The following is a 72089-nucleotide window of genomic DNA, read 5'->3' on the forward strand; positions in this document are numbered from 1 at the left end:
CAAATAAAATAAAATTGTAAGCCATTGTTTCCTTTTCTGCCTTGACTGCCAAGAAGTTCAAAGCCATATTTAACCCTCATTCCTGGTAACTGTATTAGCCCTTTGAATCAGCATATTTTTGTTCACCTCCATTTCATGGTGTATTAGGTTTCTATTGCTACTGTAATAAAGTATGACCTATTTAGAAGCTTAAAACAACATAAATTTATCACCTCACAGTTTCCACGTGTCAGAAGTCCAACAAGGTCTCACTGGGTTAAAATCAAGGTGTTGCAGGGCTGTGTTCCTCTCTAGAGACTCAGGAATAATCTGCCTCCAAACTCACTCAGGTTGTTGGCAGAATTCAGCTCCATATAATTGTAGAAGCGAGGTCCCAATTTCCTTGTTAACTGTGAGCCAGAGGTCATTCACAGTTTCTAGAACCTACCTGCATTCTTTGACTTGTGGTCCCCTTCCTCCGTCTTCAAAGCCATCAACAGTGGGTTGGGTCCTTCTCGTGCTTTGAGTATCTTTGACCTCCCCTTCTGCTGCGCCTCTCTAACTGACTCTTCTACCTTCCTCTTCTGTTTTTAAGGGCTCAGGTGATTCCATTGGGCCCACCTGGACAAACCAGGATATCTTCCTATCGAAAGATCAGCTGATAAGGAGCCTTAATTCCATCGTCAAAGTCTCCTCCCAGCATACTTGGACTAGCATTTAATTGAATAGACAAAGGATAGAAATCTTGGAGGGAGGTTATTGGCATATTGCCTACCAAACAGAATTTTAATTTTCTATTTCCATTTTAGTAGTTTTACTGACAGGCTTTAATAAAAGACACCACATAAATCTTTTTGAGAAAAAATATATATTTTATTCTTCTTTATTGTGATTACTGTTTTGGACATAAAAGTAAAACATTGTTACTGAAGAAAAATTGGAAAATAAAAAAGGGGGAAAAAGCAATTAGAATCAATCATAATCCCCTCACTCATATAAAGGCACTATTAGTGTTTATATTTTTTCTTGGAGTCATTTTTCTCTGCATATATTCACAAAAGCTAAAGTTTAAGCTGTATATGCAATATTACATTCTACTTCTTAAGTTAATGTCAGATTGGGAGCAATTTCTGGCATTTGATATTTGTAACTGCCATATATTATAGTGAATAAATATATCATAATTTACCCTATTTAGGGGTATATGAATGTTGCAAATTTTTCATTATAATAACATTGAATTATACATTTTTAAACACGAATATTTGTTGGCATTTTAAATTTCTTTCTGGAAGTATACCTACATGTTGATTTGGGATGTTATGTCAGTCTTTTTTTTTTTACGTATTCCTTACATTCTAAAATGTACTTGCAAACTAATAGGCTTTTAAAATAAGAAGTCAGAATAAGCAGTTGATTAAGACTATAGGTATCTATGACTTAAAATTCCATGGAAAATATGCCAAAAATATTTCTTCAGAGTCATCTTTTCTCATAGTATGGCACCCATTTCTGTATATATTTGTGGCCTACTATAACAAACTTCAGTTTAAAAGAACCAGTAAAAGGTGTGGCAGTCGTGATTTCTGTTCACCAAACATCCCCTTTTCTCTTTACAGGCATGTTGTAGATTGCACTTCTCTGCCCCCTTGGAGTTTGACGTAGCTACGTTACTTGATTTGGCCAAGGTAATGTAAGTGAACGTGTGTCTGTGTCACTTACTGGTGAAAGCTTAAGAGCCAGTCTGTGGTTAGCCGGACACTCTTTTCCTCTGTATTAGAGACTGGCAATGTTCCAGACTGTGGTTACTCTACTAGCTGAGAGTCTGGAGTTAGGACAAGGCAGAGCTGAGCCCTGAGGACAGACCTAGTGTGAGTGAGAAATAAACCTTTCTTCTTTAAGCCACTAAGATTTCAGGATTGTTTGTTACATGGCACAATCTCTCTCATCTTGAGTAGATTGGAAACAGCTCCTACCGAATAGAAATTAGTACAGAGAAGGGGGCTCCTACCATGACAGAAATGTAGCATTGATTAGAAACTGTGGTGAGAAAACCATCCACGGAGCTGGAAGAATGGTGATCCATGTTACGCAGGGGCAGAATATTCGGTAAAATTTCATGTGCAATAACTTGGAAGGCATATGATACACCTAAATATAGGGGAGAACTAGAGGAGTAAGTTGGAAAACAAAATGTTAGTAACATGTGCCGGCTGCTGTTGGCTCTAGATGACAAGGTGTTACAGTGGAGATAAGCTGAGGAAAGAACTAGTTGGTTTACAAACTGGAATAAAAAGGAAATAGAAAGTTCACAAATTCAGGGACTTGTAATGTTAGAAAAAATAGCTTACTTCCCTTACTTAAACAGTAAAACGTGTTATTGAGAAATGGTTTTTGAGCAACAAAGTCTTATTAAAACTCAGTCTTGCAGCTAATACTAAATTAAGGATATGGCAACAGTGTTAAAAGCTAGCAGTAAAAGCTCTGAACAGATTTAAGATGTGTATTAGTTTCCTGTTGCTTCTTTAACAAATTGCTCCAGACTTGCTGGCTTAAAATAATGCAAATTTACTCTTACAGTTTTGATAGTCTTAAATGGGTCTTTCTGGGCTAAATCCAGGTGTTAACAGCTCTGCATTCCTCTGGAGTCTCTAGGGCGGAATCCGTTTTCTTGCATTTCCCAGCTTCTAAGGGCTGCCCACATTCCTTGGCTCATGACCTCCTTCCACTTTCAAAGCCAGGCATGGCTGGTGGTCTTTCTCATATTGCATGACTCTGACTCTGACAATGATTCTCCTTCTGCCTCCCTCTTCTGCTTTTAAGGACCTTGGTGATTACATTGGACCCACCTCCAGGATACTCTCCCTAAGGTCAGCTGATCAGCAAACTTAATTCCATCTGCAATCTTAATTGCCTTTGACCACGTACATAGCATGTTCACAAGTCTAGGGATTAGGATGTGGCCATCTTTGGGAAACTGTTATTATGCCTACCACACAGTGGTACCTAGAAAATCTTTTAAAATGGACAAAATTGTTCATGGAAAAGACATGAAAAGTGTGGTTCTGAGCAACTGATAGGCTCAAAATACATTGAAATCAAGAGAGTGAGGGCGAGAGAGAGAGAGAGATGCATGGGAGTCAGGGAGTGGAGACACTCAGCAAATATGAATATTATATCTAGAAAGAAACTGTCATGTGTTTTTGGTACATGAAGATGACTGAAATCAAAGAGATAGAAACCCCGTGGTTTTTAAGAGAATTAACTGCCAAAAGAATCAGCATGAACCAAAAGAGAATGTGAGGTTCATGGCTTAAAATAACACTGAGGCTTCAGCCATCACTGGGTAGGATGTAAGCTAAGAAGTCTGCCTAACCCTCAAAGGAGGTCTATTCCCTCACATCCACTTCAAATGTGGCCAAGGAAGATCATGGAAAGGAAGACTTTTCCAGAGGACTGAGCCAAGGACCATGCATATAATTAACCAGGGAGGCCCTCCCACTCCTGGAGAGGAACCCTTGATAACATCTGCCCCATGGGACTTCTGAGTTGCAAGAACCCAGTGACTGTGATATGCCTCCCACTGGTACACTTTCCAAAAAGAGTATCTATGAAATTAGGCCCTGTTTTACCACTGTCTATTGGGTGTGAGTAGGTGAGTGAGTAAGGAGGTTGGCAACTTGCATTTTTAGTTATAGGTCTCTGGATCATCAGGAGCCATATATAGACCTAATGCAACTATCTTGATCATTGCCAATGTAAGACTACCAAAGATTCTGAACTTCATGTTGATGCTATGACTGGATGGGATTTGGGTTGTCTCCCTTAGGGGAGCAGAGGGAAAGAGTATATTTTAGCCAGGGCAAGGAGAGAGGAGCAAAAATTTGGTAACCAGAAGGGCAGACTATGATAATCATTACTGCTGCTCACTAATATCCAGTTCTTGTTTCCTTCTACCCATAGAGAAGACTGGCCTTCTTAGCCCTTTTTTGGTTGGGTAGGACAATGGCAGTAGGTCTGGTATTAGGCCATCATTTCCAGGTCAGAATATTTAATTGCTGAGGCAAGATGCTCCTGAGTTTTCTTCACCCTGCTGGAGTGATGCTAGAAGTGTGTGTGAGGATAGAGTTTCCATAAACCTTCCAGAGCTTCCCAACCAACCCATTTTGGACAAATAGTATGAGGAATAAATATGTTTGTTATGATTGGGGAGTTATTTGTTACTGTAGCATAAACCAGCCTGTCCTGACTGATACAGAATACATACAAGGATTTTTCTTTTTTTTTTACCTTGTAAAAGTTTTATCCTGAGGTTTCTTTGAATATTGCCTGAGATATTTTAATAAGAATTCATGTACAGTCTTTCTATTTAACCAACATGTTTTCAAGAAACACTATTAGAGAAAGTAAGCTGTATCTTCCTGTTGCCTTCTTCATTATATAAATTTCATTAAATTTAAATAAATATTAAACAAAGAGAAAGAGGTGGAGAATGTGTAAGAAAACCAAATTCATTACATTTGGGGTAACCCTCCCATTCACTGCATCAATCAGGCAAGATTATGGAACAAGATTTATGAACATTAAATATGGCTATATTTAATTGTGAAGCAGAAGTTTAAGGCTTGGATCTGTCACTTAAGCACTTCTTGAGGCCATGGTAGGGAGAATGGGAAACCAACTCCATCAAGCAGCTCCAGGATTGGGTCACAATGTGCAGGACTTAATTATGTTATGTTTTAGAGAGAACCAAAGGGCAAATCTCAAATTACTAAAATCACAGAAACTAAATCTATTAACAGACAAACATAGTGAGGGTAAAGTCAAAAACAGGGAGAACAAAGTTATAAAATGTGAATAATTGCACAAGTGAAGCTAAGAAAACAGTCAAGAAACTGTAGCAACAAGAGGAGAAGATACAAGATTCTCGTCATGAATAAGCTGAGGCAATGGGATCCAGTATTATTGGGTGCTAGGCACCTGTCTAGAGATGGGCTGGTCCAGGTTCGACTTACAGGTTTCAGCCAGAGAGTGTCCAAGCTTGGGATATCATGGAAATAACTAGGCTATTCTCTAGTCTAATAGATAAGTTTCTACAGGGATTATTCCAGATTGTCAATTAATATCTGGAGGACCTCTGTGATTTCACTAGGAAAGACTAGTGTCCATCAAACATGAAAAATTGATCACAGAGAAACGGAAGAAGAAGAGGTTTGTTACAAGGAAGAAGGAGAAAGGAGGAGGAGGAGGAGAAGCAGGGGAAGAAGAAGCAAGGGGAGATGGAAAAGGAAAAGAAATGAGTGTTAAAAAAAAACCTGAAAAGAAAAGAAAAGCTTCATTAGTTCTCGGAAGTCTAAGGACCTAAATCGGGAAGCTGCTGACAGAGCCGAGGGAAAGGGTCCAAATAGGGGCCCAGGCAACTGGAAACATAAAGAGGGAGCAGGTCTTTGGTGAAGCAGGCCGTGAGATCTGGCTGGGAATAGCATGACTGTAGGTCGTCGCATCAGTATCCAGAGCAGAGAAAGCTCAGGAAGAAATATCTCCCAGCCGGGCACAGTTTGTCTTTGGGCTCCTATTTTTTTCACAGCCAAGAGAATCTCTGGGTGCCCCTGAGCAGTCAGGCACCCCTTCCCACAGCCTGGGAGAGGTTTATTACATTCAACACAAAAAGCAACCCAAGTGTTCTGAGGAGAACCAAAGAAAGAATGTTTCGTCCTTTCCAAAGTTGCCAAATCAATCTCTCCTTGAGAAAGTACCAAGCAGGGTAAAATTTTAAAAATAAAAACAATTCATCTTAGTCTCCTTCCAGGTAGGAATCTAAATGAATGTCTTTCTCTCCAATCAACAGTTTGCCTCATCAATAAAGAGGAGCAGCCTTAGGCCTACAGCTGAGGATTTATTCCAAAGCTGGCATAAAACATTTCATTCCAAACCAATGCTGTTTGAACAAAGATTCATTTGAGTTCATAAATTGAAGAGATGCAAACACAAAGTTAGCATTCCTTTAACATTTTCAAAGATAATAGAAGCAATAGTGACTGCTTTAACCCAAGTAAGCCTGTCGAAGTGTTGGCAATGTTGCTTTCAGCTGTTTTCTAGCTGCACTGTCTCATTTGAAACATTTTTCTCACTTAATTTTTTCTGTTTAATAAAAGATTTTAGTATTAAAAGCCCTCAAGGCATGAAGACATGTTCTTGGGGGCCATAAAGCTTATATTAAACCTCTCCTGATGACTTAATGAATCTTCAAAACAGCAGCCACGTTTTGTCATAATTGCATTCTCATTTGCCCTGTGTTCATTTTTTATTTGATTTGGTTTGTGCAGTGAAAGGAGAACTGAAGTCATAAGATGTGCCAGGTGTGCTATCTGGGATCTAGATTCCTCACTCTGAACCTCAGTTCTTCATCAGCAAAAGAAGTATAATAATACCAGTTCTACCCCCTTCACTGAGTTGTTTAGGGAACGCAATGAATATAGACCATTCAAGTGCCTGGAAAAGAGAAAAGCATAATGGAAATTTAAAGCATGTATTATTATTGGTATTACTATGATTTCTCTTTTTAAGTAATTTATGTGACTGAAGCTCCAATGCAAGGTCTCCTAAAAGATCATTGCACTCAGGCAAGAATTTGTGTACCTGGAAAGCCGATAAGGCAGGCATCACAGGGGACTCATGGCTGTCCAGTGAACCCAGACCTTTAAGACACTAAGAAACAGTTATCCCACAACTACTGAGGCAAGAGAGAGTGATTGGTGATGAAAAAGCTAATTCGGTAGCAATCACCAAGGGGAAAGGAGGAAAAGTTGATCTTATCATCTATCACTACTTCTCAGACTTTAATGAGCTGCACATTACCTGAGAATCACATTAAAATACAAATTCTGACTCAGCAGGACTGAGGCAGAGCCTGACAACCTGCATTTCTAATAAGCTCTCAGATGATGCTTAGATTACTGGTTCATGAACCACATTTTGAGGGACAGAGATCTAGTCTAGACCAGTCCTAAAGGATATTTGCACCAGGGTCTAGGAATGAAATTAGAGGACTGGAAGGCTGGAGTCATTTTTAGAACTGAGAGCACAATTTCAGGCAACATTTCTGTAACAGGGTAGAGATGTTAGGACATTCTCTAACATGGCATAGGCACAGCCAATCCTGAAGGAGAAGAGAGGGTTGACGTTGCTAATTCCAGAGTGGGTGATGTCAAGACAGGCAGGAACTTCTTGGATGGCAGGGAAAATATGACCGCCACTGTTTGGTTGAGGCAGAGGACTGACATGGCCAGTCAAGAGAAAATGAGACATTCCGATGATACCCTGAGGACCACTGTGAAGAGGCTTAGGCTGAGGTTCCAATGACACTAATGAAAGGCATTGAGTCAGAATGTTTCTCACCATTATTGTGAGCCCGGTGGTCCCAGGCTGATGTCATTTGGGGAAATGTGGGTTATGTGATCATCTACATTTTATTGTTGTTACAATCATCATTAGTATTAACATCCACATCATCAGAGGATGATATCCCTGAGATGGTTATTGGAAATAAAGCATTCCCCAACCCACCCCATTTATGTGGGCAGATTCATTCCCTCAATATTTCCTTAGTATCTGTGAAGCTAGAGAGTCAAGTGGGGCACAAGTATGCGTGAAGCTGAAGAGTCAAGTATGTATGAAGTAGAGAGTCAAGTATTAATGCATAACAAGCTTGCATAAGTAGGAAAAACAATGTCTGGCAAGTAGAGTATTCAGAAAGATGAGCCTGATATAGAATTTCAGCATTCTCATAGCAAGAAACAGTTAAGAGAGGGGGAGAGGAAGAGAGAGAGAGAAGAATTCAGACGACCAAGAAAATCAAAACAGTAAGCCATGACAAGTTATCAACAGAAGTGCTTTCTAGAACCTGTCACATACTTCACCTTCCCAAATGGGATATTCTGTCCTAAAGAACCATGTTCTCCTCTCTGTTGCCTCATAATCCGTACACTACATTCAATGGTATCCCACCATGATGTCTCAAAACACCAAGTTGCTAGACCAGTGAGAGATAAAAAAAAAAGATGTGGAGTTATATCTTGTGCATAAGAAATTATGCATATGTCACAAACTAACATATATTGCAGCCTGAGGGCAAATATTACTAAAGAGTGTGCCCTTTACATGAGCATTATTTATTCCTTTAACCAATATTTATTGACTGCTGTGTTTCCAGCAGTGTGCTAGGCAGGAGTGGACAATTAGACACATGCTTGCCATCATGAAGATTACAATACAGCAGATACAGGATGGGGGGGGGGGGGTGGCAAGGAGAAAATAATAATAAAACATTATATATGCCAGTATGGGAAATAAAAACAAGGAGATGAGCTGGTAGCAGAGGGTACCACTTTAGACAGAGTGGTCAGAAGAGTCTCTTCCTGAGGAGGCAATAGGGCTTGATGACATGGCAATGAGAACTGGAGAATTTTCTCAGAAGAGAGAAAGTATTTGTAAAAGCCTGAGGCAGGGAAGAGATTGGCATGTTCGAAAAACCAACGAGAAGCCAACATAGTTAGAGATACCCAGCAGTATAAGCCAAATGTATCACAGTAGAGGATAAAAGGGTTTATTTGTTCCTTAATTCAATGAACACTCATTTCCACCTACTCTATCAAATACTCTATTAGAACAAGACAAACAAGCCCCCATGCAGCTTATGTTGAAGTGAGGGAGATAAACACTCACGATGTGTCATCATAAGTTGATAGGGGACTACTGGAAGCCGTTGGAACATAAAGGGAGTTGAGGGAGGTGTTTTCCAGGACATTTCTTTTAATATCATATCCTCATAATTTACAATTTCCTTGTGGAAAAATCAGTTTTATTACCTTAAAGCAATATCTACATTGACACATTAGATACTTCAAGTGGCTCAAAAGGTTGAAATATATGCTCTTCACTTCCAATATTTCTACTGGGAATATGTGTGAAAAGTTTAAAGGAAAGGCAAGTTGTACTGACTGATTCTTACCTTTGGCTCAGCATGAGACCTAGAAAGGCCAGTCATTCTTTTTGAATTCCTCCGTCATTTCATGACTGATCCATTCATTGGGTAGTTTACTACATTTTATGTGCAAGTTATCCTGTCTGCATCAACAGATTATAAGCTTATTGAGGTCAAATATTCCATATTCTTACATTCCAAATGACACAAGACAAGGTTTCCAATAAATTAAGGTTCAGATAAATTGATTCATTCAGATTTATAAAATATTTCAAAATATCTCCAAGGTCCTTATAGATCAAAATGTGTGATTAACTTGAAAGAATTTTCACTACTTTCTTTTCAAGTGAGGCTTTCAGATCCTGGCTGTGTCTTAGAAAGAAAATGACCTCCTCACCACCCACTCTCCCCCTGGGCCTTTGGAGAAATGGGAGTTAAAAGTGAAGTTTCCTCCAACAGGAAATCTGATACTAAATCTCTCTTCTCTCCATCTCTAATGAGTTCAGTCATTTCACGCCAATACAATTAAATAAAGGCTCTTCAACACCACTTGGCACTCAGATTACATGATTCTTTTTAAAATCAAATTCATACACAGAATCTTTTTGGGCAAAACTATTTTGAGAAGACATTTTTATTGTTCATAATTTTATCAAATAATTTTATGCTTGTATCTGAAGATGTTCTAAAGAATCTGAGCCCAAGGATGATTTTCGTTTTCCTCTAAACTTTGGTCAGAGGAATCCATACATACTGAATACGGCAATCTTTCTATATTATTACTAAACAGCATGAACACTCGGTTTGGATATTAACTGGTCTGAGTAAGATAAACAATATCCTTCATCTTTCAAACTTATATTTTTACTAAATATTGTGACTTTTTGCTCAAGCAATTGCATCTTAAAATTTCCATGTAGCCACAGGCAAACTCCTCAGCAAGGTTAGAACGTTTTACACCTAAGAAGAAATTTATTTTTTGAAAGGAAGAAATGCAACTTGGGAACACTAAATATTGACTCTGTTTTTTTAGGACGCCAAACTAAGTGACCAACTTTTATCAAGTATTCAGGTATTTTGACACCACTCTTTTGAATTTTGCTACGTTTAACATGGGTCCTAACCTCCAAATTTGTGAGAACCATTTCTCAAGATTTATATAAAATCTTGAAAACTTGAATTTTAGACACTCCCACAGGTTTTTATATCAATACCATAATCACTGCAGAAACCATGAGTAGGGGACATAAAAGGGCTGGATGATGGCTGTCTTCTCCTCCCCTGGCCATTTGAGTTTGCAAAGCCTATTCTTGTGCCTGAGGCGAGCAAGCTTAATTTGTCAACTGAGGCAACATGATTGCCATCTCAGGTCAGTACCAGTTGGAGCAGCAATCACTCTGAAACCATCTTAACTCAGCAGCTAGTTCATGTTCCAAAAAGAACTTCAGTATCAACACCTTAGTTCCAGCCCTGGAGTCATCTGCAAAAACTCTCTCAGCTCCCATTCATTCATTCCATAAATATTTGTTGAGAATCTCCCCTGTGTCAGAAAGTGTACCAAGTATGTAGAATACACAGATAAAAACTGATGATCTCTTCTCTAAAGAGGCATGCACTCCAATGGAAAAAAATGGTCTATTAATTATTTATTTCATCAATTCACCAAATATTTATTAAGTACCTATTATTTACGAAGCTTGATTCTAGACCCTGAAAATAGAGCAGTGAATAAGACTGTCAGAGCCTTTCTCCCATGGAGTTTACTTGTTAATCAAGAAGAGGACACAGACAATAAACAAAAAAGTAAACTAGAAATTCGGATGTAGAAAAGTGGAAATAAGAGGAAAATAAAAAAGAGTGATGTGATGGTGAATGTGAATGGAGTTGCCACTTTAGACTAGATGAGAAGGAAGGACATCTCAAATAAGTGATAACTGAGCTGACACCCAATGAAGTCAATCTAAAATCTTAGCACTGCGTGTTCTAGACAGCAGTGGACAAAAGAGAGCAGAATGAAAGAAGGGAGGATATCAAACAGGGGAAACAGCATAGACAATGAAATTAACATGTAAAGTGACAAGGCATATTCTCGGAGGCAACAATGGGAGTTAAGAGCCAACAATGGAATGGTGAGCCTTGCATATCAGGCCAAGGGTGAAGGTGAGCCCCTGACTCAAGCGTATTATCATGGTCCTCTTTCTTGCCTTTTCAGCCTGTCCTCTAGTTTTCTGAGATGGCTATAGGTAGGTTGACCATATATGCATTTCAGTTCCTCATGCTAATCCCCTATATGCTTTCTTCTCTACCATCATGTCACATATATATCTTCAAATTAGTACTTTTTGTGCTGAATTGTAACTATCTGTGTTTACATTCATTTTCTCCATTAGATTGTGAGTTCCTTAAGTTTAGGGGAAAAGACTATTTAATTCTGCATCCTCAATATCTGGCACAGCATTAGGCACATAATTTAAGTTCAGCAGATATTTAGCGAGAAGTAGAAAGATGAATGAATGCGTGGCTGAAAGTTCATGAAATCTTTGATTTAGGATCCAGGGCTAAAATCAAGATGTTAGCACTTTAGCATGAGCAAATAGCATTAAGATGAGGTCCATAGCAGTTGTTTCTCTGATATTATCCTGAAAGTTTCTCATGTCTTTTAAATCTATGAGTTTAAAATTAATTGCTCAGCCCGCCTAGTCTTGTGATACTGCCTAGATTTAAAGCTTCCTCCCTAGTTTTTGACGGATGTCACTGTTGCTTTTCTCTAGCCTGACCATCAGCTCCCTCTAGAGGAAAGACTGGAATTAGTACTTAGCCCTGCTCATCTTCATCATGCCTACTTCTACCTATTTACAGAGGCTGATCAGAGAGACTCTGGCAACCATTCAATGACTGGTTTGATTCCGCGTACTATCCTTCAGGAGTGACAAATTCTCAATCCATAACACTTGGTATGTTACACACAGATTGCTATTCATTTCTCATAGTGGCCCCCTTCTGCAGATTACCCAGATATGAGAGAGAGTGAAAAAGAGACAGACGGGGAGAAGGAGAGAGAGGCAGAGACAAATAAGGATGGAGGAAGGGAGGGAAGCATGGATGGATGGAGGGAAGACCAAAGTAAAAAAGAGATGATGTTTCCTCGTTCAGAAGACATATTTTTGTTCATATGTTCACCTGCTCGTATTTAGAAAACACTGCATATGACACAACATTATCTAACTTGTATATGGCAAAGTTCCCAGATCACGGGCCTCAGGAACAAACTCACAGCAAATTTGGGTATGCCATATTGGCCACATCTGGAAAGACCAGCAGAGCAGCAAAAATGGCACAATGAACTTTAGAGAAGAGACAGTACTTGAAGAAGTAGACAGTGGTTCCTCAAGTCCAGACTCCAAATTAGCATTAAGTAATAGCTATCCTTTATCTCTGGATGGAAGTGGATGGAGGAGCTCTAGATAAGAAAGAAATAGACTCTCTGGAGAGAGATAATTGGGTACCAGACTATTTGTGGAATATTAGTTGGAGGTTGAAAGGAAGGAAAGATTTGGTGTGAGACACTGAGCAGTATTTAGCAAAACTATCTTTCTGTCCAGCTCCCAGGGACTTGTGATGGGATTTTATTTTATCTCCTCATTTTATTTCCTAGAGAAATAAAAGAGTGAATGAGATGGAAAAACTGTAAAATATGTACAACTTAGAAATATGAGAGGTCAAAGCCATTCTGGTTTTAGCTTAATAGCCTAGTTTAACATAGAAGAAAAGAAATGTCTGCTTATCAGGTAAAAAATGATATGAGCCTAAGAGAGTCATGTAGAGGTGGTCGATAAAAGTTAATTTCCTTCCTCCCTCCATCCCTGCCTCATTGCCATTGAGAGGCTTGAGTAACCACACACACACACATACACACACACACACACACCCTCAGGAACAAGATCCTGGATGGACTGCTACTGCATCTTTGGCCTCATAGATGCAAACCTGACCAGTAGTGATCTCTTCTCAATTGCTTCTCCTAAATAAAGTTTATGTTGACCAACTGACTACGTGAATGAAAGAAAGAATGAATATTTGAACAATTTAGTAAATTTCTATGTATTCGAATCTGTGCTGGATACTTTAAGCACCTTACCTTATTTAATCCTCATCGCATCTATGTAAAAAGGAATTCTTCTCTCCATTTAGAGATGAGGAAACCGAAGCTCTACAAAAGTAAGTGGCTTGCTCAGGATCATAACACAGGAACTACAGAGTTGATTTAAACCCAGATGATTTGATTTTAAATCCATTTCCTTTTCCTTTATAACGAAGCTTCAATTTGTAGCTGATTTCACTCAGTCGCAGTATCAATTCTAGTCATTAAAATACAAATTAGTTTGCAGGAGGTGTTAGGCACCACTGGATAGCTAATCCAAGACCCATTCCCAAACACCTAAATATTCGCTGTCTCAGATTCCTTGAAGCTAGGAATGGTCAGATACCTGAGTTCTAGCCAATGATTGGTAAGTGGAAGTTTACTCAAAGATCTGGAAAACTTTGCTTTATGATCAAAGAAGCATATATTTTTAGCACTATACCAGGCCCTCTACATCCTGATGAATATAGGCACTATGTTCAGAGCAGTAGCAACTATCTTGTGACTATCAGGAAAAGGTAAAGAAAATTTCAGAGACGCTGCCCCTGACTTTGAGTTGCTCAAACATAAGAGCTGCCACCTACATCCTGACTTCTTGCTATGTGAGAAAAACAAACAATTTGTTTAGGGCACCGTTAATCAGCATCTTGTAATTACAGGTAAAAAAACAAGTTAGAATGTCTAAAACACTGTCTCTATAGTATCCAGATTAGTGAGATAACAAAAAATATTAATTTAATTATAATAAGTATCCTTACATAAAAAGCATATTTCCAAAGCCATAATTTTCTGCTCTTAAAAAAAGCTCAAATATCATCCATGTTTAGTTGATCCTAACTCTGATTAACATGAATTAAAAAAGAAAATTTTTAGGAAAATTGAATTATTAAGGTAAAGACAGTTACTCTGCTTTTTCTAAACAGCATCTAGCACATGGTTGATGTTCAATAAAGGCTGAGTGCTAAAAACTATGTATCTTATTAGCAACACATCTCAGTACTATCATTTGGGAAAAGTTCTTCCACAAATCAATACTACGAAGAATCAGGCAGCAGGTGGAGGATGTAAAAATGAATCATTTTTCAATAACTTCTTTCAGTGTGGAAGCTTTCACATGTCTAGACATATTTCTCTATTGAATCTCACACAGATATTTAAGGGGTTGTTTTTCCCCGTTGCATACAAAATTACCCTAATTATAGCAGAGCATTTTGCTCACATGCTGTCAATCGTAGCCAAAGAGTGAAGTCCATCTGTGTCCCTCTCTGCAGCTCCAGCCAGTACATCCAGCATCCCACCTCAGTCATCAGGTATGGGCTGAGCAATATTTTCTCTCCAATTTGATGATGAACATAGTAAGTTCTTCTATTTTTAGAACTGAGTGGAAACATTACAAATTTCCCACATGGCATTTCACTAAAAGTTTAACCTATTCCTTAGTAATAAAAATGTGAAGAATAGCAAGTAACAAAACTTTGATTTAAAACTTAATTTTGAGTGAGACAAGAATTTGAAAGCACTCTCATGTTCTCATGGTTTCTCTATCATTCTCAGATAACCAGGTGTCGATGACTTGCAGAATTACATCCATATCTTGTTTGAGAAATTTTCAGAAAGATAAACCCAGCAAGATAAGAAATCCCAGGTGCATAATCATTTCAGGGATGCACCTGGATCTGAAAGGCAAAGAAGGAACAAAGAAAGAACAAAGGGGACTAGAGGACTTACTTGGCCTGGATGTTAAGCGTCACCTGGGTAGGACCAGTAATAATTTCTGAAAATGATTTCCAGGATGCTTGACATAGCTCATGAGATATTCCTCAGCGCACAAGCTCATCATTTTGATATATGTGAAAAGAAATCTTCATTAACAAAAAGGACGGAATTCGATTTTAAAGTTTCTAACAGGTCACAACGTTGCTATTGAACACCTGCTCCCAGTATCACCTCACTTGCTCTCCATCACACTTCATTTAACTTACTTTGGTCCATACTTGGAATTACTTCACAAATGAGGATGGAACTCTATTCTGGGTTGTTTGTAGGTGAATAGGCAGTCTCATCTTTTTCATGACGCCCAGGGGGATTGGGCAATTAGATACTTTGACTCATCTAAGCAGTATTTGATGATCACCTCTGTTCCCTCCCTAACCAAATCATTGCTAACCCTCTTTGGAGACAACGTATTTCCAATGACTCTCTTGGCCAGCAGATTAGTAATTTCACTGGTGCAGCCCTGCTTACATCCAGGCTAGGCCACACTGGCTTTCCTGCAGAAAAGATTTCCTGGAATAACGGAAAGTGTTCAGCACTTGATATTATATGCCATGGGTTTAAGACCTAGTTCTGCAGTTTACCAGGCATATGAATACAGGGAAAATACTTAGTGTCAGTGAACCTCAGTCTCCCATTTACAACAGGAATCTTGACCCCTGATTCACAGGACTGTCAAATGGTTGAATGAGATGGTTTGTTTGAAAGTGCCTGACTTATAGTGGGTCCAAAATAAACCTTCGCTGAATCTGAACTGTTTAGCTTTCCAGTAACATGGAAACAGATACCAGGAACCCCGTACCTTCCCTGCATCCAGAGAGTTAAGTGTACCACACATGAGAATATGGATTCTTTTATGTTCATAATGCATTGTTACAAAAACACCCAAATGCCACATAGCCACCTAAGAGGACTGAAATGACTGACAGATAGCATTGACCTTCTCCCAGGAAATCATGGATTTTCAAAACAAGCACTTTTTAAAATTACATAAGTATGCAGCATGAATCAGAAAAGCACAAGGCTCTGTTTGCTTGTTTGATCAACATTTCATTTTCTGTAGCTTCCATCTTCCTTTTATTGCTTGGCCTGCTATCTCCCTCAATAGAAGAAGGTTGCTGGGACGTTATAAACGTCTTCTTAAGGTTCTTTGGCAGATCACATGTTTTACTTAATTAAATAATGTCCCAATTAATTGATTTGTTTGTAGACATTCTTAATTTAGTAAACGCTGAGTAGAATGCTAAAAATACCATTATATTTCTGACAGAGGCACCACTAAAGTCTGATAATTGATAGCTTTGCTGTTTTCTCTGATGGCCTGAAAAGCTTTTAAAGCTAAATTCTGTAATCATGTTCATCTTTGGAAATTAGTTTTGTGAAACCACACATTTAGTTCTTGCTGAGAAATCTCATTTTAGTCATTTTAACATAATTTATAATGCATAAACTAAATTAGCTTTTGTAGCTAAGCCAGCACATTTTTCTTTAATTTTTATCTCATCCTAATATATTTTTGACCTTGAAAACTGTAATGTCTGTTGGATATTGAAGCCTCTGAACAAAGAAAATCATTTCCATTCCATCACTATGGTTACACTTTCTTCGCTCTCCAGCACGGAACAGCGCTGAAAACTGTTGAATCTGGATTCCTCAGGAGGCCAAGGGGAACTTCGCGTAATATCATTTAGTTCTGATTAAATAAACACATATACATAATGGAACCCAGGAAAGTAGCAAATTACTTCACTCTGTTTACATTGCATATGATATGACTGATGGTAAGGGGCAATATATCACCCAATGTGATTTGCTTCAGGTTCTGTTGTGTGTGGCTTTTCCCCAGGTGGTCACACATACATATTCGTCTCAAAAAACACAGTCAAAATGCCAGGCAGCTCCTAACACCTCCAGTACTCCTGAAGTCAAAGCGGTTTCATCCCTTTCTAACAACCAAGAACTTCAAGGGTGACGCATACAGTTCCCTGTCCACCAGAGACAGGTTTCAAATGAGCTTGCGACAGCTCTCAGCATCCTAAAAGGGCTTTGGCTGCCCCACAAAAGCAAGGTAAGGAACTGGTCATTCAAACAAATGCCGTACCTGCTGCCGCTAACAGAAAAAATACTCTTTCTACAGATGGCACCCTCTGATAAAACGTTGCTTGAATTTTTTTTATTACACAGCTGGTTCATGATGTTAACTACAATAGGTTTGCTGGTTTTTTCCTCTCGGTAGTTCACGTATCAAAGGCATCTTGGTGAAAACTGTTGATAATAGTCAGTATCTTCAAGTGGCCATAACTGTTAAAAGAGGATATCCAATCAGCATTGTGGCAAAATAAACCCATATAAACTCAAATAGAATGTCTCATTCCTAAAATTCATAGGCACACACATTTCCAGCTACCCTGACTGGATCATGCAAGAGCAGTGCAGAGCTATTAATTTCAGTAGCAAATGATAAAATAAGAAGTGGGCTGAGGGAGGAAACACCTAACAACACGCTAGAGCTCAGGTAGGAAAGAAATCTGCATCTTTAATAGCTTTCAGGTACAGGGGCCACAGGAATACCCCTGTGGCCTGGCATAGGGCTTGCCCATAGTGAACACGCATTAAATGTTTGTGGTGTGGAGGAATGGGAGGATGGATGAAAGGGCTCACTGTTTTATAGGATTTAAAGATTCTCTGATGACAGGACATGACACACCGACACTCAGATAGGTGAAAGGCAGAACTCTATAACTTACACTTCCAAGTGAGAGCAGGCTGTCAGACAGGGTCACACAGGGCTTGCACGCAGGCACAGGGTAACGGCAAGCTGGAGCAGGAGGGGGCAGCTTATGTACGGCAAAGGGAGGGGGTTAGCTATGTTTCCCAGACTCCCCGTGGACTGGCTAATTTGAATAATTCTCTGGGCTCCAGGGCATAGGGACCAGTTGTCTGGTACCTGATCCATGGGTCATTAGGAGTGCATAGTGACCTAGTGGCCCTGGACTGTGAGAACCTGATAAGGAAAGTGTTTGAGGTTTGGACTTAATCAGCTGCTCAAGAAAGAGAACCGACTGACCTCTAGCCAGAGCCTCAAAGCTGGATCAAGACAGCATTTAAAAAAAACAAAGACAAAAACAAACCTCGGTTGTACTCATCTGCCCATAGAAGGACAGAATCCAGCCCAAATCCAGGAAAGCACTGCATGTGACTTAAAAGCAACCAAAATGTCAATGAAGTGTGACAGGGAGTGTTTAACAAAAGCTAACCTGACGCTTACTTGCACTAACTCTGAACACAATTACAAAATAATTTATTAGAAGTCTTTTGGCAAGGTAACCAAGTTTCATAACTTGGTTTTGGTGAGTAAAAAGCCAAAAAGAAGCCAACTCCCAAACACTTCCCATGTTTTTAATGACCTCAAATGTTTTCCCAAAATGCAACAGGGTCATTTCCGCACATGAGCTGGAACATCTAGATTTTTAAGGCAAAGATAGCCAGGACTTCCCAATTCCGGGAGGGAGTACCATCCTATAGCATGCTGCATCAGAGGCAGAAATCAGAAGCCAGGTGCGGTAGGTAGAACAATATTCCCCCAAAGACATCCCTGCTTTAATCCCCAGAGCCTGTGAACGTGTTATGCTACATGGCAAAGGGGGAGTAAAGCTGCAACTGGAATTAAGGGTGCTAATAAACTGACTTTAAAATAGAGAAATTATGCAAGTGGGCCCTATGTAATCTCAAGGGTTTTTAAAGGTAGACAAGGGAGGCAGAAGGGGATGTCAAAGTGATGAGATGTGAGAAGGACTTGCCCGCCATTGCTGGCTTTGAAGAAGGAGGGAGGGGGCCAGGACCAAGGAGTGTGGGCAGCCTCTAGATGCTGAGAAGGCAAGGGAATGGTTCTCCTGGGGAGACCTGTTATTGTGTCATCCTTCAGTCTCAAGTATCAACTCTCTTTAAATGTTTATGTTTAAAGACATATACTAACCTAGTCTGATTTTGTAGAAGGTGGCACTGGAACAGAAGAAACTTTCTTCTCAGACCACAGGATCGACTTTGAGTTAAGGACTTGATTTGAGTTGAGGACTTCAACTCATGCCAAACAATAGTCAAGGAGGACAGCTACACATTCTGTATGTTAAAGTAATAATTAATTTTTTACTTTGGCTCCTTAGATTCTTTCTTGTACACTCAAAAGAATACACCTCAGATGAATCCCCTTCGTTAGAAGTAGAGGACACCAGAATTTACACTATGTTTTTGCAACACAAAGAACAGGGAAGCAGAAGTGGTTTCGAGGTCAGGGTTAAAGAGGTTGAGGGGATATGACCGTGGCTAGAAAAAATGCAAGGTGGCTGAGTTATCCTAGCGTGGATCCTTCAGGGGCAGGCATTATTCTAAGCTGGTTATCAAGTTTATGGGTAAAAATCAAGAGGTGCATTCTTTAGAGAGCAAATGGCTGAGGGGAGAGCGAGATCAAGCTGAGTGTCAATCCAAGCTTCACTCCTGAGTGACAGCGGGCAGTCTTCAGGCGACCTCCCTCTGTTTTCGTGGGACCTTCCTCTGCTTCTACAGCTAAATCAAAATGCTTCTCTCTCTGGCAGGGATACCCAAGGCCCTTAACTTTCCATTTGTTCCCCTTAATGGAATTTTGCTTCTTTGATCTGTCTCTTCTGCTTTTTTCCTTTCTGAGTTCAGAAAGCTTGACTATCTGAGTTCCCTTTTTGGTCTCTCTTATCCTCCCAATCTGGTTTTTAAATGTCAGTTTTAGTCAAGGGTCTCTCCGTTTTTATATTGGGCTTGTCTTATTTTCCTTTTTTCTTGAGGCGAAAGGTTCTTTAAAGATCCACTTTGTAACTGTTGGTTACTTTTGTTGTTTTTAATAACAAAACTGTACATCTCAGAGGAAGCAGTGGTAATAAAATCTCTAGAGGCAAATTTACTCCTTCTTTCAGTATCTATTCATCGGATGCCTACTTTACTTCATGATAAACTTCAGCGAGGAAAGATAAAAAGATGAATAAGGCAGTCCTTACCCTCAAGAAGTTCGCCAACTAGGACATAAGAAAAACAACTCTTATAGAAAATAAAAAAATGAATGTGATGACCATCCTGAAGGACATGATAAATAGCTTTTCCTCTCCTTTCTTACCATCATTCTTGAACACTCCAAATAGTGCACCTCAGCCCAAATTCTCTTAGCAGAAATACAAGCTAAGAGAAGGTAAACAAGCTGGCACCCCTCCCACCAGTGGCCCACAAATACCTCCACTTCAAATACTTCATGAGAAAGGAGAACAAGGAGTACTAATGCATGGTGGGTAATCTCCTCTTAAGGCTGTTCTTGGTACTCTCATAATGCCAGAGCATCCTTTGAAGTTATCAAAACTTGTGCCCAGGAAAGAAAGCCAAAGAGGTTGAAATAGGGAAACAAATGAATTCTGACTACTGGAACCTTCAATTCTTAGAGAGACTTCCTCTATTTCACATTGAAAACAAAATCATTTCTAAGTAGATTTCAGAGAATCAGTTTATTCCCATCCCTCAGCCTTTTCCTCCCTCCGTGCGTTTTTTCTTCAATCTTCTTCGTAGGCAAGTAGGCTAATCATCGCAAGGCCACCTTCAGTTCCTTTCTTTATATCACACTACTTTCCAGTTTGTCACTAAGTGACGCTGATTCTATCTTAGCAATGTCCAAATCTATTCTAGCCTTTAATTGCCAACTACAGTTTCACTATAGGGCTGTAACACAACTTCTCCATTATCTTGTTAGCCATTTGAGTTGTTTCAGGTTTGGGCTATTATTACTAGAGCTAATATGAACATTTGCATAAACATAGGTTTGCATTCATCTTGGGTAAATACTTAAGAGCAGAATTATTTGATCATAAGATAGTAGTATGTTTTAATTTATAAGAAATTGACAGATTCCAAACTGGTTGTGCTGTTTTGTACTCCTACCAGCAATGTCTGAGAATTTTAGTTGCTTCCCATCCTAGCCAACATTTAATGTCATCAGGCTTTTTAAATTTAAGCCATTCTAGAAGTATGGTGATATCTTAATATTAATTTGCATTTCCCTGATGACAAATAATATGCAATTTTTCAAGTGTTCATTGGCCCCTTATATATCTTCCTCTGTGAAGTGTCTAATTCACCTATTTGTTATTCAGATGTCTTCCTGTTGTTGAATTGAAGGTGCTCTTTATGTGCTCTGCACACAAGCCTTTTGTGGTGTATTTGTATATTGAATATTTATTCCCATGCTTCCCTATTCCTTTTCTTAATGAACACTTTCAGTGAGCTGAAGTTTATAATTTTGAATAACGTATCAATCTTTTCTTTTACAGTCAGTGTTTTCTAAGAACATTTTACTTATCGCAGGGTTATGAAGATATTCTCTTATCCATTGTTCTAGAAACTTTATATCTTTAGTTTTTATGTCAGATGCACAACCCATCTTGAAGTAATTTTTGAGTGAGGTGTCAAGCAAGGGCTGAGTTCATTTCTCAAAAAGAATTTCTTTTCTCCCATTGAATAGCTTTGGCCTTTTTGTCAAAAATCACATTGACTGTATAAGCATTGGTCTATTTATAGACTCCCTATTCTGTTCCATTGACCTTAAAGGTGTATTGTTAGGCCAATGTCACACTTTCTCGATTAGTGTAACCTCACAGTATGTTTTGAAATCAGGTAGTATGTATCTTTTGACTTGTTTCTCCTCTTCAAGATTTTTCTTTTTTACTCTTCTAGGTCTTTTGCACTTCCAAATAATTTTAGAGTCAGCTTGCTAATTTTTAGAAAGAAAAAAAAGCCTTGGGATTTTGAGATTTCATTAAAAATCTAAAGGTAAATTTGGGAAAATGTACATCTTACCATAATTAATCCTCCAATCCACTAATATTGTGTATTTATTCACTTATGTACATCTTGTTTACTTTTGCTCAGTAATATTTTTTAGTTTTCAGTGAGGAATTCTGCATATATTAATATTTATATCTAATTATTTAATGTTCTGATCCTATTATAAAGAATGGTTTTTTAAATACAATCTTCAAATTGTGTGTTGCTATTACATAGAAATGCAATTGATTTTTGTATATTGACCCTGTATTCTGTGGCCTTACTAAATTCATGTGTTGGTTCTAGGATCTTTTTTGGTAGATCCCATAGAATTTTCTATATACACATTCATATTGCCATTTTTCCTTTTTGTATGTTTGTTTATTTTTGCAGTATCTCACTAGCCATGACTTTCGGGACAATGTTGAAGAGAAGAAAAAGGAGCAGTCTTCCTTGCCATGTTCCCAGTATCATAGGGAGGACAATCAGTCCTTCACCATTAAATCTGTTCGCTGTGGGTTTTATCAGATTGAGAAAGCCCTCGACTACTCCTACCTGGCTGAAAGTTTTTATGACAAATGAGTATGAATTTTACCTTTTTTATGCATTTATATGAGATGATCTTATAACTTTTCTCCTCTAATCTGTTAATGTGATATATTCCTTTAATTGATTTTCAAATGTTGAAACAATCTTGCATTCATTTGTAAGAAAAATCTTACTCTGTTATATATGCTATCCAATTATATATTCCCAGATTCAGCTTCTAATATTTCGTCAAGATTTCTGCATATCTGTTCATGAATGATATTGGACGGTGTCATCAAGCTTATATTTGCCTCTTAAAGTTGAGCAGCATTTCCAACTCCTTTTTCTGAACAAGTTTGCGTAAACTGGCACTATTTCTTTCTTAAGTATAAGATACAGTTTTCCAGTTAAACAACCGAGGTCTGGAATTGTATTATGGGAAGGTTTTAAATTATAAATTCAACTTCTTTAACAGTTATAGTGTTATTAAGTTTCTTAATTTCTTGGCATAAAGTTATTCACAGGGTTTTCTTACTAATTTTTAATGCTCCCAGCATCTATAGTGACGGTCCCTTTTACATTTCTGATGTTGGTAATTTGTAATTTCTATTTTCTTTCAAAATTTTTATCAGCATAGCTGGGGAGACTTTTCTCAACTAGGGTTCCATGAAAGAATTAAGCCCTAAGGCTCTAAGGCATCTATTGTATAAAATGATATAATTATTTTCCTATGGATCTACTATTAGCTACGTAACTTCCTTGGAAGAACAGAGAAAATAGACAACCCTATAATATCCTTTAAATCTAACTTTTCCTTGTAGAACCCCAGTTGAGAAAGATCAATTTTCAACTTTATTGATATCTGATAATCAATTTTTTCTTTCATTGATTTGTTTCTATCATTTGCTCATTTTCTGTTTCATCAATTTCAACTCTCTATTATTTCCTTCCTTCTCTTTACTTTGGGTGTAATTTGCTCTTCTTTTTCTATCTTCCTAAGGTGCCAGCATGGATGGTTGATTTGAAACTATTCTTCATTTTTTAATATAAGCATCTGCCACTAGACATTTTCATTGAAACAAGGTTTTATCTGTACCCCACAAACTTTGATGTTTAGTACTTTTATTACTATTTAGTAAAATATTCTTTAATTACCTTTGTAATTTTTTTTATTCAGTGCATGTCCTATTTAGAAGTGTGTTGCTTAAATTCCAAATATTTGAGAGTGTGTGGATATTTTGTTATTGATTTCTAATTTAATTCTTTATGGACAGAAAATATACTCTATAAGATTTTAATAATTTTAAATTTAGAAACACTTTTTAATAGTCCAGCATAAAGTCTCTCCTGATAAATATTTCATGTATACTTGAAAAAAAAGAGTTGTAAACCAACTTCTTGAACAGAAGAGAAAGCAATTATTGAAAATAATGTTCTATGATTATCTACTAGGTCAAGTTAGCTAATAGCAGTGTTTAAATCTATATATTTACAGATTTTAGTCTATTTGTCACATCAGCTACCGAGAAAGAAGTGTTCAAGTGTCCAGCTCTGATTGCGGATGTGTCTATTTTTGCTCCCAGTCCTATCAGTTTTGATTCCCATGTTTGGAGGCTCTGTCATAAGATGCTTTCAGCATTTAAGATTGTTATGTCTTTTTGATGAATAATAACTAATTCATAGTTAATTCACAATTCATACTATTACGAAATGTTCCTCTTTATCTCCAATAATACTCCTTTCCTTGAACTCTGCTGTCTTGTCATTAATTACCGCATCTTTATAGTGATCAGTGATTTCTTTCTTTTAACCTATCTATGTCTTTATATTTAAAACACATCTCATGTAACCTATAGGAATGGTTAAAACAAAAAATAGTGGCAACACTAAATGCTGGCAAGGATGCAGAAAAACTGTATCACTCATACATTGCTGGTGAGATTGTAAAATGATAAAGTCACTCTGGAAAATAGTTTGGCAGTTTCTTATAAAACTAAGCATGCAACTACCACAGAACCCAGCTGTTGTACTGTTGGGCATTTATCCCACAGAAATTAAAACTTATGTCTACACACAAAAAAACCCCTGTACACCAATGGTCAAAGCAGCTTTATTTGTAATAGCTGAAAAGTGGAGACATCCCAGAGGTCCTTCAATGGATGAATGGTTAAACAGACTGTGATACATCTATATCACGGAATACTACTCAGTGAGAAAAAGGAACAAATTATCAATACATGCAACAACTTGGATGCATCTCCAGGGAATTATTTTGAGTGAAAAAAGCCAATCGCACATATGAGTGAAATCATATGGTATTCGTCTTTCTCAGTCTGACTTACTTGGCTTAGCATAGAGAGATATGAAGAACAGATTGGTGGTTACTGGAGCAGAAGAGAAATGGGAGGAAAGCAAAAGGGGTAAAGGGGGACATTTTTATGATGATGGATGGAAACTAGACTTTTGGTGGCGAACATGATGTAGTGTGCATAGCAAAGTCAAAATACAATGAGGTACACCTGAAATTTACATAATGTTATAAACCAATGTTACCCCCCCAAAACAAAGCCATTAACAAAAGGTTGACTACTGTATGATTCCATTTATTACATTCTTGCAATGACAACATATAGAAATAGACAATAGATTAGTGGTTGCCAGGGGTCAGGGATGGGGGATTGGAGGTGAAGTGGGTGTGGCCCAAAATAGAGCAACATATCTGTTAATTCCAAGATCTGTGGTATTTCTGTGTCTGTTGCTACTGACTCATCTTTCTCCTGGTTAAGTGCCACATTTTCCTAGTTCTTCATATGTCTTCAAATATATTATTATATATTCGATTGTAGATTCTATGTTGTTATATAAGTCTGAATTTTGTTGCCTTCCTTTAAAGACTGTTATGCTTTGTTCTGGCAGGCACTTAATTTATTGACAAATCAGCTTTATCCTCTCAACGCTTGGTTTTAAGCTTTTTTATGATGGATCTAGAGTGGCCTTCTTCTAGAGCCAGAGTAGTCTTACTCTTGAGTCATAGCTTTTCCGGGATCTCAGTTGAATGCCCAGGGTGTTTATGAGGTCTCTCCACTTTAGGTCATTATAACCCCATCTTCCTGCACTGTGCAACCTCTAAGATTCTTTCCAGTTCACAGTTATCCAATAGCTATTCTCTGCCTAATCTCACTGAACCTTGATCTGTGCATACACAGCTTTCCATTCACCTCAAAACTCAAGGGGATCCTTGTGCAGATTTCTGAAGTCACGTTATCTGTGCATCTGCCTTCTCCTCAGTAATCTGATCGATAACTTCCAGCTACATCAGCGGCCCCAAACTCTAATCTGTCTTGCCTCTCTCCAGTGAAGCCACTTCTTTAAAAAGGAATAAAAACTTTTTTTTTAATTGGGCTCAACTTCTTTTTTAACTGGGCTCCACTTTGCTGTGCTGAGGTTTAGCTAGGGGTCATGGGCAGAAAGCTGGAGTGAAATCTGGTGTTTTCCTTATCTCAAGCATCACAGCCCTGTGTTCTCTGTGGTCCAATGTCTGAAAAGAGTTTCTTCGTACATTTTGTCCAGTTTTACATTCTTCACAGCAAAAAGGTTAAGTCCAATAACCACTTCTCCCTAATGGCTGGTACTGCATCCACACTTAAACATGATGCTTTATTTCATCTTCATAGTAACTCCATGAAATAAATACTCTTCAACCATATTCTGGCTAGGAAGACCAAGCTGAGATAAATTCAGCTCTTTCTGTTATCCTTTAAGCCCCTCAAGGGTAGAAGGAAATTTTATTCACTCTGTTGTTCATTGCATTTGACTCAGTCCTTTGTATACAACAGATGCTCAATAAATAAATAAAACTTTTGGTAGGTACTATTTTCAATGTGATACACATGAAAAACCTTAATCTCAGAGAAGACAAATTGGGGGAAAAGTAAGAAAGTAATATCGGTTAAGTGCTGGGATTTGCAAACTACAGATCACAGACTGAAACTGGCCCACTTGTCTTTTTTAAACAAAGTTTTATTGGAACTCAGCCATGATCCTTCCTTTGCATATCGTCTCCAGCTGCTTTCATGTTATCACGGCCAACTTGAGTCGATAGGCCTGCAAAGCCTAAAATATTTACTATCTGGCCCTTGACAGAAGTTTGCCAACCCCTGGTTTAATGCATGTTATATACCAGGCAATATGCTCGGCACTGTTACATACTTTTCACCTCATTCAATTTCACAGCTATGTTGTGAAATAATAAATAATCCCATTATCCAGATGTGAACTCTGAGACCTAGAAAGCTAACTTGTCCCAGGTTCTGTGGCTCATAAGTCGCAGAGCAGAAATTTGAATTCTGATTTGTCAGAGTTTGACAAATGCTCTTTTTGCTTCTAAAAGTCAGAGAACCTGGAAAAGAAAGGAAAGGCCCTTTTTAGTGATTTGCACATTATCACATATGGGCAAGTGGAAGTAAAGTTAAAATAAGCTAAAGAGCTGGCTTATACCCTATAATAAGAATAATTTATACCATTACTATTATAAGGAACTTTTTATACGTTGACCCTGTGCTGATTAAGAATTATATGTGTGTGGTGTGTGATACATTATAAATATATGTATATATACACACATACATACATAACATACATACATACATAGTTATATACTCACCTATATACATATATACATGCACCTATATACACATATGTATGCATATATATATAATTTTATTTACTTCTTACAGACATTCTATGAAAATATTTTCATAGGTATAGAAAGAAATGCTTAGAAAGATTATAATGCAAAATAGTAAGTAATAAATTAAGGATTCAACCTGGCTTTCCTAACTTACTAACTCTCTGTCTGTACCTTCTTTCCATTCTTTCTCAGCTCTCTCCCTTGTGTTTCTGTGACCTCGGTCGCCATCCCATTGCGTGAGGCAGGATAACGTTGTGGGGTCTTTCATAGTCACACAAATGCACCAAGAACCCACCTGCCAGCAGCTCTTCTGGACATCCTGGGCAAGCTTCTGACTCTCACTCCCAGCCCTGTCAAGTTGTGATATGTTTCTTTCCTCTCTTTTTCAAAGTGCTTTAAGCTCAGAGCCATCATCATTTAATTTTAAATTATCTTCTGATTTCCTACGTGGGCTGAGAATGAGAGTAGTCTGGGGAAAAAATGGTAGTGACAATAAACGAGAAGGGAAGCATTTGTGAAAATCCTTTTCTTCTTTTCAAAAAGAGCTGTAAGAGTATTTTTTATCAACACAACACCTTCCTTCAGCCGTAACAGAGTTAGAGAAATTGTTGGTGCAATAAATTGAGAGTTCGGGAGGTGACTCTATTGACCCAGTCTTTTCAACGGGATTGGTATTATAGGTTTCCTGCCTAGAAACCAGTGCAGGAACATTTCTAAAGCAATTCATCTTTGCCAGTAGCCCTTTCCTCCCTCCTTATGCCCCTTCCCCTTCCCAAGGTGTTCCTAAGTTCTTCAATTTCCTGGTGTCTTCAGTGCATGTTCTTCTTCCAAACCTCAGCAACTTCCCGTGGTGGCCAAGATCAAATAGCTCAGGGGGCAGAGTTAGGGACATAACTTCCCATTTTCCCAACTGGGTTTTCTGGTAACTGGTTCAAAAGAGAGTTCTCTCACAATAGGCAGACCAATAGATGTCATACAGACACAGAGAATGTCAAATCTGTAGGACAACTAAGAGTCTGATGAAATCTAGGATGCCATTTCTATAGACTATTTTGTGGAGGATTTTTGTTCATATAAAAATAAAGAGATACAGGTCACAGTTATCCCTCATGGCTGCTCTGAGTAGGTTGCTTATTTTTAGAAATGTTCCAAAGGTGAGAAATGGCAGTCGAGTAAGCGTGTAAAACCTGAATGCAAATGTGACATCTTCTATAGCCAGCCAGAAAACTCCCAGGGTTTGAGGATTGTGCAGTGGTTTCTCCAATAATAGACACTGCATTAATATTCTATCCTGGAGGGAACAGGAGAGGGCCTGACAGCTTAGGGGAGACCAACGAGTCAAAACATCACGGCAAAGGGAAGTGAACCACTAAGTGGGACAATAATCCCACAGGGCCCTAGGAAGCTGGCCACCATTTCAGCTACATCTTCGCCGAAAGTTTTTAATTGAGTCTATTGAGGATTTCCTTTTTTTCTTGTGGGGATATATCCTTGCTTTTATAATAACAGTTAACAAGGAAAATTGGGTTCATTTGAGAACCAACAGCTGGAACACATCTGTTCCATAGGCAAAAGCTAATTGCTTTTCCATTTTAAGTCATGCATTTCTGTCATGCCCCTTGGATTACACCTATCTTGAACCAGCTCACTTTCTTCCAGCTTGTCCATTTCCATAAGCGTCATCTTTCCTGGCATCCAAACCTTAACTCTGCCTCCCCTTTCTCTTTCATTTGCCCAAATGAAGCCCAGTGGTGGACACTGGCCTTACAGACAGACTTAGTAGCTGATCAGTTACCTGGAGAAGTAGCAACCGTAGAGAAAGGACTACAACAGCATCAGGTAAGAGTCGCTTGTCCTTCTCCATTTCCCTGCTCCCCGCCTCAATGCCTGTGAAAAAGAGGTGGGAAAAAAGATGAAATGAGTTGACCATGCTCTTCTTCTCTAAAGGTCAGTTGGGCTTAGGTTGTTGGGTCTGAGCTGAAAAGAAGGAAAGAAATGAGACTGGAATTTTAGACTTACAAGGGCTGGTCTTTGCCCTAACTTGAAAGGCCTAAACAGCAACGGAGGGGCTGGTTCTGGTGGCATAGCAGTTAAGTTTGCACACTCCACTTCAGCAGCCCAGGGCTCGCCAGTTTGGATCCCAGGCACAGACCTATGCACCGCTTATCAAGCCACGCTGTGGCAGGTGTCCCACATATAAAATAGAGGGAGATGGGCACGGATGTTAGCTCAGAGCCAATCTTCCTCATCTGAAAGAGGAAGATTGGCAGCAGATGTTAGCTCAGGGCTAATCAAAAAAAAAAAAAAAAAAGCTATGGAATCGTCTTAAAATGTTAATAGAGGACAAAAATGGAGTAAATTGGAAGATCATGTTTAAGATGGTGACTGGAAAAGAATAAAGCCTTTTTGGTTTGTACTGCACTAAATTCAGACTGATAAACAGATTATACTGTTTTTGTAACTTACTTTACGTAGCCAAGAAGCAGCCTAGGCTAGCGCAGAAAACATATCCTTTGGAATCGCATAAGTCTGCCTTCAAATCTCTGTCACTTAATACCTGAGTGAACTGGATTACTTCACATCTCTTGAGTCTGTTTTCACATCTATAAAATGAGAACATCATCCACCTACTGCACCATCATCGGGAGAATTACTTGAGACAAAGCATAGAGAGTGACGAGCACAATAGTGGACACAATAAGCATTCAACACATCACTCTATTATTACCACATTTGATTACCTATAATGTCTGTGCTCTCATTTCCATCAATCCAAATGCTATGATTCATCTTCAGGTTCCACCTCTTTATCCATCCCTAACTATCGTATTTGAGAATTTTATTCAAGTATTTGAAAGTGATTGTCAGGAAAAAGAAAGGGTGGACATTCTGTACAGCTCCCACAGGGCAATCTTAGAAATAAAAAGAAACAGATTTTGCTTCAGTAACTGAAATTGCTTTCCAACAATTTAAGCTAATCAATAATAGATTAGAAATAGTGAACTCCTCATCTCCACAAATAGAGACGCTGCTGAATGCTGCCACATAACAGCACATATAAGTTTTGGTATCTGATAGATTGAGGTTCAAATGCTGGTTCTGCCACTTACTAGGGGCAAGACCTCAGCCAAGTGGTGTGACCTCTCTGAGTCTGTTCCCTTAAGGAAAATCAGTCTTAATAATACCTACCAGGTCAGGGTTGTTCCGAAGATTAAAGGTTATAAGAAACTACCCCCAACCACCACCAACAGAACAAGACAACACTGCCTTGGCTTCCCTGGGCACCAAGGTAACAGAGATAAGGATGGAGGCCTCATGGGCTCAGAAAGCCTTAGGAAAATGTAGGGCATCACAATGCCTGCCAGCATCACAGAAGCTGGTGAGAGAACAGCCAAAGCCCAGTTCAGAGAAGGCTATTTTGACACAGGTTTTTAAAGAAAACAAGCCCTTCTACCAATTGCAACACTCACATGCTATCCTCCCAGGAGGAGCCGTCGCTACCATAACATCCCCATCCAATGACTGGAGAGCAGAGGTACCTTTCACCTGGGATGAGAAGACAGTACGCAACGGGGCGGTGCTTCCCGTCCAGAAGAGTTGGTCTTTTATTCTTCCGGGCTTTAGGTGTCTTTTCATATAGCGTAACCCTTTAGACGTTACAAAAATGTCCAGGTAGATTCAGATGCCATGGACCAATTATTTGGAATGACAGTGTTCTCTAAACATCTATTAGCAATATGTAAAAGTGATGACCAATATGACCAAAATTCTAGACATTTTTTCCAGCTTTATTGAGTAATAATTGGCATATAACACTGTGAAAGTTTAAGGCACAATGGGTTGATTTGATGCACTTCTATATTGCAAAATAATTACCATGATAGCGTGAGCTAACACTGGCATCATGCCACCTAACCACCACTTATTTTTTGTGGTGAGAACATTTAAGATCTACTCTCTTAACAACTTTCAATTATATAATACAGTATTATTAACTATAATCCCTATGCTGTAGGTTAGATCCCAGAATTGATTCATCTTCTAACTGGAACTTTATACTATTTGACCAAAATTTCCCCTTTTCCCTAACCCCAACACCCTGGTAACCACCACTCTACTCTCTGTTCCTATGAGTTCAGCATTTTTAGATTCCACATATAGGTTATATCACACAGTATTTGTCTTTCTCTATCTCTTATTTTGCTTAGCATAATGCTCTCAAAGTCTATCCATGCTGTGCCAAATGGCAGAATGTCCTTCTTTCTTATGGGTGAATAATATTCCATTGTATGTGTACACCACGTCTTTTTTATCCATTCATCCATTGATAGACATTGAGGTTGTTTCCATATTTTGGCTATTGTGAATAATGCTGCAATGAACATGGGAGTGTAGATATCTCTTCAAACTTCTGTTTCATTTCCTTTGAATATATATCCAGAAGTGGGATTACAGGGTCATATTGTAGTTCTACGTTTAATCTTTTGAGGAATATCAATAATGTTTTCCATAGTGACTGTACCAATTTACATTCCCACCAACAGTGCAAAAGGGTTCCCTTTTCTCCACATCCCCTGGCTAATATTTGTTCTTTCTTATCTTTTTGATGATATCCATTCTAACAGGTGTGAAATGATATCTCACTGTAGTTTTGATTTGCATTTCCCTGGTGATTAGTGATGTTGAGCACCTTTTCATGTACCTGTTGACCATTTGTACATCTTCCTTGGAAAAATGTCAATTCAGTTTGTCTGCTCATTTTTAAATTGGATTGTTTGTTTGCTATTGACTTGTATGAATACTTTTTATATATTTTGGATATTAACCCTTATTAGATATATGATTTGCAAATATTTTCTCCCATTCTGTAGGTTGCCTTTTCATTTTGTTGATGGCTTCCTTTGCTGTCCAGAAGCTTTTTAATTTGATGTAGTCCCATTTATTTATTTGCCTTGTGTTGCCTTCGCTTTGGTGTCAAATTCAAAAAATTATTGTCAAGACTAATGTCAAGGAGCTTACCCCCTATGTTTTTTCTAGGAGTTTTACAGTTTCAGGTCTTACGTTCAACTCTTTACTTCATTTTGAGTTGATTTTTGCTTATAGTGTAAGGTAGTAATCCAGTTTTATTCTTTTGCAGGTGGATATCCAGTTTGCCCAGCACCATTTATCGAAGAGACTATCCTTTCTCCATTGTATATTTCTGGCTCCTTTGTCATAAATTAATTGACATATATGCATAAGTTTATTTCTGGGCGAGTATCATACTGTTTTGATTACTATAGCTTTGTAAGGTAGTTTGAAATCAAGAAGTGTGATGCCTCCAGCTTTGTTCTTCTTTCTCAAGATTGTTTTGGCTATTCAGGGTCTCTTGTGGTTCCCTACAAATTTTAGGATTGTTTATCCTATTTCTGTGAAAACTGCCATTGGAATTTTGATAGGGATGGCATGGAATCTGTAGATCACTTTGGCTAATATGGACATTTTAACAATATTAATTCTTCTGATCAATTAGCATGGAATATCTTTCCATTAATTTGTGTATTATTTCAATTTCTTTCATCAATGTCATAGTTTTCAGTGTATAGACTGTTCACGTCCTTGGTTAAATTTATTCCTAAGTATTTTATTCTTTTTGATGCTATTATAAATGGAATTTTTTAAAATTTCTGTGATGGTTCATTGTTAGTGTATAGAAATGCAACTAATTTTTGTATATTGATTTTGTATCTTGAAACGTTACTGAATTTGTTTATTCTAACAGTTTTTTGGTGGACTCTTTAGAGTTTTCTACATATAATATTATGTCTGCAAAAAAGGACAGTTTTACTTCTTCCTTTCTGATTTAGATGGCTTTTATTTCTTTTTCTTGCCTAATTGCTCTGGCCAGGACTTCCATTACCATGTTGAATAAAAGTGGTGAGAGTGGGCATCCTTATCTTGTTCCTGATCTTGGAGGAAAAGCTTTCAACCTTTCACCATTGACTATGATGTTAGCTGTGGGCTTGTGTATATGGCTTTTATTATGTTGATGTACATTCTCTCTATGTTCAGCTTGTTGAGAGTTCAAAATCCTACATATTAATCAGAGACGAAATTGAATCAATATGACACACTACACAAGTTTACCTCCCAATATCTAAAATCCCTTGAAGTGACAGAAAAAAATTTCATAAGAATTCATCCTTCATTTACCTGACAAATATCTATTGCCTCCTACTATGCTCTAGGTGCTACTGTGGTGAATAGGTTCAGCAAGATTCTTGATCTTATGAAGCTTACATTCTAGTCAAGATGGGATGGCAGGGGAAAAAATACAGTAAACAAGCAAACAAATAAATATACACGATAATTACAGATGATGCATACTACGAAAGTAATTAAACAGAATGCTATGATTGAGAGTAATCCTCTTTTAGAGGAGATAGCATGTGAGCCAAGACCTGAATGGCCCAAAGATCCGGACTTGCAAAAGTCTTTGGGATAGAATATTCCTGGTAGAGGAAATAGCAAGTTCAAAGGCCTAGAGTAGATCTGAGCTTGGCCCATCTGAGGAATGGAAGATCAAAGTGCTATCCACAGACCAGGAATTTTGAAGAATGTCTAGAACAGAGGAATCAGAAGGGTTTTGATAGCCAGGGAGACAAGTACAAATTTTCCTAAGACAAACATGAATTCAGGTAATTCCCACATGATACTATCCTTAGTGAGGAAATACGGGATGCCGGACAAAGATCACAGGTAAAACAAAGGGTTAGGTGTGGAGAGAATAGCAGCCAAGGAAGTGCAGAGTTTCCTAGCACATCTCAATTCATTTCATTCAAGTGCCTCACCTTTTAAGTTTCCCTGAATAAATAGCACATTGCACACACTCAAGCCCTTTCCATCTCTCTCTGGGTGAAAGGGAGTCCTATAAAGAGAGATTGTTCTAGACAACCTCTTACATTGCTTCCAGATCCACCATTTCCAGATGTTAGATAATATTATAAAATAATAGAAACTAAAATATCTAAATTTAGGTAAGTTGTTTTCCTGTCATAAACAGAAAAAAATCAAATTTCATATGGAAATAACTGACAGACTGACTTTATTTTAAAATACAAAAATGTTATTTATGAACTTACTGAATAGTCTAAGGGAGAAAATTCCCATTTAGAGATTTCAATTCTAAATATCATTTGTTCCAAAACCTTCTACTGATCTCCCAAGAAAGCAAGATTTAGGGCTCAGAAACTGGGTTTAAGAAAACAGATCAGTTTCTGGGCCTAGTCATGTTGCCAAATACCTGTATGGCTTTGGACAATCCACCTCTTTTAACCTCAGATTCCTCAGCAGAAAATAGCAAAGATAACATATTCTACCAACTCCAAGGTTGACTCTTGGCATGCTAAAAATTAAAAAATTTGAAGATTTACAAAGGCTATGTATTATTGAGGTGGTATATAGCCCTGTCACCCAACCACTCATCAAAAACTTTTTAATTCTTACTACATGAAAAACCCTGAGTTAGACACTACAGTGTCTACAGAACAGTAAACATAGCTCCTGCACTCCTTACAATCGAGAGAAATAAGTAGTCAACTGACTACCAAAATAAGGTTGTGTGGGAACCATCTCTACTTTTCTAGGTGAGAATGATAGCTGTTGTTAAATGTGTTAAGGTATTTTAATTTTTTAAAATTCTGATTTTAAAATATCCCATCCATTTGGGAGAATCTTCTAAGTGAGAAGTTATAAACAGCGTATGGGACATGAGCAGATCTAGGAGAATTAGCCACAGGAAGACTTGCTCATTCCTGGAATTCATGCAGATCAGTAATTTTGGTTCTAAAAATAGCTTGGAGCTAAAAATATCTTTCAGAGTGAGAAGAATTTATCGGCCCATCAAGAAGAGAAAACATGGGAAAAGGAAGATGCCACATTCTTCTATGAGCTTTGTAATGGCGTCAGCTAATATAAATCACGGATTGGTGTGGGAGCAGGAAAAAGAAAAGAATGGCTGCTAGAGTCTTTTCAAAGAACAATCTCCATGAGTCAGAGTGATTGATTATTATGTGTAACGAAAGATAGGAAACGTCAATAATGATGGCATTTTCAAGCCTGCCTAACTGGGGAAATCTTGGTGTTATTGATGAAGGAAAGGAATTTAGCATGCTGAGCCCAGTGTGGATGGAAGGAGAAGGATGAACTCAGTCTGGTGAGTGTTCATTTGAGAGGAAAAAAATGGAACAGCCAAGTGGGAATGTTCGGCAGGAATTAAAGACAACACAGCAGGAGCTTGAGTGAGAGAACAAGGTGGAAAGTTTAGATTCGGGTGTGATTTGTACAGACATTATGTAGGAAGCAGACAGAACATTTGTAGCAGAAGAAAGAGCCCAGCACCCAGGCAGACCTTGCACAAGTGCTCAGAGTTCAGAGTTAGAGGACAGGAAGAAGAAGAAAAGCCCGGGTGGAGAGAAAGATCAATCAAGGAGATAGAATAACTTACCTTGGAAATGGGTAGAAGGTACTAAAAGGTTTCAAGACAAGTGATCCCTATATCCTTGAACTTCTTAGTCAAGAAATGTGTCAGTAAAGGAAAAGCAGTATGATGGCAGCTAGAGCGGACACCAACGTCACACTATGATTTTCTTTCAAGGTGAAGAAGAAACACACAGGTTGGGTTGGAAGTCTATGCAGAGAGGGAGTTTGAAGATGCCAGAGAGAGGGAATAAATATAACAACAGTGTCTCTCAGATGGAATCCAGCTTTGGAAAAAAATAAGGACACAGATTCCTTTGAGCAAGAGAGAAGGACAAGAGGTATAAATGAGAAGGTTCAAACATGTTCCAAGAAAGAAGGGAGCCTCTGAAGTTGTTCATTAAAAATAGAGCAGGGAGTCATTTATCAAGTAAGAATGCAGATTTCAGAAGCATTAAGAGATTCTGGAGTAGCTATTGGCAGACATGTGTTAAGTAACCATCCACCAAAGAGGAAAGCACTCGTGGCTAAGTAGTGAGTGCTGAATTTGGGCAGCAACCACAAAGTAAATATTTATTGAATTTCTTCTTTGTGTCAAGCATATGCACTTGAAGAACATAGGGTTCACACCTTCTGCTAGCAATGCTCTGTGACCTAGGCTCAGGGCAGCAAGCCCAGGGAGAGGATCATTTTGAGTGGAAGCGAGGAGAGCACTGAAGAAAGCGCTGGGCAGGCGTCAGAGTACTGAGGCTCTCATAAAATACTATTCTGGGTTCAAATACTTTTTCTTATTTTATACCGACAATACTTACCACCCTCAACATTCCTCAAAAATTGCATCTGGATCTTAAATATCATTCAATTCATTGTTTTTTTAAAAGGGACTGCTATGAGGTGACAGTATGAGGCAGAACAGCTCCACATTTATCGATTTTATGTATTTTGGTCTGTGTAACATGTCTACACTAGTAAGATTTATTTTGGTTGTAACAGAACACCAACCTGAACTAACGTAGGCTAAGGAGGAATTTAATGGATCAAGTAACTAATAACAGGAAGAGCAAGACGGGTGGGGCCTCTGGGATGAAGGAAGCCAAGGATACCACTGAGGTGTTTTCTCTCTCTCTCTCCATACTCTTTCTATCCAGGTGTAAGCTGTGCTTTCTCCCATTGCAGAATGACTTCTTCCTCCTAGTGAACATGGCCCCAGTCAGTTGCAAAGTCTCTTATAGCAACTCTCTCTCTGATCCCAAGGTCACGAATATTGAAAGAGTACCTGGTTGTGATTATTTCCAGGGTTAGGAAATGTGGGCATGAGCACAGGAAGTATGATTGGCCTGAATTGTTCAGGTGTCCAGTCCTGGCCAATCAATGATGGTTGTGAGAAGGAGACCTGGATACATTAGAAGTTGTCAGCTGGAGTAAGGAAGAAGGAAGAGTTCTCAAAAAGGGGGAAGGGAATTAGCATTCTGGAAAGTAAAAGAGTGAATAATTTTTAATAGATATCTTTGTCTTTGATCTTTTTAGCAGTTTTACCATGATTCATTAGGTATGGCTTTCTCTGCACTTATCCAAAATATTCATAAACAGTAGAATGGATAATTAAATTGCAGTCTGTTTACATAGTGGAATATTATACAGCAAGGAAAATGAATGAACTACAGTTATGACAGCATGGATGAAGCTCACAAACATAATGTTGAATAAAAGAAGACTTACACAAAATAATATATATTAAATTTTTCCATTTATTAGAAAGTTAGTCTATGATATTAGAAGTTAGAGGAGCTTCACATTTGACCAGGAGGGAGGGCACCAGCGGGCTGGTAATGTTCTGTTTCTTGATCTGAGTGGTATCACATGGTCATGTTCATCTTGTGATAATTAATTAATTTGTGTGCTTTCTGTAGCATGTTATATTTAAATAAAAAGGCTTTTTTTCTGCAAAAATGCTTTTTAGCAATGGAAGGGGGAAAAAAGAAATTCATCTGAGTTTAGTTTGTAAAAAGGTTACCACTTTTGAAAATCACTGATATAACTTCATCCCCTATTTCACAAACTAGAAAATAAAAATCCAGATGTATTAAATGTCTGATTCTAGGTCTCAGATATAATTAGTAGCAGAGTCAGAACTGAAGGCTGTTCTCAAATCCCAAACCGAAATCCAGAGCTTTCTACCAATCGCCATAATATATACATAATATACATAAGTAGATGGAAATCTTTCCAGTTCTGGGAAAGATTCATTCATTCATTTATCTGGCATCTATTACAGGGCAGCCATTGAGCTAGGCTCAGGGAGCCCTCAGTTCACCGCCCTGCAGCCCAGTGAATGCTGTAATAGAAACATAAACCCAGTGCTGAGGAACACAAGTAAGGAGCACTCTCTCCTGGGTGGATCAGGGGCACCATTATGGAGGTATACTTATTTGCGGACTAGATATTCCAAGAGTCATATGTTCAGTGGTTATGTGAGTGAACTGCTGCAATACTGCCTGGGTTGAAGCCGTGGCCACATCACTTACCTGCTAGGTGGGTATGACCACACTGTATACCCTTAGGTTAGTCACATGCGCTCTCTGTGCTTCAGTTCCCTCAGCTGTAAAATGGGGACAAATTATGGAAGTTAATATATGTAAAGGCTTGGGAAGGTGGTGGGCAAATACAGTGGGTCCCAAGGGTGAAGGAGGGCTCACTGGGAAAACTCTGACTGAGTGGGGAGGAGTATTTTATCACTGTCATTGTTTAGAATTGCCAACATATGATGGTTAGAAAAAGCAGACTCATTTTTTGGTTTTGTAATTGTTTTTAGTTCTCTATAGACAATGCAACCCCTTACTGCCAGCATCTGAAGCAGATACTTCCGTGCCCTACACTGCACCCTTGACACTACCCACTACCAGATACACAGTAAGTACTCCATAGACATTTGCTAGTATCACTGTTATTATTTAGGTATGGGAGCCCATGTAGGAATTCTCCAGAAGAACTAGGGTGGAGGAGGGTGGGAGGTCTTCCTGACAGAGGAAACAGTGCATGCAAAGGCAAGTAAGTGAAAGATTATGTTCATTTAAACTATCAGTTAATACCCGAGCTGGGAAGAGATCTGGGCTTTCCTGAGGATAGTAGTTCCTACACTGGGAAGGAAAGCGAATCATTGTGAATCTTTTCTTTGATCGGCGCTGTTGAAGGCCACTTGAAATTTCACATGAGATCCTTCTGCCTTCAGTGTACCATTTCCCCACTCCTCGGCATTGTACTTGGTTGCCTTTCTGCTCTAGAGTCAAGGATGGCTTGAAGATATCCACCTTGAGAGCGCAGATCTGCCAACAAGCTATTTCTGTGCAGTGCTTCCTACTGCACCAACATGAGTGCCTCCTTTGATGATAAGAATAATCATCTGCTTTGTCTTCTAAAGGGTTCTTAATGCCAACACTCCATGGTTTTTCTCCGTGAGTGCAATTAAATACAGGGAGGGACAAAGCCCAGTTAAATAATTCATAAAAGCACAACTACAGAAAGAAAATTTTAGTTTGGTTTTTTCCATCAGTCAGTGTCTGAGCTGCTACCAAGGTAAGGGACTCTCTTACACTGAGGACTGTCACCATTGTAGGAGTCCACAGCAGAGAGAGTCGTCATCTTACTTACTTACGTCTTCCCAGGAGGACTGTCAGTTGGCTTGGGCTGCTATAACCAAATACCATAGATGGGGAGGCTTAAAGAACAACTATCAGTTTCTCACGGTTCTGGAGCCTGATGAGGCTCCCCTTAGAGACACTGCCTTCTAGCTCTGTCATCACACGGCAGAGAGAGCGCCAGCTCTGGTGTCCTTCTTCTTATAAGGGTACTAATCCCATCATGAACCAACTAAACCTAAGTACCTCCCAAAGGCCCCACCTCCAGATACCATCGCGGTGGGGACTGGGGCTTCAACATATGAATTTTGAGGGAATACAAACATTCAGTCCATAGCAAGGATGAATGGAGGGACTGTAAGAATGCCAGACACTGGCACATCATGTAAGTGACCTAGCAAGAAAACCAGAAAACAAAAATTTCTATTTCAGTCAAAATTAAAAATAAGCAATAAATTGAATTTACTTTAGAGAGTAAATATCATCTGTAATTGTAACTCCTCTCTGACTCCTCCAAACGGGGGGACTCCCAAACTAGAGAGTGAAACAAAATAACAGATCAAATACACCAAAATCCAGAATTGTTCCCACTGGAGAACACGGATTAGACAGAGGAATTTTTAATCCATGGATTGTTTTATTAAATCGATAAACCTCAGAACACTGTGTAAAATAATCTGGACCAAATAAGATTTATTTTAGAAACAATAAAATCCCATTATAAAGCAGGGAATTTATGATTCTCTAGCCTAGGCCAAATTACATATCCCAGCATAAGCTTAGGAACTGTGGAGACCTCCACCTGCATCCTGGCTTCACCACTCGCCAGTTACGTGGCCTTGGATACGTTATTAACCTCCATGAGCTTCAATTTCCTCGTCTATAAAGTGGGGTTAATAGTACTACCCACCTCATAGAGTTGTTGCTAAAATTAAGCGAAGTTTAGACAGAAAGCATTTGGAACAGAGCCTAAAACATAGTAAACATTCTATTTATTTACTAATAATAGCCACTTTTTGTACTTATTAACCATTACCCCAGCACAGGTACATGACCAATGCCATTTGGGAGGCAAGACTCTGGTGAAATCAGAAAAGCAAAGTGTAATTCACCCTGTCAAAATGCCGGGCAAGGGTCTCCTGAACCCCTGTGGTGCCCACTAGACCACATCACCTCATGCTGCCGTCAGATCAGAACCACCAGGCTCTAGGAACTTCAGAGGAAACGGGAAGCTCTCACACACACTAAATGCAACATGGCTGAAACTCAACTTGCTATCTTCTCAGCCCTCTTTTACCCATTTCCCAGGCCCCAGTCTTCCTCCTCCTGCTCCTATTTTCTATGCAAGTCCAGGGGTCAACTTACACGTCACCCTCTTGCCTGAGCCCACCCATCACCTGTAAAACATACATTGGAAATATATCATTTTCAAGCACACTGCTGCTGCGCTGGGTTCAGCCTACATTATTTCTCAGCTGGACTGCTGCACTAGCTCCTTTATGCATCTCTCTGCTTCTACGCTTGCTCCAGGCCAAACGTTCTCTACAAAACCTCCAGGGGAAGCTTTCAAACTTGCAAAACCAATCATGAAACTTCCCTAATAAAATCGACATTTCTTTTAAGCCATGTCCCTTCTCCTCTCTCCACTCTCAATTCCCTCTACTCTCACAGTCCTATTTCACACTCACCATACAGAATCAGGACAGGTTCCCAAATCTCCCACATTCTCTCCTAACTCTGTGCCTTGGGCACATGCTCTTTCTTCTGCTTGGGACTCCTCCAGCAGTTTTTCTATGCAGAAATCCCCAGCTCACCCTACAAGGCCCAGTTCAAGTGCTGCCGCCTCTCTGGAGCCTTCCCTAACTTTTGCAGGATAACCCAGGTGCTCTGTCTTCCACACATTTATGGCATTGTGCATAGCTCCATAACGAATGTTTTCACTGTTTTGTAATGGTTTGTTTGCAGGAATATCCTCCAACACTGAGCTTGTGTGATACTATGATTTATAAGAAATATACATAATTGTTAATTCAGATGACTGAAATATATTTCTCAGATATAGTTGGTCTTCATCCACAGTTCTTGGTTCACAGTTCCCAAAACCCTTAGAATTTCTTGAGAGATAAGAGCAATAGGAACATGTTTTGTTACAATATTTAGCCTCTTGATCTCAGTTTCTAAAAATGCTTCCGGGCCATAAAAGTGAAATGGGTGTCTTGTCTATGTTAATGAAGGTGACTTTTGGACCAGACCCAAAGTTGGGGGCTGGTGTCAGTGGAACCAACCATCTGACCAGAGGATTGAAACCTTCTGTCCCACCTCTGATTTTGTGACCTTGTTCTGTGTATCTCTTCATGTGGCTGTTGATTCAGATCCTTCAATATCCTTTGCAATAAATTGGTAATCAAGTGAGTAAACGGGTTTTCCTGAGTTCTGTGAGCTGATCTAGCAAAATTAATCAAACCCAAGGAGGGGGTCATTGGATCCTCCAGTTTGCAGCCAGTAGGTCAGAAGCACAGATAACCACCTGCACTTGTGGCCGGTGTCTGAGGTGGAGGGCAGTCTTTTGGGCGTGAGCCCTTTACCTGTAGAATCTAATTCTATCTCTGGGTAGATGGTGTCAGAATTGAGCTGAATTCTCAGACACCCTGTTGGTATCTGGGAACTGTCTGTTGGTGTGGGGAAGCCTCCACATATGTTGGAATTGGGTCCAGGAACCCTTTGCAGCCTGGATATTGTAGACCACGATAATAACAATGATAGCAATGAAATAATAATAGTAGTCTTTTCTTCTGTTTCTAAAAATTGCTATTAAGGTTGAGTCTTTGGTAGATTCAGGGTAACTTGCTAAGCCATTTATTACCTTGAACCATATAAAATTGCTCTTTTTATTGGTCGAAATGGTCACTTATTGGTGATTTCACGTACTTCAACCTAAAACATGCATCTTTTTAATTTAATCTTCACAACAACCCCACAAGATAGATATGTGATTATCCCCATTCTACAGGTAAGAAAATTGAGGCTCAGAGGTTTTAAGTAACGTTGCCCAAGGTCACTGGACAAGAAAGTGAAGGAGCCAACCAAGACTCTAATCCCAAACTGCCTGACTCTCAATGCTCTTAACCAGTACTGTATCCTGACTCCCAGGATTATTTACTTAATTGGTTAATCAACTAATGAAGCAAAGACATGGGGGTCCCAGAGATATGATGATGGTCGCCTAACACAAAGATGGAAGTTTGTGTTCTGCAAGTCCAGAGAGGACCAATCCTGATGTTTGTGGGCAAGCTGAAGCAGGTCTGTCAGCAACAAGCGTAGGCTGTTAAATACTGAAATGAGCTAATAAGGAAGGTTATAGAATCTCCTTCAAGGGAAGGATTTCTTCCCCCAATGGAGGATAGATTCTCATCTGTCTGAGCTGGTTTAAATATAATCCTTTGTGAAAGGTCAATAAATTGGGTTCACCAAGTCCTTTCCAGGCTCCTTATGATACTCAGATACACTGGCTTAAGGTGGCTCAGCACATGGCCTGAAAATGGGAGGGTGCTGATCCCCCAGCCAGAAATAATCTCTTCCTCCTTTAAATTCTCTTAGCCCTCTGATTTGACCTTCATTGTGACATATGTAGTGTTTTTTTATGCTGTTCTGCTTTCTGCAAGAGAAAAATGCATCTAAATCATGAAGTGTGTGTGGTTCATCTTGATATCTCCCACTGTACCTAACACAGTGTTTAACGCTGCATTTAAAAAAATCTGATTAAATGGAACTTCTTTCCTCTTCTAAAAGAATCCTGTAGTATCAGCAGAGAAGTCCCCAGTTTCTGTCTAAAATCTATTATCAAAACTGAGCAACTCATACCATGAGAACGAAGTTCCCTTAAGTGTGCTTTTTGCTCCAATCATTATCAGACATAGCATAATTTTTTCTCTCCCTCTCAGCATCATTTTGAAATATGGTCATTTAGATGTTAATTCTTTCCAGGTAAAATGTCTGAAAGAAGAACCAGCATTTCAGTCAATAAGAAAGAGATCTAGCTAGATTACTAGCAGAAAATAACACATCCACACATCTAAGTAAGTGGTCAGCAATTCCCAGTTAAAGTCACTACCACCTCAAAATAATTCTAAGGGAAAAGCTTTTTCCATAATTGTCACTCCATAGAACTATAACTTTTCATGATGATAATGAATAAGTACAATTAAAAATGCTCTAGACTTTTATTCTCAATAAAAATAACAATAACAACTACACTTGTACAGAACATTAAAGTAAAAAATAAACTTTCAAATGATCTGGCTCATTTGATCCCCATAACAATCCTTACCATTTATATCACCACTTTAGAAGATATTTACAGGAAACTTGGATCAGAGAGATGAAGAAAATTGTTATGAGTCACAAAGCTAGGAATAGCAGAGTCTACACTAGAACCCAGCGTTTTTCTCATTCCAAATCTCATGATCTTTCCTCTGTATCATTCTGTCCACATAGCCAATCATAAAAAAAAAAAAAAAGGCATTTCTACTGTAGCAGTATAGGAAATCAAGATCCAGAGAAAAATGAACAATGTGCTGGAGGGGACACGTTTTCTCAATTTTGGTAATTGAGCTTGAACATTAATTCCTCACTTCTTGTAAAGAATGTCAATAGCTAAAATTAATTGAGCATTTACATCTTGCCACTGTATTAAATGCTTTCCATGGATCAGCTCATCTAATCCTTATAACAAGTCTAGAAGGTTGGTCCTCTTCCCATTTTATGAATGTAGAAGCTACAGCTTACAGAGATTAAGCTGTAAAACCTTAGCTTTCCAGAGATCACGTGGTTGGGAAAGTTAAGTTTCAGAGCTGTGGTCTGAACCATATCAGCTGAACCCAGAGCCTAGGATCTTAACTATCATACTAATCTGCTATGCCTGTGGTTCTCAAAGTTTGGTCCTTGGCAGGCAGCACTAACATCCCTGGAAACTTACTAGGAATGTAAATTTTCCAGGCACACCTCATACCTACTTTGGAAGTTGGGCCCAGCAATTGGTTTTAGCAAGCCCTCTAGGTACTTGTAAGGCACGCTACAATCTGAGAACCCCTGTGCAAGACTGAAACAAGCATCAATGGTAACCATTTACAAGGATTCAGTATATTTTCTGTGCTTTCAGGGGATGCAAGAAGGAAGTGAGAGAAATTGGAGACAACTAATAAGGTGGTTGAAAATGAAAACCTTCAGGGGATAGTAAAGCTAAAAAGGGAAGAAATACCCTTAACTAGTGCACGCAGAAGCTGAAAACAGCAATGATGAGCAATTAATCAGGCAATATGTTACACTGTAATCAAGGATCAGAAAATTCCGGAAGGACTAAATGACACAGAGTTTATTACTGCATGGTAAATGATCATTAATAAAATGGGGCTGTTAAAAGAACTAAAGAGATGAATAATCATGGAAGGAAATGTCAGCTGTAGAAGGAATAACTTGTGGTCTTAATCACTCGGAGAAATTGCAAGTCTGGACACAGAATCAAAAGGAAAGAATGGAAATTAGCAGTGCTATGAAAACATGGCACAAACCTGAATGCTTTTTATATAAAATCAAGATAGTTACAAAGACGCCATGCACTGGTTAATGAAAAGTTTGACCTGGCTAACATTTCAACTGCTAAAAATAATGAATTTACCTAATTTTAGTATTCCATTGTTTAGCATTGATCCCCACCTCTAGTATAGAAACAAGAAATTACCTTGTTGGAATTGCTACAATGTAGAGATTACTCAAGTTGGAATTTATCTGGCCCCACTCGTTATTCCTTGCATTTATCTGGCTGATGGCTCTTGCTGATCTGTAACTTTCCTAAACAGCTACCTCTGCACATGAGCACTTCCAAAGACAGGACCAAGAGCAGCTTCCCAGGGCACGTCATTCCGACATCATTCATTATGTCTCTTTAGAGGACTGCTTTTTTAAAGTGTAATGTGGAGGGACTGAAAAGTGCTATCAAGAAGAAATATACCCACAAGTGAGCATAAAAAGGAAAAGGATTTCAACAGAGACACCAAAAGTCATTATACAAAAAAACTGTAGGTTATTCCTTTCATGTGATGGCTCATGATTTGTCTTTTTTTTTTTTTTAATCTCTGTCAGTTGTTTAAGAGGAAGCAAATCAAAGAGAATACAGTGACTGAAGCTGTCAAAGGGAATACTAACCAGTAAAATCCTCTAACTGGACTTTATGAGAATATATCATAATGTCCATGGAGGAAAAGTTATGCTCTTCTCTACCTTAGCATTTTGCAGCAATTTTCCATTCTCATATCAACAAAAATTAGCTAAATGAGCTAAAATGTACTGACTATTTACTATGTGCCAGGAATCATTCTAAACTTGAAACATACAGTATCTCTTGAAATTTTCATGGCAACTCTATGATGTATGTACTATTGTTGCCCATTTCATATTTTACAGCTAGAGAAATTTTATGGCAGAGTTAATGTTCCAAAGATAGTCTAAAATAATTCTTCCCCTTCCTATATGTACAAGCTGTTCACTCCACTAAGAGGTGGAGCTTACATTCCCCTCCTCTTAAATCTGTGCTGGGTCTAAGACTAATTTGACCAATAGAATGCAGGAGAAGACATACTATGCATACTCTAAACCAGGTATTAAGAAGGCCTGGCAGCTTCTACATCTTGAAATCTAGCCACCCTGTTGTGAAGAAGCCCAAGCAGCATGTGAAGAGGCTCAGATGGACAATAACCAAGACCCCTGGCCAATAGTTTCAAGTGAGCTCCCAGCCAACAGCCAGCAACAACTTGCCAGTTATGAGAGTGAGCCATCTTGGAAGTATATCCTCTAGGCCTAGTTAAAACACTTGAGCTGGTGGCACATGGAAAAGACACAGGCTCCAACAACTCCTATCCATATTGCAAACTCATTGTTATTTTAAGCTGCTAAATTTTCAGGTAGCTTATTACATAGCAATAGATAACTAAAACAGTGAACTACCCAAGATCACACAGTAGGACAGTTCAACCTTAGGTAGGCCATGCCTTTCACGCTCAAATAAATTAACAAGCTGCATATAAGGATGTGCAAAGAAAGGATTCTAATCAGCACCAGAGGCGAATGGAAGATGTGCTTATATGGACAACTTTATTCAACAAATAGTCACTGAGAACCTGTAAGGTGCCAGATAGTGAGCCCAGATGCTATAGATATGAAGTTGAATAGTCAGAGTTCTGAGCTCAAGGAATTCTCCATGCAAGGCCACTAAGACAAAATTTCAATACCATAAGAAATGATCAAATTGATGCAAAATAATGGATAATATAGATGCTTGGGATCACTTGGGGACCTGACTCTTCATTTTTCGCATCCACCCAAAGGCAAGGAATTACAGGGTAAGATTTGGAGTAAGCTTGGAGTGGGTGGGTGTAGGAGAAAAAAGCAAGCAAACTTTCATGGTAGATCAACAACGACAACACAAACTAAATAAATGAGTGTGTGTGTGTGTGTGTGCGTGTGTGTAGGAAAGGTAAGCAAAATATGAGAAACGGATATTAGGAGAGGGAAAAGTCCAGTCATTTCAATTTGTCTTTGTGTGCACATGCACGCCGGCACACACACACAGACATAGCACTCTTATGTAACAGTCCATGGTCCAATGGACCATACAAGGTCCACGGAAATATTATGACCAAATTGAATGTCAGAGAGTTCTTTAAAAATTGTTACAGGGACTTCTAGTTCCAACATGGAGTAGCCTCATTTCTCCCTCTTACAGTGGCAGAGGTCTTCCCTCTTACAACGAAGAATTCATAAACATAACAGCACAAGCAAGCTGACTAAAACTCTGAAAGGTGGGAAGAAGATAGACTGCCTAGGAATTTTAGGACTTGAGCAACGACATAGCAGTGAGTTCCTCCCCACCAGCACCCCCTTATATATCCCAGATGTGGCACTGCAGAAGCCTCTAACTGGAAAACACCAACATGCACAGACCAAAAAGAAGACCCTAAGAAAAGCCTATTCCTCCTAGCCAAAAGACTAGGAAGAGGGAGGCCCTTCAACAGAAAACCATTTTGGCAATACTACCTTATCCCAGGCAAATGGCACTCCGTCCACTCAATAGTTTCCGAGGGGCTGAGTAGGGAGCTGATCTTCCGCCCCACTCTCCATCCCACCCACCCCCACCCCCAACAGAAGCAATTGGTAACACAGTTTCCCCCGCCCAGGATGGTGTCAGTGAGGTCCAGTGGCAAGCAGAGCCTCCCACACCTACTGGGTAGCAATGAGACTACACAAACTGTGAGTCACATCTAGTCCCCCCATCCCTGTGTCATTGGATCCCAGTGGGGAGTTGAACCTCTGTGCCCACCTGGCATCAATGAGGTGGAAAGAGGAGGCATGAGGCCGAATTAGTTGGCACTCATCTCCCCTTTCCCTCCCTTGATGTCAAGGATCGCCAGCAGGTTGCTTCTGCCCCAACCTGCAGCAACAAAGCAGGTGAGTCAGCCCTCTGCTTCCCCCCTCTTGTTTTCCCCCTGGTGTCAGCAGGACACAGTCTCGAGATGCCATCTTACTCGGAGGCAATGAGGCAATACAAGCTGATGCCCCGCTTTCTCAGAGAAGATGTCATAGGACTAAGTAGGGAGCTAACTTCTACTGCATCCACATACAAGAAGCAGTGTGGGCCAGCTCTCCACTTCTGGTATTGGCAGAGCACATCAGGAAACCAGACATATCCACTCATCCAGCCCTCAAGCTACACTTCAATAAAGGGAATATCTACTAATAAAAAAGATTAAATAGGACCCAGAGTTCCATAAAATAATATCCAGAATGTCCAGAATACAAACAAAAATCACTCATCATACCAAGAACGAGGAAAATCACCACTTAAATTATTAAAGACAATCCACAGCCACCAACACTGAAATTAATCAGATATTGGAATTATCTGACAAGGACTTTAAAGCAACCATCATAAAAATGCTTCCACAAGCAATTACAAATTCTCTTGAGACAAACAAAAAAATAAAAACAATGATCAACAACATTCTCTCTTACATTATTAAGTTTATATAACTGGCAGCTCTGGCTATGCCACTTTTTCTTCCTCAAGGTACACAAGTTGTTGGCTCTGTAACAATAAGGATATTGCAGCCACCTGAAATATTTATAGAGCTGGCCCTCATTTTCCAAAGAAACGAAGATATTATTAAGCAATTGAATCTTGTAAAGAACTCAGAGCCAACACGATGCTGTTGAAGGAGGTCATTGAGAGGACGTGACCCCCAGTTGACCCACTGGAGCTGGACCCCAGCAATTGGAGGCTCCTCAGCCTCTCCTCTATCCTTAGAATGTAGGTTCCACTCACCATTCCCACACTAGGAGCTGTTTCAAGGATGGAGCCTTGAGTGAGTAAGGTATTGTTGAGACTATCCGGACTGTGTATGTGACTGAATCCAGTTAATGCTTCTTTATAAACTTTTAAGATTCTGCCAGGTAGGTACAGAGATCTACTCCTCTCACAGCCACGCAAGACGAGCCTCATATGTAAGTTCCCTTGCTTGTTAAACCTGCCACCTTAAATCTGGAGTGATGCGCCTCTTTTTTGGTCTCTCCTTGCCCTCCATGTATAGGGGCCAGTTTCAGATTTCATCTGGAAATCCCCAACTTTTCAAACCAACAGATGCACAACATATGACTGCAGTTAATTTCATTGTTCCACGTTAGTTGCTTACCAATTTCCCAAAAATTTCATCCCACGTATTCATTTGCTTAACTTCTATCTCAAAACTTAAAATCCTCTAATAAAAATACTCTAGAACATGGTGCAAGGAAGAAATATTGAGTATTTTTGGCTCGACGTTGACTTTTGTTTACCCTTGATGCTGAAAAAATGTACTTCCTTTCTTCTGAAGAAAAAAAATTGTCAAATGTTTACTGTGGGATAAGACCTTAAAGAGAGAAATGCTTCTGATGACCTCCCTTCATTAAGGTTTTAGCTTTCCACAGTAGGAATCAAGAGGTGCCCCCAAAGTATACCCTTGCCTAATTCCTGCCAGAAAGCCTGAAATTACACGGTCAGAGTCTTTGTGCATTAAACACTTTTCAATCTTCAGTCATCTTCTCTTGAAGTGAAAATACTCTGTGGACCTCAGTGATGAATGCCCTGGTAGGTCTCAGAAGACATGAGCTCCATCTGACTCCACTACTCACTGCCCAGTGTGACTTTGGGCAAGACTTTTAACCGCTCTAACTCTGTTTTATTATTTGTAAAATGTGGATAACCCATCTTTCTGGCCCACTTGGCAGAGTGAACAAGAACAATAAAATAATGCATACGTGGATACTGTATACAACGTAATGAGATATACAAGTGATTATGATTAGCAGATAGCTTTTTGTAGAATTTTGTAAAAATTAGTTCTCATGTCTGAACAAACTGTTCAGTAATAAAACATGCAAATAGAATTGTAGGGGCTGCCAGAGGGCTAGTAGGTGTATCAAAAGGAGTTAGAGGATCCTGAGATGGAAAGAAGGAGGTTGCCACAGACGAATTTTGCTACATCTCAAGTTGCCCCTGCAGGGATGTTTAGTTGGAATGAGTGATCCTTGCAACAAGTCCAGAGGAGTGTATGCTTAGGACCTAGAGGATTAGTGGGGCAAAACATGCTGTTTATGCACATGATACACAGATCCAAGGATGTGGGCAACAGCCAAAGGTGCTCCACAACGAGACACACTCTTCAGTTAACACTAGTCTTGAAGTGTGTTAAACATTTATTTCCCCCACAATTCACTTTTGTTCAAAAGTTGTTCTCTGTTTTATAACCCCAATACCTGAAAGGCTGTAGAGGTGTTAGGAAAAAGTAAGGGAATGAATATCCAAAGGTTGGATTCTAACTTGATCCCATTACTAACTTACTGTGTGACCGACCTTGAGCATCTCTCTAACGCTCTAGAACATTGAACTACATATTATACATATTTACTATCTGTCGTTGGGAGACTTTTTCTAATTTGCTTCACTCTTTTGTTGGCATCTGCTTTGATACTAAAAAAAATACAAAAATTACTGGTCTTGGGAACTATTTCCTGATATAGAGTTTAATTTTCTTGCAGCCAAACTATCTGTAACATCACTCAGAGTAGTGACTCGCACTACTATTTCGCAAGTGTGTATATGTGTGGATTCTGATAATTTTGTACTCTGTAGGGGAGGAAGAAAAACACAACTCAAGTTGAGAAAAAAAATTATCCTCAAAAATGTTTCTTTATAACTGTGTTTAAAGACCTTTGTTAAGGTTGGAGTTTGAGATGGCGTTAAGGTGGTAAACCATGACAGAGAATGATGTAAAAGTTCAGGCTTGGCAGTCAGAAAGACCCAGGTTGAATCCTTGGTCTGCCACCCACTAGCTAAGTGACTTTCACACAATGGTAAATTGAGATAACATGTAGGTTGCAGATCAGGTTTTCTATGGTGGTTAAAAACAATGCAAAAAAATCCTTACACAAATAAGAAGTCAATTCAATAAATAATGCCTTTATCATAATGATGGTTGTGATTACTAGGGGCAGAAAGAGAGCATAGAAAGAGCCCAATCCTCTGCTCCTAAAGCAGCAAAGCCATCCTCAGCTCTGTAGAACTTTCCGAGAGGGACTGGAAGCCTGCCACTCATTTCAAGAATTTCCATCCACATCCTCTGGCTTCTTTGCAATAGACCACAACATATCCTCTGAGATGCCCAATTATCCCGCAACTCCTGGATGCTGTTTCCCCACGAGAAGTAAAAAAAGGTCTATCTTCCAATTTCCGTGACCTAAGATGATGATCATAGCTATAATAGTAATAATAATAATAATAATACTTACCACTTATTCATTTATTGGGTCCTTTCTATAGGCCAAGCACTGTCCTAAGTCCTTTACACATACTATCTTGTTTCATCTTTTCATCAATTTTCTGACATAGGTACTATTACTCCATTAAAAGATAAGAATCTCAAGGCTCAAATTGGTGAATAACTGAAAGAGCAAAGAGTCAACCCCACTTGCTTATTCACTGCTCTGTTCTGACTTACGTGATGCACTAAAATGCTTAGACTTGTTAATATGTAACCCAGACTCCTGAGCTGCTAGGAATTTATGATAATTGTATAATTAGAATTTCAAATTTAGGGCAGTGACTGAGAATTATTATACTTCATTATGTGACCTTACAAAAGTATTTACTATAATAAATTTGTCTGCACTATCTTTTGGAGAAGTCTACAGTCTTCTTAAGCAGTCATACATACTTAAGAAATATGAATGAGACTGTATCCTCGACAAACAAGAAGATGCTCAAATTAAATAATAATTGTAAATATTATCATTGTAAATATATATGTAAATACAACGCGGCAGGCACAATTATAAGCATCATACATATATTATTTAACTTAATCCTCACAGCCATTCTATAAAGTGGGTATTATTAAAACTCCCATTTTACAGACGAGAAAACAAAGACAGAAGTATAACTAACTTATTTTGAAAGAGTTGATTAAACACCCAGAATAAGAAAAAGACTTTATAAGTGAAGAACATAGAACAAATGCAAATTCAAGAATCATTCTTCATATTCAATTCAAAACAATCACAATAATGAGAACAACATAGAAGTTATGCCATGACTGAGAGACATTAATGATCAACTTAAAAATAAGTCCAGTTTGAATATATCCCAGATGTGTCGAAATTCATACCACTGAGGCAAAGTCAGCAAACCCTTTCATTTTGCTAAGATTTAGTCTCAGAGGCCCAAGACAATACAGAAATTGCAACTGCATGCATATTATCAACTTTTGATCTTAGACCTCCCCTCCAATTTTCTGTACTCCTGGAATTGTTTTATAAGACCCATCACTGGGCAGGCCCCGGGGCCGAGTTGTTAAATTCACACTCTCTGCTTTGGCGGCCCAGGGTTTCTCTGGTTCAAATCCTGGGCACGGACATGGCACCACTCATCAGACCATGCTGAGGCGGCATCCCACATGCCACAACTAGAAGGACCTACAACTAGAATACACAACGATGTACTGGGGGGCTTTGGGGAGAAGAAGAGAACAAAGAAAAGAAGATTGGCAACAGATGTTAGCTCAGGTGCCAATCTTTGAAAAAAAAAGACCCATCACTTAGGTTTCATCATATATTTAATTAGTCCTTGGTTCTTATTTTTCTTATAAAACTCAACAAATGGGTTGTGATTGTCACAACACAAAATTGAGGTTCTCCTACCCAATATACATTTTTTTAAAAAGCCAATTATTATGGCATCAGCTTTTGGGAAAAGAAATCAGCTTTATTGCCAGATGCATCTGCAAAGAGACAGAAGGCATCAGCTCTCAGATCCATCTCCCCCAGTCTGGAGTTTGGGGCAAAATGTATGGGATGAAGGGCAGGGTGGACTAAAGAGTAGAGATAGATGATTGGAGGTAAGAAGAAGTGAAGTAACTGATGATCTGAGAAGCATAGCCAAGCTTCACGCCCCTTCATAGGATGCATGTTCACAAAATGGTGGTGTTAATATGATCTGAGGGTGGAGATTTCAGCCCTTTGACATCAAAATGGTCACTTATTGGGTATTTGTGCAGGCCCAATTGATGGGTTGGTGGTCGTAACCGGCCTGAACTGGACAAGGGGTCTCAGCTCCTGAAAAACCACTCTTAATTATTCTGTTAAGATGGGGTCAGTCGAACTGGTCCTAGAGGGCCCGTGGTTACATGATGCCTTCATTTATGGAATGGACGCTGTCATTTATGGAATTAGTGATACACATCAAGTCATCTGACTATTCCATAATTAACCTTCCTCTTACTTCTCTTTAAATAAATTGGTACCTGCTTGTGGAGCTTTTAATGAGATTAAATGAGTAGAAACCTGGCCTTCCTTTATTATAGAGAGTCAGTAGTTTCAAATATTCCCAAAGTGATCTTGAATCGTGTGATCCATTGCCCGTGTTTTGTAATTCTTAACTGGAACACTTTATTCCAATAATATGGGACACAGCCTGAGTGGTGCTCAAGTTAAGCATTTGAAAATGAAATTAAACAGAATTTTTAAATTAGCTAATTGCCCTTCTCTGTTTTCCTAGAAATTGTGCTAGCCTTAATATACATGTTCCACAAATATCAATACTAAATGCTTACTAAAATCCAGACATTGTGCTAGGCGCTGGGGACACAGAGATGATTAAGACATACCCATAAAAAACTGAACAAGACAGGGCACCACAGCCACTCTGCTGTTATCTCAGAATTCTGGATTCTGTGTCATAATTTATCATTGGTACTTTGTCCTAGCCTGTCTGATCCTCAGCGTGAATTTTCCTCTTCTGAGCCCCGACCTCTCTCTCCTCGCTTATTCTTCCACTGCTGAACCAGAGCAAAGGTCACTTGAAATGGAAGCAAAACTCAGCTGTAACCAAAGGAGCTAAGATCAAAGTTGGCTGCTACACTGAAGTTCAGGATTAAGAGACTTCCTCTTTAAGATCAAAATTCCAGATGATCCAAATATAGGCAAATGAGCCCCAGCAGAACATTCAGCTTTCTGTGCTGAATCCAGGAAAGAAACAGAAATCACCATAGAAGCAACTCAGTGTTCACTCTTTCCAACCCCGTGGGCTCGATGCTAATTGCCTACCCCAACAGTGAGATCGCATTTCAAAATATGGTCAAACACAAAACAGCCAAGTCAATCAAGCATTAAGTATTCAAGCACAATTATCCCAACACATGCCCAAGGACCAGCAGTGAAGCAGCTTAATTTGGGAGCGGCTCCATAATCATCTCTCTGGGCAGCTGAGATTTTAACCTCTCCCCTCGGGCCTCCTGTTTGGGTGTGGGGCTGGCTCCCTCAGTGTGAGAGATCACAACAGGAGCTGCCGCCCCCCCAGTGATGGGGCCTCATTTAAATGCATGCTAAAGGTGGGGGAGGGGAAGGGGCAGAAGGTCTGCAGAAGCCCCCATTGTTGGGGAGAGACGTGTGGGAGCAGATGGTGAGGCTGGTCACTCAGTCTGGCTGTCAGACGCTCTCTGTCAAGTTCCCTGGGGACTAAGGGGCTTTCTTTCCACTCTCTGCTCAGGTTGGGTGTGTTTTCTCAGTGTAAGCAAGGGGTCTCTTTCTTTGTCACCCCTCAGACTTTCAGGAGGCTGAGTTGCCTCATCTGTCTTTCCCCAACTCCTTCCTTCTGCTTTCTCTGCTTTTTCTGGACCAGCTCATTCTGAGGCTCCAAGGGCCCACTTGATGCAGAGAAAAGCGAGCGATTTCGTTTGTCTCTAATTGATGCTGCGCTCTCCTCCAGCAGCTTCTGACTGGCATGCTCACTCAGTTATTTAACAAATTACTCCACAGTCCTCATTAGGACTATTGACATTTCCAGCTAACCAACCCCTACAGTTAGGGGTGACGTGGTAACTGACTTTCATGGTCTCCAGCCCCACCTTTTATTTCAGTCCTGCAATGAGGTGAGCTGACAGACCTTCGGTGCTTTGGTTTGGCCTTATGTGTACCTTTCATTATATGTCAAGGTCTAAAAAAATAAACAAATCATGGGTTACAGATGCAACTTATTTGCATCTGTAAGGGACAAACACGGAGTCAGCTCTTCTACATATAACTCTGTCTCTAAAGCATTAGCTGTTGAACATAAATCTTGGCCTCAAAACCTGCTCCTTTTTAAGATTCCACACAGCTTATGCCAAGGCAGCTATTCCTTGCAGTTCTCAGTGAAGATTTCCTGCAGCTCAGGATGTTGTTAAATTTGTTTTAGTTTTTAAACCAGCCTGGCAGCCCAGTGCTCACTAATGATATCTCTGTGAGCTGGACAAAGTCAACAGAAGCCCAGAGAAACTGGTGTCCAGGGTTGGGTGGCAAAAGTAAAGTCAGAAATATCATTTATTCCCCGTCATCTGCTTGGGTTAATCTTTTCCTCCCCGGGGCTATTCTGTGGATGTGAATGCTTTAATGTTTCATTTTTCATTCATCAAGTGAATTTCGGTTCTATGTTTATCTCCATGTCTTCCCAAAACTGTGAAAGCAGAGATCGTAGCATTCATATGGATCAGGATTCAATATTATTCCCTGGTACCTCAGAGCAGTGCAATAAATGTTGAATAAATCAATGAATAAAAGAAATTAACAAACGGTAGAAATTAACGAAAGGGAATATAATGACGTTTGAAAGAAGAAAGAGTGCCTCAAGTAAATGTCAAATATTTCCTCCATCCCCCAACTATTCCAGACAGTCCTGTATGCTACACTGGAAACCACAGCATTTTGCTTGGAAGTAAAATAGCTGTGGAAATTAGAAAGAAAACCTGTAATCATTAAATACTCCTGGTCTAAAACATCAAAGAACTCTAACTAGCCAAGAGCAGACGTCCCACGGAGACATGTCCACCAGCTGGCAATCTGCACAAGTAGTTTTGCAAGAAGTACAGTGGACACACCTGCAGGGGAGGAGACAGGAGCTCAGCAGGGTCTACAGACTCCACTCAGCTCCCTGTGTGAGCCCTTTGCAAACAGGGGCTGCAATGCAGAAACAGAAGTTGTGGATTCACTACATGTGGCACTGCCTTAGTGCCCAGAATACAAAGTGTGACACAGACAGGGGATGGGGGCCATCTTCCCCCTGAACAGCACTGCCACAGGCCCTTGAGGATTTACAGCTTTTGAAGCATCAGGAGATGGCAGCCTTGGCAGCAACATCAAATGTCTTCCGTGGGTACCTGTAGCAGCAAGATACCATCAAATGGCTTCCCAGACATCAATGTAGGTGGAGGGCTGGAGAGAAAACAAAAGGAAGAAATGGATGCGCACCATTGTGGGAGAGAACACTGTGCAGACAACCCCAAGGAAAAGAAAAAGTAGATTGAAAATTTGAAGCCTATATACCCTACTTTAGCAGATAGAGGTAAAAGCTAGGTCATATTAATTATGCACATTTAAACACTATTCAGTTGCATTCTGGAAACTGAGGAGGCCTACGACAATTTCCAAGGAGGTGGTTTTCCAGGATTAGTAGGCCAAGGACAGGAATCAGAAGTCCATTCTCCTTGGCCATCTCTTCCTAGAATTGATAAGGGAAAGCACTGAATCTCATTTCCTCTCTCCTGGGACATGACCTTCATAATGTGTGAAGGCCTTCTCTGAGTATGCTAATACTTTAAAAAGCCCATCACAAAAACTAACAAAATAATGCCACAACCCAAAGAGTTCCCCTGGCCAGGAGTGTCTTGGCAGCCTTTTCTTCACACTGCCTAGAATAAGAAATCTGAAGAGCAAGTTGCTTGTTTTATGGTTTTGTTTTTAGGGATCAAGTGAGTGTTATGGGTTTTGCATACGTGAGTTACCTCATTTGATCCCCACAACCACCCTATGAATTATCCCCATTTTTAAATGAGTACCTTAAGAGCCAACGAGATTAAAGTGCCCGCAGTCACAGAGCCTGAAGGGGCCAAATCAGGATTCAGATCAGGTCTGTCACAAGAAAGCCCATGTTGTCTCCCCACCTACTATACACCCACCTCAGGGGTAAAGAACCTGTGCACTCAGGATACCTTTAGGATGTGTATGTCCCTTTCCTTCTCTCTCCCTCTCTGGCTTGAGGTTTAAGGGTTTTCTTTATCCCTGGCCAACCCAAACACTTCTGTGTGCCACATCTGGGTCTGGTAATTGAACATCCAAGAAGGCCCATCCCTCTAGTCTCACTCTCTACAACAGAGAATTCAAGGCACTCTCCCCTGGGGTTTCACTCCCCAATCCAGAGAGTATGTAGCCAGGCTATTAAGAGGATCACTTGTGAGGTCTATCTTTGGTTCTTTTTTTTCTTAATTATTTTATTGAGGTCATGTTGTCTTATAACATTGTGTCACAATGGCTATAATTAACAAGACAAGAAATAACAAGCGTTGGAGAGGATGTGGAGAAAAGGGAACCCTCCCACACTGCTGGTGGGAATGCAAACTGGTGCAGCCCCTATGGAAAACAGTAAGGAGAGTTCTCAAAAAATTAAAATTAGAAATACTATACGATCCAACTATCCCACTGCTGGGTATTTATCCAAAGAACATGAAATCAATAATTCAAAAAGATTTATCTTTGGTTGTTTTAAACCAGAAGTAGAGATGATTCCATTAAAAGCATAAAGATTCCTGAAAGGCTATTCACTGGGGAGAGTAGGTGACAGTTAAATGGAAATAAGACCATCATCTAAGATGTCAACTCTTCAATCAGCAAATGTGCTCTGGGGAAATATTAACAATATTTAATAGCAGGTATGAAACAAGTATCAACCAATGAGAATAAACAGGTCCTAGGAAGCTCCCCTGCTGTGCCATACTCATGAACCTATGAATTGCTGAATTGTGGGGAAATGCTGCAGGATGGGGGGAGGGGTGCAATGGGAAGACTAATGGCAGTGACTATTTGCCCACTAGTAAGAAAGTTTTTCAATATTTTACAAACTGGTAGGACCATAAAATTGGCACAGCAGAACAGCAGCCCTGGAAATACTTCCTAAAAAGTGACTTGATCACAACTTGATTGAATGTTTAACATGTCAAAGAGCGTGTTGATCAGAAGAGGGGGGTTATGAGCCACAGAGCATAGAACATGGAGGCAAATGCCAGCCTCAGCACCCATCCTGATGCTGCTCCAGGAGAGACGTTGGTCCACTCAGCAGGACTCATCGATGGTGGACATGGACCCCACTGGGTCTCTGAGCCTACATCCATTAAACATTCAAGCTATGAAACTAATCCCCTCACTCTGCTTCCATATTTCCTTTAAAATGTATTTTATTTGAACTTCCATGCTGCTTTCTCTCTGTGAAAAAGCTAAGACGAAAACATTTTTACACAATCAAGTGCATGTTGAGCTAACTTGGAGGGAGTAGGAGATGTCTGTTACATCACTGCTTTCTGCAGCAGTCGCTGATCAAGTTTAAGTCCAATAATTAACACAGATATTGGGCAAGAGTACATTCCTAGGAAAAAGTTTGATTTCATGATGTCTCATATGTTTAACTGGGAGAGTCTTGAAAGAACTCTTAGAGTGATACTAGCCAAGTTTTACATTAAATATGATAGTTATAAGGAAAGATAAAAGAAGACGTGGAATTATTCCCCAAGTGCTGGTAGTACTGAAAATGTAAATAGGTTCAAGGAGGGTTTGATAAGTCCAAGGATGTCAAATCTGAGCAGATTAGGGTCTTCTCAAGTCCTTTGAGATGTATGTGATGGAGAGATACTGTCTTGCACAAAGACGGTGCTGTCAAAGGCGATCATTGGGATGGCTGAAGGGTGAATCTGAGCCATCTGATGATATCCCAAGGGACTGTGGGGTTAGCTCCAGTCAAAACAGCTGATAGGACCAACCCCACACCCCAGTTTCTAAACCTCTAAGTGTCCCAAACAGGAAGGGTTTGAATACAGCAATTTGGGGGCTTGTACCATCATTGGAAGGGCCAGGGCAGCATAGAACAGAGAAGTCATCACTGAAGATCTCCGCCTGCAGCGGTGAAACAGGTGGTTCTCAAGAAGCTGCCGCGAATGTCAAGAACCTCCAGGAAGCTCCCGCTGCCTATGTCAGCCGGCAACACTCAAACAAGGCCTCAGAAGTAGCCACGCTGCCTAGCTCCACTGCCTAGAGCACAAAGCAGGTAATTCACAGGAGCTCGCCAGAAGCTTCTGCAAACCTGGAGTCTGCCATCTGTCTACAAATCTGCCTAAAATGCCTCTAGAGTATAATGGCCTCTTTTCCTATCCACCTCCTAAATCTCATACGGGTGGTTCTCATTGGCAGATTCTAACTTAGACCTGCATAGGGAAGGGGACCCTGGGAAATATGGTTCCCAGCTTCTCCTCTGTAAGACCTCAGACGTGGCTGGATGTGATTTCAAGCTGACAGCTCAGCACAACATGGTAGAGGCCATGCTTGCTGAATAAATGAGTAAATGAACATGAACTTTCATGCCTGAATCCTTTGAAGTAGCCACATCGTTATATAGCCTTTTAAAAATCAGTCAGGAACAGTCTAAGGTTCTGGTGGCTGAGAGACAGACTCTTATTTGGGGACTTTCTAAGAGATGGACCTCAGCTGATCTCTACAACTGAACGGTTCTCAAACTTATGAGAAGGAGAAGATCTTGGAAGAAATGACAGTCTGCAAAATTCCATGCTCTGCCAAACACCCTAAAATATCACCAGAGTGAACTCTATCAGATGAAGCACAAACAATTTTACTGGAGAAAACTTCTATACGTAGAACTGGGAGCCCACATGTCCACAAAGAAACAGCTGTCAAACCAAGCATGATCAACTGTTTTGGAATTTTTCCATTAAGATTCATTTACTGCTTGTTCATTTCTTTAGTCGTCCGCTAGTGCGTGCCACCAGACAAGGGGGAGTCCACATCAAAGTTTAAGAATGAATTTGGGAAGAAAATTTCGAGAAAATGATCTTCTTTAAAATGACAGCTTTTTCCCCCTGCAAATTTTGAAAGGATTCATGCTATTCTGAACTAACACTGGGCCACCCCAGCCCAGTGCTCCACCAGGCAGTCTGTTATAACACGACGGATTTGGATCAACCACCCGAAGGAGAAATAAAATTTTGGCCTAACAAAATTTTAAAAGGTGAAGAATGGTAATAACTTGCTACCCCATTACCCTAATAAGCTGCTCCTCCTAGAAACATTTACAGGTGGAAATCTTTAAGGTTTTTCCAAATCTGAGAGTCTATACCCTGCACATCTCTAAGAAATTCTGTGCCAGGAAGTTATCAGTCGCTCGAAATCATGGAACTTTGCTGAACTAGTAGACTAATGTAATGGCCCCTACACAAGAAATGCAACGCAGGAAGTAAAAAAGGTCCTCTACCAGAAAAGCAGAAGAAGTATAGACATTTAGAACTGAGAGGAGAGCAAGACAGAGACCACGCCCACAAGCATGCACTACCATTGTTAGCAGTTCAAGGTCATGGCCTGGAGCTAAGACATTGAAGTACCATCTCCCCTCCCTTGATTTATCTATCGGTATTAAGGGAGAAATGAGGGAGAGCCCCTCTCCCAAGAATCTCAGATCACCCAGGAAATTTCCCCAGGAATAGGGAAGCCCTCTGGAAAATATGGGAATGAGAACTTCGCTCTTCCTGGACAAATGTCAGATATATTTATTTTAAAACTCTGTGATGGACTGTCTTGCTGTAACCACAATGAGATGATAGAAAAGGACACCACGCATCCTCAGAAAGGAAACTCTCCAGAGGGCGGGGCTCTTGATTGTGGGACCCAGACCTAACAGGACGGTCAAGTTCAGTGAGTTACAGGCAGGGTACATATGTGCATCCTTAAACTGGAACCACCTCTGACCTCGTCATCCTAGTGCCATGGAGGACTTCTCATTACTCTTAGAAGAAAATCTAAGCTGCTTACCATGACCTGAAAGATCCTAAATGACTAGACCTCCAGCCACCGGTCCAGGCTCCTAGGCTTCCCTGCTCATTCACTAAGCTCCAGCCACACCGGCTTTCTTGGTGTTGCTCAAATACACTAAACTTACTCCAACCTCAAGGGGCTTTACTTCTGCTCTGTCCTCAGTCTTTCACTTGCCCAGGTCTTTTGAAACAATCAGACAACTTTCTGACCACCCTACGTAAAAGAACTTCCATCACCCAACCCTGTCACTCTCCTTCGAATTTCTCTCCTTTACTTACTTCATAGCACTTACCAACATCTGAAATTAAAGTACGTACATAATTTTTTAATCTGCCTCTACCACTAGAACATAAACTCCATGAAAATGAGGATCTTATCTTTCTCAGTGATGACATGAATGAGTTAACTCTTGGAGGCCACACACGCTTTCTCACTATTTGTTCATTTATTCTTTCAGTCATCCAAAAAACATTTATTAATCACCAGCCGTGTGCCAGGCACTGTTCTAGGTGCTGGGGACAGAGTAATGAACAAAATACCCATCCTCCTAAAATTCCCTTACATTCTAGTATGCAGAGAGAGCCAATAAACAAATATAACAATATCAGGTATACTGTGAAGAGAAATAAAGCTGGGTATGAAAAAAATTGCTTAAGTTGGTATTTTATATGGGGTGTTCAGCAAAGGCTTCTGCAAGGAAGTGACATTTAAGCAGTGACCTGAAAGAAATTAGGAAGCTGCTATGTGATCCCAGACAAGAGGAAATATTACTCCAAGTAGAAGGAATAGGAAGTGCAAAGGCCCTGAGGTAGGAGTATGCTGGGCATGGTCAAGGAACAGCAAGGAGGCCAAGGTGGCTGAGGTAGAGTGCTTGACGGGGAAAGAGGGAGGAAATGATGCTAGAGGGTCAGTAGGGCCAGATCCAGAGAGAGAAGTTGTGGAGACAAACACCTAGGTCTTAGGATAATCAAGCAAGGCCCTGGGAAAGTAGGGGCATGAGGCCTGGTCAATCTCAATCTCTTTGGAACTTCCTGGGTTTCAGCATGAATCTCATTACTCAACCAGATGTCCACATTTATGGCAGGCAGCCTTAAGGGCTCCATCAGACTTCATATTCTCCTGGAAAGAGGCAGCAAAGAAGCAAGAAGAGCTCCTCTGGACAAGTGTTGCAACCCTGGGGACCCCAGGGAAACGTGAGGAAGAAAACAGGTGGAGGGAAGAGCCTTGTGGCTCAGCTCTTACAGGGGCTTATTTTGACCTCGCTTAGGTAACCTTAGATTACTGAGAACTGGTTATTTGTGAATACATGTATGACTAGGTCTGTGTGTTAACTTGTGTGTACTTATGTGAACATGCTGTTAAGGCTCACGGATCTTCTCTGACGTCTCTCTGGGGATGAATTTGGAGTCCACACCAAGTCCTTCATTTCACATGGAGGAAACTAAGGCCCAGAGAACTGAAGGTGCGTGCCTAAGTATGCACAGCTGTGTAAGAGTCGCGGTCTAGCTCTGCGTCTGTCTTCCCCTATCTGAGCTCCTTCGGGACACAGCCCTGGCTCCCGGTTCACATGTTCAGTCCTCAGAGTTCAGGCCAAGGCATACCCATCCTAGGAAGAGAGAGTCAGTTGAGCAAAAGGAAGAACTCTTTGAACTGCTGTCTTGGTGCCACTGAACCGAAGAGGAGGTGAGCAGCAATGGTGAGCACTTCATTCCTGCTGCTCCATACCACACTGTTACTTCCTTCCACGCGGAGGCTATTCAAGAACTTGCTGACAGCACAGAATCCCGGAGAATAGAGATCTATTCGTAGGCAAAGCAGCGTTGAATATTTGCTTGAATTTTTCTCTCTCAAATCTACCCTTCAAAGCAGAGTTCAGCCAACCTAGCCCAAATCCTCTGGTGGTGTGGCTGAGGGGCGCACTGTGCGTGTGTCTGTGTGGACACACAGGCCTGCCAGCATCTGATGTCTCACTTAGCATCAGCCTGTCTTGTTTGACGATTTTAGGAAGACCGAGCCTGTGGCCTAAGCGACATGATCCTGCCCTCCTTCTCACAGATGTTTAGTCAATTTGAATCTGGCTCTACCCATGGATATGCTTGAAACAGAGGTGATGCTACTCAAGGATTACTCACATCCCTCCCCTTCTTTACACAGCCTTTAAACATCACTGAGCTCGGGTATTCTTTCCTCTTCATTTTTCACTCTCCCCATCATATCTCCTCTTATGGTGTATTAGTCAGGGTATTCCAGAGAAACAGAACCAAGAGGATAGATAGATATATATATATATATACGAGGAAATTTATTATAGGAATTGGCTCACACCATTATGGAGGCTGAGAAGTCCCAAGTTCTGCCATCTGTAAGCTGGAGGCCCAAGAAAGCCAGTGTTACAATTCAGTCCGAGTCTGAAGGCCTGAGAACCAGGGTTATTCATGATGTAACTTCCAGTCCAAGGCCAAAAGCCTGAGAACGTAGATGGGGGGACGGGAAGGGGAGCAGGTGGCTGGGGTAAGCCCCAGAGTCCGAAGGCCAGAGAACCAGGAGCTCCGAGGTCTGAGGGCAGGAGAAGATGGGCCTCCCAGCTCCAGAGAGAGAGAGAGAATTTGCCTTTTCTCTGCCTTTTTGTTCTATTCAGGCCCTCAGCGGATCAGACAATGCTCAACCCCACTGGGGACGACAGATCTTTACTCAGTCTACTGAGTTGAGTGCTAGTGTCTAACGGAAACTCCTTCACAGATGCACAGAAATAATGCTTTCCCAGCTATCTGGGTAATCCTGTGGCCCAGTCAAATTGACTAAAATGAGCCATCACACGTGGTTCCTCTGATCATTCATTCACAACCAACTCCCAGCTCTTCAACAGCAGCTCTGGACTCCCCCCTAACTTCCTAACGCTACAGCCAGTGCCTGAGTCTTGAAGGGAGCACGTTCTGCCCATTCCCTACCCAAGCCGACCTCCCCACTCCCTGAAGAAAACCCTCCTCTCCTCCATCCAGTTAGGAAGCTGCACTCTTGTCAATAGAGTTGACACTAAATACACTGAAGACACTTTTCTTCTACCTTCATTGAATTGCTCACTGCTTCTTTTCAGTGCTCTCTCACATCTGCCCTTGACCTCAGCTCATCTCCTGCCTGGACTCTAACAACAGAATCCTAATCATTCTCTCAACTGCTGGTCGAACCCACCTGCAAGACGCAATAACTCCCTGCTCGTGACTCTCTTCAAACGAATGAAGGGATTGCCAAACAGGAATCCAACAGGGTTGGAACATGAATACTGCTTGTGGAATCAGGCCTCCAGAGCCTCTTCTCTGAAGATGACAGTTAAATATATATAAGTGCTGGTGTATTTGTTCAAAAAGAAAATCCACCTCATCACCTTACGGGCTCACGTTCAGCGGAAAAGAAGGCATGTCGGTACCCTTTAGGTTCCGAGAGATCTTTTTGGGATACTCTGGTTGGAGAATCAGCCATATGACCTCTCCGGGCTTTGATCATCTTGTCTGCAAATTCAGATATTATACTGCCCACCAGGCAGGGTTATTGTATTAATCGTGACTGTGTGTGCAAGGCTCATCTCTCTGCCTGACTCAGAGTTAAATGACCGGGATTCCATTTTTCTCCTAGCACTGCCTGGTTACCTCCTCCTTATCCACACTCAAGCTTCTCCTCAGCAGTACCTGACCTGAGCATGAGCACCTGGACAATCTCACCAATGTGCTAAACGTGAGAGGGTTTTAAGGTACGCAGCCTTTACTTCTGAGTCCCTAGCCTGGGTGTCAGGCACATGCTTCTACCGGCTGGCTGACATATGTGGCCCGCTGCAGACTAATTTCTTCTGACATGTTGCCTTGAATGCACAGTCACAGAGCATGTGCTGAAGTGCTAAACACCCCCAAACTGTGCACTTTCCAATCTGTGAAAGCTTTTGGTGGGTCCAGGCTTTTTTTTTTCTCCAACCTGAGGCATTATAATGAAGAAGCACATGGACACTTCATTGAGGCAATCTGTCATCTTGCAAATGCTTAATAGCAGCCGCAGTACCTGTGTGCCCCTCTCAGTGAGCCAGACACCCCCCAACAGCTGCTCTTCTGTTGAAGCTGTGGCTGCATTAATGAGCCTGCAGACAAAGAACTGACTGTGTGGTGTGTGGCTCGGGGTCCGTGTGCAGGCTGGGCAGAAAGCACAGAGCAAAGGCTGCACTCGAAAACCGTATGACTGCATTTACAAAAGTTGGTTTGGGGCCCAAAGGAGCTAATATGTTTCTTAAGGCTAGATCGTGGAAAGGCTGCTGTCTTTAACGATCACGATGGCGGGCTACCGGTGATCTGGCACCATGGAGTTCGTAGCGTGTTTTCACATTTGAACCTTCCTGTCAAGGTATTAGTTTACAGACAGGGAAATTGAGTCCTTGAAAGCTTCAACAACACACACAAGCTCACGTAGCTAGTAAAAGGCGGGGCAGCACTTGATTCAAGCTCTGTGTGACTCCACGTGCTCCCCACCACACTTACTCCCAGCTCCTCCATTTACAGAAATGTCACTGTAACAGCTACAGAGGAAACCTTGGAGGGGGGAGCTTTCAAGGGTCCGAGCTTCTCCAGTAAGATTTTAAGTTCCTTATCTGCTAGCACATTAAGAGAAAATGCTAGAGTGTCACAGACTGTTTCAAAATCTTACCATCACTTCACGAAAGAGGTAACTCCTCTGACGTGCCTGTGACGATGCTGTAGGAACACCATGTAACCTCATGTGATACCCTATGCTACCAACGCAGGAGAGGAAGACTGAAGACAACGAAGAATACAGAACAGACGTAGAAATAAAACCCCGAACTACTTCTCCCACTAAAATAATAATACGAATAAAACAGCAGTAACAAAGATACTACTACTGGTAGGTAGCATTTCCTTAGCCTCTGCCATGGGATAGTGTTTACACTCATTACTGAATTCTCTCAACAACCCATCACATCGATATTTTTATCCTTTTTCTACAGATGAGGATTCTGAGGTCCAGAGACATTGAGTGACTTGCTGGAGGTCAACAGAGCTTGTACATGGCAGAATCAGGCTAGATGCCCAGGTCTCTTGACCTTCCACTGGTGGTCCTCTTGCATGGGTGGTCCACCTCTTCCACTGGTCCACATTTGCCTCCTCTAAAGGAGAGAGGCAATCACCAGATTAGTGAGTAGCGTCCAGGAGGTTAGGACATGCCCATAAGCCAGGCTGGCCAAGGCTAAAAAAAGATAAACAGGTGCAGAGCTGTTCCTTCTGGCTGTCCAGTGCTAACCATTATTCCTGGGCATCCAGAAAATGGGTTTTAATCACCTGCTTTTCACCTTCTGTGTCTGGTTGCCAAGAACTAATGGGCGAAAGGACAGGTTTTAAAACAAAAAGAATCTGGCTTCAGGTGTGAGTTCAATCAAACCCACTGACAGTTGTTTTAAAATATCTGTGTATGTGCACACACACCCACATCCATGTCACCCGGGTGGAGGACGAGAGCAGAAAACCGTGGGTTGATTACGTGTCCTTTTCTGCCTCCTGACAGCTATGAAACTACAAGTGGGCAGATTATAGTTGAAGATAAAAATAGGCATTATACTGTCGCTTTCTCTTCCCAGTTTTTTAGGCGCTCCAGCTTGAAAGCATATTGTAGCATTTTATTGTAGTCTGGGCTCTTGCAGCTTCTCTGGTTTGTGATTCCTTTTTGGGAAACTAGAAACATTCCCTTTCCATGGAGAAATGAACTCAAGTTGAGTGAGAGAGAGGTGGCCGTGTGTGTGAGAGTGTGTGTGTGTGTGTGTGTGTGTGCATGGATGTGGATATTCGTGTGTGCATGTATGTGTGTGTGCCTGTGTTCCTCCCAGTGCCTCAAAGAGAAGTGAGACAGAAGAGTGTGAATCTGAATAGAGCGGAAATTGGAAATTGACACAGCTGTTTTTGTTTAACTGTAACCATTTTTAGAATTTCAGGATGCACTAAGCTTCCAAACTAGGCAGCCCACTCAACCCTGGGATTAAACATTAGCTGGGGGTGGAGAGTGACTGGAACACGTTGGACATAGCATCCCAAGGTCGAGAGGAGATTCCCCTATCCCAGAATCGCAGGTCACTCAGGACAACACACGTTTGCAACTCTTTGGCAATTAAACTGAATTCTGCAACTAGCTGCATGTCAGGTCTCATTCCAAACCCCCTCCTCTTCCCCTCATCATCTCCATTCTTTTTCCTGAATTTTTATCTTAGATCATTTCAAACACAGCAAAGTATACTGTTCAGTGTTTCTCAACTTAGTTGCCTGAACCACGGTACCCCCAATTACCGTCAGTGTGTTTTTACAATACGCATTCTTGTGCCCACCACACGTCTACTGGATTTGAATCTATCAGGAATATGAATTTTAGAAAGCTCCTCCAGGTTATTCTCACAAACACAAAACTTTTCAAATGCCTGGTAAAGGCAAAGCAAAAGCTCTTTGGTGTTGCACTTGCCTGGTCTTAACACAGGATCCACCACTTTATATCTGGGAAGAAACAAGACACTCAGAGATGCTATGTATTCTCAAGCTATTACAGGTGGTATAACCTTGTTCAACTCATCGTTTCCTCTGGGTTCTTTATATTTATTGGTAGAATGGGATGATAATGGTACCTACTATATATAGGGTTGTTGTGAGAATTGAGAAAACATATGTATTAACATAGGGCAGTGGTTCTCCATTGGGGCTGGGGTGATTTTGCCCACCAGGGAGACAATTGGCAATGCCTGGACACATTTTTGTTTGTCACATCTGGGGTGGGGGGATGGGGTACTACTGTCATCTGTAATAGAAGCCAGGGACACTGCTAGACATCCTACAAGGCACAGGGCAGCCCCCTCAATAAAGAATTATCATCCCCAAATGTCAATAGTTGACATTTTGAGAAACCCAGGCATAGAGCCCAGCACATCATGCCTGGCTTCGAATTCCAGGTGCCACCAGTCTAGCTGTGTGATCTTGGGCAGGTTGCTCAGTCATTTGGAGTTTCAATTTCTCCATCCGTAAAATATGGATAAAAATACCTGTCTCACAAGGTTAGTGAGGGTTCAGTGAAGTAACATATACAAAACATGTCTGGTCCATTGTCAGGAGGGTCCTTTCTCTTATTTCTTCATGCTGGCCTGACTTAAAAGGGACTGATTTCCACATTCATAAGAAGCTAGGAAGCCCGAGGCTTCCTCACCTTTAATTTGTCAAGTGAGGTACTTTATAAGTTGGCACAGGGCAGGGCACAGATGGCCCGTCATCTGAGCATGCATGCATGGCCGGGCCCTGTTACTGAGGTTAGGAATCACAGGGCCCCCTTGCTGGGCCAAGGCTCCGGGACAGCCCCATGGACAGCCCCAGGCTGAAACCCCTGCCCTGAATGCACTATTAACCCCATGATGCTATTTTAAAATAACGGAGAACCAGCTTATTGGGGAAGGATAGTACAAAACCTGAAAATAACTCCAGCTAACAAAGTGAGGTTTCTGATCTGGAGAGAACAGAAATACTGCACCCTTTAACATTTAGGTTGACGGATCTAGGATTCCCCCAAATTACCATCGACTACTCAATTATCCACAGTAACGGAAAAGAGCAGAGGTGTGGATAATTCAAGGCAATGATTTAGATTTTATGTGCTGATGTCAGAATGCAAAAAGCATCAAGGATATGCAAGATTTCAGTGTATACTTGTGAACATGCTGGTGCGCCAGCATGTGTATACTTCTGAACACATCTGAGTGCCCTGCCCCGACCCCAGGACACTCTCGCATCAAGTCTGGCCCTCCTGTCAGCGGGGTAGCAGGGGCTTGGAATTTCACTACTCTGGGAGCAACATAACATCTAATGATCACAAACACAGTGGCCAAACCTTTACATTACCGTGCGTTAGAAGGAGAGAGATACCCAGAGACCCCACCCCCACCCCATTTCTCTCTAGGTCTCAAGGCCACTCAAGTCATCTTCACTCCCCCTCTTTCTAGCACAATCAATTCTAACTGCTGTGTAGTCAACCGAACACAGATTTTTTCGTCCACCTAACGTGCTCAAAGCACAAAATGACCAAAGGCATGGTTCAGGCCCTCAAGGAGAGGTAAAGCTGAAGAAAAAAGATCCCCCTCCCAAAGTTAAGGGTGATTGTGCCCTAAGGAAAAACACAAGTCTGAATCACGCTTCTGATTCTTTGTTGCTTGAACCCAGTCGCACACCTGCCTCCCGGGAAGGGCGGGGGAAGGGAGCAGGGGAACGGCTCTGCTGGAGGATTTTTGCTCCAGATAGAGACAGAAACAGCTAAACAGCACACAACTGCTGCCCCAGCAGGAGCCCGCGATGGAGTCAGCAGGCAGGTGCCGCCGCGCTCTCCCGCGTCCTTATCATGCACAGCTGCCTCAGCTTTTACTTTTCATTCCGGTCAAACACATTGTCAATTCATCCTGCTCATCAGGAAGTCTCCCGTTAAAGAAATGAGACTGGCTGATGCCAGCGGAGTCAAGGCTGGTGAAGCTCTCAGACCCCCAGCCAGCCCTCTGCCTGCCCAGGGGAGATGACCACACAAGTGGGAGAAGGCTTTTGTCTTAGGGGACCGTGATGCTCTCTAAAGGGCTCCTGCCTAGGGGTCCTCAGTTACTGTCACCTTTGACCAGAAAGAGTGTCCTCCCCTTCTCCTCTGGGCATGGATGGACCAATCCTTCCAACAGCCCTTGAGGGATGCAATTAGTATCTTCATTCTAGAGTGGGGCAAACTGAGTCTCCGAGAACAGAGAAGGGCCTCCTCCCCCAAAGGTCCCATCAGCCGCAAAATTCACTTTACATCAAAATGTGTGCAAGTGGTTAAGAAAGAATCTGATCTTCTTACTCCCGTTCTTAAGCCCTTCCAAAATCTTCCCCCCAGCCTGAGACAGTACTTCGCAACCCGGCTGCACACTGGAAATACCCGGGGAAATTTCAGAAATGCCAATGTCCTGGCCCCAACCCAGACCAATTAAGCCAGAATCTATAGGGGTGGAGTTCAGGCTCTGCAGTGGAGTTTTTGGAAAGCTGTTGAGTGATTCTCAAGCGCAGCCTAAGGCATTAGTGTCAGGCTCTGTAACATCTGTTGCCAGGTTCTAGCTTATCTCTTTAGCCTCATCTCTTCCCACCTCTCCCATTTCACCCTCAAAGCGTCAGTCATCCTGAGCCAGCTTGGGCTTATCCAGAGGATCACACACTTACGCCTCTTCGCTTTGCTGCTCCACCATCTCTAGAATGCCCCTCCCTCTCTTCTTCACCTGACTAATTTCTATTTTTTCTTTCAGATTGAGCTCAGCACTGCCTCGTCCAGGAAGGAAGCCACCAGAGCACTCACAAAGTTTGTTGGCCCCAAAGAACTGAAAGCAGAGTCTCACACAGATACTTGTGCACTGATGTTCACAGCAGTATTATTCACAATAGCCAACAGGGGAAAACAGCCCGTGTCCATCAACAGGTGAATGGATAAACAGAACGTGGTACATAACGGAATATTATTCAGCCTCAAAGAGGAAGGAAATTCTGACACATGCCACAACCTGGACGAACTAAGTGTATTTTACTACAATAAAAAAAGCAAAACAAAAAAGTTTATTGAATAAACAAATGACATTGTAGAAGAGATCTCAAGCCCTACTCATGGGCCCTTAGAGCCTGTATGATCTGGTCCTGGCTTTCCTCTCCGATCTTATCTCCTGCCCTTTCCCCATAATCATTCTGCTCTGGCCAGATTGGTCTCCTTTTTTTTATGCAAATATACAAGACTTGTTCCCTCCTCAAGGCCATTGCAACTGCTTTCCAGTGTGTAAAATGATCTTCCTCATATCTTCATGTGGCTCCCTCCCTCAATTCAAATGTCATGCCCTCAGAACAGCCTGCCATGACCACTCCATTTCAAATTGCTAACCCCACCCCCACCATTCAAATTACTCTCAGTATTAGTTAAGATAATGCTTGCTGATATAGCAGATAAACCATAGAGTCTCTGTGGTTTAGAACAGTCCTAAACTTTAGCATGTATCAGAATCATCTGGAGAGCTTGTTAAAACCCAGATAGCCAGGCCCACCCTTCCAAGTTTCTGATGTATTATGTCTGGGGTGGGGTCCAAGAATTTGCATTTATCACAAGATCACAAGCGATGCTCACGCTGCTCACCAAAGGACCTTACTTTGAGAACCACTGGTTTAAGAAAATTAAAGTTTCTCTCTCACTCATGCAACTATAAAATGTAGGCATTCCTAGCAAGGCAGCTTTCCTCCATGCAGTGATTTGGAGATCCCATCCTATGGCTCCACTGTTTTTAACAAAGGATGCCCACAGTTGCCCCAGGAGTTGTCTCCCTCCATGCCAGCCAAAATGGAAAAGAGCACAGAGGACCACAAGGGGAAAGTTTTTTGAGCCAGACCTGGAAGTGGCTCACATCCTTTCTTCACACATTTCAACAGCCAGAACTCAGTCCAACGGTCACAGCTGAACTGCAAGGGAGGCTGGGAAATACAAGCTATCTTTGCGTCCATATGGATGGGTGAATGGGATTGGTGATCCACCATATCCAGTGGCCCCATAAACTACTGTATTCATCTTCACAGGCTTATCGCCACCTGATTTTATATCACATGTGTATTTGCTTAGCTTTTCATTGCTCTCCCAGACTAGAGTATAAGCTTCACAAGGCTGGGACTCTGTCTTGTCCACTGCTCCATCTTCAGCACCGAGCACAGTGCTTAGCACACAGAAGGCACCAATAATTAGTTCTTGAATGACTATATGCATTTTTCATGGGGCACCCTGCATGATGATCTCCTATTTACCTTTTCTGTCAGATATTCCTGAAGCCATGTGCCTTTTCTGGCTTATGTCACTGGGCCCCTGCCATCATACCAGGCCTATGTTTATGCCAACAGATAGGGTCAGTCTTTCTAATAGCACTAGGAAAGTTGTATTGCCCTCAACTGCTCTGTCCTACCATCCCCACACTATCTACCATCCCCAGTGTTCCTTCCAGTTTACCCTAGTGGCCTTCTTGAAAGGGAGAAAAAAGGGCCCAAAGGATGTTCGTTCCCAGCCAGGCTGAGGACCCATGAGCTGGTCTAGCACAAAACACACTCTAAACAAAGTGATGGTAACTAAGACAAACAGCTATCCTGTAGGATTTGGACTAGAGGAGTCTGGAAAGTCATCAACAAGAAATAAAAGAGTAAATATACAGAGGGAGGCAGGCCCACCATGGCAGCGAAGTGGTGAGAGTCAAGAGGGAGAGAAAAACTGTCCTGGAGCCTCAAAGCCTTCCTGTTTCACTTGCAGGATATCCTTAAAACAAACCCATTTTTTAAGAGGGTCTAAGTCAGTCTCTGTTGCTCATTTGGCTGTGAGCCTGACTAACTCAAGCCAGCACCTGTTGGCAAAATGGCCAACAGCTCAGTAAGGCAGCTCATTGAATGGTTGTTAAATTCATATGCCACTTAAATAGCTCAACAAAGTGAACCACCCCACCCAGAGACGGCATCTGGGACTATAACTCTACTCCAAACCAGCTCAGCCCTTGTTGCC

The 72089-nt window shown here is 40.7% G+C and overlaps 2 long non-coding RNA genes across 2 annotated transcripts; one reads left to right on the forward strand and one right to left on the reverse strand.

Moving 5' to 3' along the window:
• Positions 1–24823: 24823 nt before the first annotated feature.
• On the reverse strand, positions 24824–30268 carry LOC111770187 (uncharacterized). The gene is made up of 4 exons (XR_011431393.1): positions 30115–30268; positions 28721–28812; positions 27221–27394; positions 24824–26634 (listed from the first exon to the last, which is right to left on the reverse strand). It is a non-coding gene; the product is annotated as an uncharacterized lncRNA (long non-coding RNA).
• A 72-nt stretch (positions 30269–30340) lies between these two features.
• On the forward strand, positions 30341–46356 carry LOC111770188 (uncharacterized). Its single transcript, XR_002803287.2, has 4 exons — positions 30341–30460; positions 37658–37755; positions 38195–38292; positions 44176–46356. It is a non-coding gene; the product is annotated as an uncharacterized lncRNA (long non-coding RNA).
• The last annotated feature ends 25733 nt before the right edge of the window (positions 46357–72089 follow it).

This window comes from Equus caballus, chromosome 23 (genome assembly GCF_041296265.1).
Source record: "Equus caballus isolate H_3958 breed thoroughbred chromosome 23, TB-T2T, whole genome shotgun sequence".
Lineage (NCBI taxonomy): Eukaryota > Metazoa > Chordata > Mammalia > Perissodactyla > Equidae > Equus > Equus caballus.